The following is a 72,089-nucleotide window of genomic DNA, read 5'->3' as shown; positions in this document are numbered from 1 at the left end:
AGGAAGTTATGATTTTTCGAAGTTTCAACTTAGCAGTAGACAGCTAAAAACTAGAATTTTAGACCGAGCAATATTTTACCGATACATCCTAAACGAGAATCGAAGGTCTCGTCATATGTAGTGCAACGGTAAAAAGTCTGACGAAAACGGATGTCGGATGAATTCAATAAATAGGAACAATTGTATGTTATGTGTTATATGTGCTATGTGCTTTTCAGTATTATCATTTTGAGTTATTTTCTCGTGTTATTCGCTATGTTAATAACAATTGTAATACATTTGACCATGTGATCAGTGAAAGGACTTAGATTCACATTGGTACTGGTACGTAGCCTCTGGCCATGTAGAGCATGTCTCCGTAAGAGAATGACTTCTATTCTATGGCATTGGCAAATGGTTAGATAGGATTATAAGCCTGAAATCTAACAAGATGTTAATCAGAAATTGCATATCTTCTATGCCAATTGGGCCAAAGCTTTATTGATGTATATCAAGAATTGAAAAGAATATCTTTGAATAATGTCTTTGATTGATATGAACGCTTGTCACATGATCTCACATACTTCTTGTTGTTCCTTTTTTCCTTGCCACATTGAATTTTACATATATATATATATATATATATATATATATATATATATATATATATATATATATATATGGCATAACATTATATTGTATCTATTTTTGAACTCACTAAGCATCACCGCTTACCCTATCAATGTTTAACAATTGCAGGTGATAAATAAATAGTATGTTTACATACTATTGAAAGATGTAGAATAGTTTGTAATAGTACTTTTGTACTACTTTTTATGTTTGTATAAATTACAATATCCTGGGTAGTTATGTAATATATATATAACACTTTGTAATAGAAGGTTTGTATCCAATAGTTTGTAAATCCTTTATATCAATGTAAAATATTGTTTTTATGAATATGCCAATAGCATGATTTGGAGTAATGATAGTATGAAATATGAAAGTTTGGGTCTTTCAAAAATATGAATGTTGGGGTCTTTCACATGTTGTGTTTGATGCTCTACAAGACTCTTGGAAGCATTTCTACTTAATGGCTTGGTCTATGGAAGAGTTTAGGGCATAATATAACTCCTTTTAGGAGTTTACGGACCTGGGACATATCCCTTGGAGATTACAGCCGTAATCTTCCTTGGGAGGATGTTTATGGTGTTTTCAAGTCTCATACACATGTAGGATATGTTCTAGACTTTTACCTAAAGCAAATGAAGGCCTTAGGCACACTTTGGTGCCCTAGTTTGATGTTCACGGCCCAAGCACAATATTAGGGCCGTAAACTCTCAAAAGAGTGGTTTTTGGATGTGTTAAAGTCCCTAATTTATGTAGGATTAAACCTAGGTAATTGTCCAAAGCTTTAGGAGTGTTAAAAACACTCTTTGGTCTATGTTTTTGGAGTTCACGGTCCAAGAACTTCTTGGGCCGTGAACACCCTAATCTTGGTGTTCTTGTTTGTTTTCTAGTCTTAAACACACTTATATACAAGCCTAAGTTCGTTAGCTAACATGGGGAAAAGACTAGGTAGCATTTAAGCCACATATAGGAGTTTACTCTCCAAGAACGTTCTTGGGTGGTAAACTCCCGAATCTCACAGATTTGCTATGTAATATAAGTTATTAAGCACATTATAAGCATTATAAGACAACTAGAGAAGTGTACTCACGATTTGGGATAAAAACCCGAAGATCCGTGAGAGAGAAAATGGCTTTTCTCTAGTTGGAAATGTAACTAATGACATAATTTGGTTAAGAATTCTATTTATAGTCTTGGGATTTTTGGCCGAAAATATTATTATTCCGGAAATGAACTCTAATATTATGAAGTTTTGAAATACTCGAGTTTCGCAAACCCATGTGCATCCACTCTCCTGATATCTCCTTAAATGTAAAACCCTGAAATACTCAAACTTATTCGGAAAAGTCTGAAATTCACTGTAACTGGTCTAGCTTCTATTGACTTGATAATGTTCGTACAAAATGGAAATTTCGGGTTGTCACATGAATACACCTGGGAACGCAAGGATCAGATGAAACAAAAGTACCCGCATCTTTTTCCTAACCTGTAAACTCTATCTTAGATTAAATTTCGGGACGAAATTCCCATAACAGGGGGGATGATGTGACAACCCTATATTTTTCCAAAAAGCAATGTAACGCTCAAAAGTCAAATACAATGAAAACTATTTGGAAATCAACGAAATTAACCTCAAAAATAAAGTGTTCAAATATCTAAATTGGGATGCATCAAATGTTAGATATCGTGCCAAGGTTTCCAAAGACATAAGGAACATTCGAAACCGGGTTATATTGAAGAAACTATAACCATTCAAATATTTACGACACACCCGGTAAAACATTATTTAACGTAAAAAGCGAAATTACAATAAAATGCATTTTAGCCTTAAGCATCTAAACAAAAGTTGTAAAGTTCGTTAAACTGTAAACGTACATAAAAAGATCGCCCAAATTGGACCTCGAAGTTACGAATTTTCTAAGTTTCGTAACAGTAGTAGAGGGCTAAAAAAAACTCGAATTGAAGATCGAGCGTTATTTAGCTAACACAACCTAAACAAAAGTTGAAGGTCTCCACAATAGTAATAAAATGATAAAAAGACAAACGAAAACCGACGTCGAATAAAGAAACTATGAATTTTTAACGGACTTTAGCTGTCCCGACCTATTAAAATCATATCATTAAAAATAAAGTCAAAACTAGCCGACGGAGTCTAAATGAAAGTTGTAGAGCATAATCTCACCTACGCGTGGATATAAAGAACGCGAAAAATGGAGCCCATACGCGAAAGTTATGGAATTTAGAAGACGAAAGCCAGGATTACGCCCAACGTAATGTAGGAGTACGCCCAGCGTACTCAGGTGCAGGATCGAGTCCCATCGGCTGCAGCTCTACGCCTAGCTAGACTCGAGTCGTAAGCCATGACGCAAAGTTACGCCTAGCGTAAAGGAAGTACGCACAGCATACTCTGGTGGTACGTCCAACGTACTCGCCCTTCCAGCCCTACAAATAGAAGGCATAAGCTCCGGATTTTAGCACACCTCTCACTAAATCTCACTTACTCCCACACACTTTTAAGAACCAGAGGACGTCCCGACACCCTCTATTTCCGCACCCGAGCCCCGACGAAGGTTCTACGCTACCGAGATCCCCGAGGAGCTCGAAGACGCAACTTTCTGCGGTTGAAGTTCTGCTCGACTCTAGCCCCACTCTCTTCAAACCAAACAAGTGAGTTCATACCCCTACTTTTCAAGTCTTCTCATGTTTTAGGGGGGAAATACAAATACAATACAAGTAAACGTACCGTTTTATAAACATAAATGCAACATCTATCTTATTAATTATCGATACCAACATCTTACTTTACGTATAAGGTTTAGTATATCATCAAGTTATTTTCACTAAATGGAACATACTTTCTGAAAAACTATAATGGGTATAGTTAGCAAGTTATTCATACATTCTTATGGATCCATCTTGAAAAACGAAATACTTTCAACAAAAAATGAAGTAAAGTCTTTCTTATCGTAAATCTATTTATACTAAGTGATGTGAGATATTCAAACTTCAACGTACTCTTATGTATGCATTTCAAGTCTTGTATTATATACCATAATCTCTTGGAGGGAGAGCGTGATACTTGTGTATAGATCTATACCAGATTGACAACCCCGCACCTAAACTGTTAGCTACAGTTAGACCAGCAGGTCTGGGATGACAAATGTCATAACACTACAACACCTGAAGAATGTTCTTACAGGCAGTCTGTGTCAATACTATGGTTATAAGACTCACATGAAAGTATAAAAACAAGTTTGATCTAAGAGATTCATATATGCATTCATTATTTACGTTATTTTGAGCACAAAGTTTATCTTTATCATTCAAGTACGAAAAATACTAACACATTCCAACTTTGGGAACTTTTCAAACTATATATAGAAAATATTGGATTTTCTGAAAACCACGTTCATCGATTTTCTACCAAAAAGACATACTTTTCAATACAAAACACTTATGAACTCACCAACTTTATTGTTGACACTTTTTAGAAACCACTTGTATTTCTCAGGGAATCAGTAATACATGTAACTACTAGCTTTTGAAGAAGGAACGCTAAGGACGTTTATTGTTATTAAACATTTTACATCATCATATTGTAATATTCTTTTGGAAATATGTATAACGTAACAATATACGTTTTTATTATATATATGATGGTTGTGTTACTTTCTTTACAATATTCAATTGTTATGGTACTACGTGAAGTCATCCACCCCCGAATGTTTCCGCCATTCTGGTTTGGGGGTGTGACAACCGGTTACTTCAACGGTTGTCACAACTGTGCCAATTACAAGACCAAATTTAAAAGGTATTGTGATTGGTAAATCTGCTGATATTGGTAGTGGAAGTGGTTCAAAATCAAAAGATGTGATGAAAGATTCTGCTTTAAAGGATAAAGGAAAAACCATTCTTATTGAGAAGTCAAAGGAAGAAAAGAAGGCCGAGGCTGAGGTAGAACTGGAGAGAATGAGATTGATTCAAAGCATAATGACACAAAGAGCAAGTAATCCTCCAGGCATGAACAAAGGTGATCCATCAAAACACTATAACTACGAAACAATCAAAGCCAAGGTTGCATTCAATCACATGTATTCGTTCGAAAAGAAGCCAAAACATAGTTATATTGTAACGAATACAAATGCAAGCCAATTGGATTTTCCTATCAATGAGATGATGTTCATCATGCCCCAGTTTAATGCCGAAGGCAAATTCAAGAAGAAAGATGAAGGTACACACATGAAAATTCATTTTCATGCTGTGTTGGCAAAGCCTGTCGAAGAAGTGTGGTCACTGATCAAGATAAAGAAGGTGATCAGTATAAAGAAAGATGTGGTCTTTGAAAACACAGTCCAAAACATTAAGTATGTGGTGGCCAGAGCAAATGGAAAAGTTTGTGATTTTACCATTGCAGACTTCCCATTAATGAACTTGTATGATCTTATACAAGTTGCATTGTTGTTGAAAGAAACATCTTTTTCCTATCTCCAGAATACAGAACCTGATGAATTCAAGATTGGAGTTACTCATATCATGATCTTCATCGAAAATTACTATGAGTGCTTAGCCATGACAGATGTTGAGTTGGCTACAACAAAAGGATTGGAAATAACTGCTCCCGTGACACCTTCGAAGACACAAGCAGAACTGAAGAAGTATGCCGATGGTGAAATTTGCTTGAAGCCATTCGGTTTAGTCTTCGCAGGGAAGGACAAGGCCATAAAATCTAAATGCTTCTTATTACAGGTTGGTGAGGTGGAAAGGTATTCAACTTCCTAATATACGAACTTAATTGTTCGTATGAATCTATGTAAGAAGAATAACGAATGGGATAAGAAAGAACTTAAGAAGGTCATTTCCTGGTATACAGAGGTTCGAAGAGTTATGTTGTACTCCATCCAACTTCTTACTAACTGAAGACTTCGACTATGATTACAAAGGGGGAGATTGTAAGAGTTATTTTGTTGTAATTAGTCGAAGTATCTTATGTGCTCTTCGAATGTATTTGTAATCTATTTTACTAAGATACTTTTATACGAAGCTTAGAGTTTATGCCTTAGTATATTTTTTGTACGCTTTCTGTTTCCTATAAATAGGGAAGTTTACTAGAGGTTAGATAAGAGTTTTACAGACTTGTCTTTTATTCTCTGTAAACCAAAAGCGTAATAAAGCTGAAACGATATCATATTTACATCTAGTGTTCAATCTCGTACACTTAGTTGAAATTCATACTCTGATTTATTTCATTCTCAATTCATAGTTTCATCATAGATCCTTAGGTTGCATCAACACATATGATGTTGATATGTTTTCACTGCCATGATCAATGTGTTTTGTTGCATAGAAACCTTAACAATAGTTGTTCCGCCCCTTTTGCCTTTAGCACAAAGCTGGTCCGACCTTTTTGGCCTTCAATATAAAATTCGTCTGTCCTGGCCTTCAACATATAGTTGGTTTGCCCCAAGTATCTTGTCCTACAATAAATAGTTGGACCGCCCTCAACTCAACACATAATATGTCGACATACATATCAAACATGTACACTAGCAATCCAACACCATAAGCATTTAACTAACTGGTCTACCTGCCTAACAATATGCTAAACATAAACACATCCTATCCTACAAATGATACATACTGTAATATAGAGTATAGTAAGGAATCTCACACAATCTAAACGGCAGAAGCTTAACAGTAATCTCAGCAACCGAACAACTAACACAAGCTATCTAATGTCAAACTGAGATCAGTCCTTAACCAAACACTCAATTCTACCAAGTTTGACCAAAAGTCAAATTGGTCAAAGAAAATATCTAAACTTTAATACCCAAAAATGATTTTTTTTTTAACCGACAATCTAATCTACTCCTAAACTAACAACATTTATTACCGGCTAAAAGCCCTTTGGTACCCAAAAATGACTTAGATGACCATATAACTTGCATGAGTTAATGGACAAGCACAATATGTCAACATTCAAGTCCAAAAGGTCCAAGAGCATTCATAAGTGTTCAAGAAATATTTGAGTCATCTCAACTTCCGTCACTTCACACAAGCCAAAAACCTCGTTTTGCTAAATATTAGATGGGAAAATGTTGTTCCCTCATATTATATTTCCATTTTATACCATACTTATTAAATTTAATAACTCAAGTTATTATGCTTACATAATAAAATATAAAATAATTACACCATCGTAATGCTAATTATTAGATGGGAAAATGTTGTTCCCTCATATTATATTTCCATTTTATACCATACTTACTAAATTTAATAACTCAAATTATTATGTTTACATAATAAAATATAAAATAATTACACCATTGTAATAATCTCGATGATAGTAAATATGCCTGATTAAAAAATTGTAAACTTTATATATAGTTTTATGAAAAAAAATGATATCGAATATATATAAGAAGTCTTGTTTTTTTTTTATTATGTTTGATATAAACCTTATATGTTAAATATGTATGTGAGCCTTTTTCTTGTGAGATTCATCTTCAAAAGAGACCAAGAAAGAAGGATGGATACAAGGGGAAAATGAGCCTTTTTCTTGTGAGATCCATACATAAATTTACAAACACCTTTAGCATCAAAATACCCATCAACTAACACACACACACACACAATACAACAATTTCAAGATGAATCCACAGCCATTTCATTGTCACCTTTTTCCAATTCCATTCCCATAACACCATCCTTCTCATTCTTCTCCACTTTCTCAATCTTTAGTCTCTGCCAGTTCATTCAATATTAGTGTTTGACTTTGACTTTGACTTTGACTTTGACTGATGTCAATGGAAAAAAGAAGAAAATCAAAACCTTGGTTTGTATAGAACAATCGTTAGCCATTCGAGCAAACATATTTGTATAAAGTTTAGCATCTCTTTTGTTACTCTCAGCTTGAAGTTGCTTTAAAGTCTTGTGAATAGACTTTACCTCCCTACAAAATAACAAAAAACCAAAATGAAACTACAAAGGTTTAAAATGACCAAACTGACCTCCAAATTTGATAGTTTTACCTGTTTTGTGGATCGGCTTCCAATGCCTTCTTGATGTCTAATTCAGCCAATTCATAATCATAAGTTTCCATGTAAGCTTGTGCCCTTCTGTATAAAGCTTTCACATTGTACAACTCAACATCCAGCACCTGTTGGAAACAACCTTGTATAATAATAATAACAATAATAATAATAATCAAAACTTGGAATTGTTTTTTAAAAGGATGAAAAGAAAAAAAAAAAGTATGATGGTTTTATGATCGATTACCTTTGAACATAAGATGATTGCATTTTTGTGATCATTTAGTTTGAGGCTACAAGCTGCAGCATTCGACCAGCATGAAACTCTTAATGATTTCACAACCTTTTCATCATAATCCCCAAACTGCCCTTCTTCACTAACATAATCCACTGCCTAAAAACACCACATGTATATCATATCAATGATTTATATTTATTTAAAAAAAAAAAAAAAAAATTAACGATAGTTTTACCTTGTCGTATTTTTTAGCTGCTCTTTGATATTTACCACTTTTATAAAGAATATTTCCTTCTTCTTTCTTCCTCCCAGCTGCTTCGATTCTTTCATGAACATCCATTTCCCATGGACCCTTTTCCTGCCAAATGACCATTTTACCCTTGTTATACATATATGGACTCAACCTTATGGTAAACTATGAATGATAAGTTACCTTTTCAAACTCGATCATTTCGACTTCATAAACTAAATTTGAAAAGGGAGGAATTACAGCCAAATCAGAGTTTACTTCTTGGCTTCCATATCCATATTCATGATTGATGCTTAATATTGCTTGCTCCCCCTTCTTCATTGTTGCCACACCTCTGTCTAATCCTCCAATCACTTGTTCTGCAATGACAATGTGGAGGGTATTTTCGTCTTTTCCACAAATGAAAAAAATTGTCATGTAACATTGTAACTAACCTTCATCTGTAATGAAGTTTAATGGAGTGTCTCCATCAAAACCCTTTTTCTCAAACACAGTTCCATCTTCTAGCTTAGCTGTATACCTAACTACAAAAAACGAAGAAAATACAATGTCTAAAATAAATATAATATTATAAAAAGTATCAAGAAAATCAATATATGCAAAATGATTATATACTTACTAAGAACAGAAGCACCTTCATTTGGAGTGAGAGCACCTTCACCCTCTTTCACTATCTTCTTAATCACCTTTGAATCATTTGTTATATCAACTACAGATTTAAAAGATACCAATTCCAATGCAACATGAAGCATAGAATTTGGTGGAATTGGAGAGAAACCATTGGGTAGTGATGTAATTGTAACCCCTTCTTCACCAAAAGCATCTGTGGTTCATAAAAAGTTACATTATTTATCAATTTTTCATTTATAATTATATTATATTTATAGAACCTTACACTGTGGTTGAACAATTAAATCGGCTTTCTCTTCTCTTGTCATGGTCTTAATTGCTTTTGGAAGTGCCGAACATAAATGACCTAGTAAGACAGACAGTATAATATTATTTTAAAGAAATTTGGTTACATGAAAATAAACCAATTACATAATTATTTATTTAATTACCATCTTTCAAGTAAAACTCAACACCCTCTTTTGGTGATTCAGAAACTATAACACCATCAGGCAGCTTCACTACATACTTCACTGCATTAACCAACATCAGTGACACATCACTTGTTGTTAGTTAACAAATTCTTCTTAATATAAAATGGAAAAGAAGAAGTGCAAAAGACTACCTTTAACCTCATCCAAATCGCCAGGTTGTCCTGTTTCTTCCCCCTTCTTCACTACTCTCTTAAGAATGCCACCATCTTTACAGACATCTAATACTGTGATCCATGAGAGAAGCTCTACCTCAAACTGAATGATGGAATTGGGAGGAACACCATTTGTGCCTGAAACTCCAAATCCCAATTGGGGAGGCAATGTAAACAATGCTATTTCCCCTTTCTTCATTGTAAGTACTGCTTCATCAAAACCAGAACATATCTGACCTGATTGGTAATGTCAAACCGAAGAGACAACAGATGAAAGAATAAAGATCACATCACATTGTTGCAGAAAAGGGGAAAAAACAATGGTGAACAACAACTAACCTTGGCCAATTTTGAAGGAGAAGGGTTCCCCTTTTTCTCTAGTGGAGATAAATGTTGTCCCATCAACCAAACTCCCCACGTAATGAACTGAATCCATTCAAACGATATTCAATTGGGAGACTTATAGTCAATTTAGTAGCAATACTATTATGTGTTGCAAAAAGCTTCTTGGTTTCTACGAGAAATTATAAATGACAAATGCACCACCTGCTTTGGCATTTCAAATCCAAATGTGGCGCTAGTGATGGGAGGGAGGTGGTAGTAGAATAATTTTGTTCTCGATTATGAATAAAGACATGAAAGTAAGTTTACCGGTGGGTTCGTCGCCGAATTCAGGGGTTTGGAAACCAGCACCACGGCGGAGGAGCTTCTTTTTTAGGCCAGTGGAGTTGAAAACACGCTCTTGACCGACTCTGAGAGGCGGAGCCGATTCAATCACCTCTCCTGGTTCTTCATCACTGTCGATGTCTTCGGGTTCCGCCATGCTTGATATTTTTAGTCTTTTCGTATCTTCCGCCATTACAGAATATAGACTCCTGATGATATGTGTTTCTTCAACTCTCAGATATTTATTTTGGCTGTTAGTTTTTTAAGAGAGGTAAATGTACTCTTTTTACGCATTACAAAAACCAAACCAAGTTTATTTTATTTTATTTATTTATTTTTTTTATTCCGGTCGTTTGTAAAGGATACAATTTTATATATAAATATCATATATATTTTTTAATATTATATATATATATATATATATATATATATATATATATATATATATATATATATATATATATATATATATATATATATAGTAGCCGTAGACCCGCGCAAAGCGGCGGCGAAAAATAGTTTCTCATTCGACAATAAGTTGTATACGGAAACATGTTAGATTTCAAGTAACACAAAACATATGCATATTGTTATCGATCGGTTTTACGGCAACAAATAAATATAACTCTCGCAATACAAAAGAAAATAAATATTTTGGTGTGTAGTGTACGTTTATAGTCCTTCATTTTAGAAATCAAGACACATCCATACGAAGTGACTTGCTTATACCTTTATTGGTATTGATAAAGTTAATAAAAGGAGAATCAAAGTTAATCTTAACAACCCGGTTTGCTTGATACAGATAAGACTAAACGGATACCTCTTATTATTCACTTTACTATCTAAAGTTTTAAACCGAAAAATAATAAAATTAATACAAATAAAAGGGCATATATAATGGATTATTTGTTTATTTTAATTGGATAAGAGATTTGGTCAAATTTTTGGAAGAGATAAGATTTCAAAGGTAATTAGATTAAAAATTAATATTATTTTATTCATGATTAGTTGTACTTTACGCTTTTAGAGAGTTGAACGTCTTAAATAATAATATTATTTTATTGGATCTATTTATAGAAATGGTAGGATTTCTTTTATAAGTTAGTAAATATATATATATATATATATATATATATATATATATATATATATATATATATATAATTTAAGACGAGATTTTGTCAAAACTTTATGACAAATATAAGTTATCGAGTCGGGGCATCAGACAGAATCATAACAAGCTTTTTAAAACATTTACAAAAATAGAGGATCAGAACATTATATATATATATATATATATATATATATATATATATATATATATATATATATATATATATATATATATATATATATATATATAGGGAAAGGATCAAATGAGAACACCTAAAATGTTGAGAACGCGATAACAAATATATTCATTTGTGATTCCATGTATTCATTTGTGGTGAAAATTTTTATGCACAATCAATATGAATATACTTTTTCTTTTCAATTGAAGTTAAAACCGTAAAAATCTATCATTCCTCTACAAATGAATACATGGAATTACAAAAGAATATACTTTGTTCTCGCGTTCTAAACCTTTTTGGTGTTCTCATTTGATCCTACTCCTATATATATATATATATATATATATATATATATATATATATATATATATATATATATATATATATTGTTTTTTTTTTTAATCCGTAGTTTTTTAGTAGATTTTTGGCAATTTTTTTTACAGAATATATGCTTGGAAACAATATAAGGAAATCTCCAATAAAGTCCTAAAATTTTAGCCCGGTTTATGTTTTAGTCCTAAACTAATTTTTGTTTACGAAATAGTCCCAAAAACCAGCAAAAGTTTGCATTTTGACCCTTTTTGACTGGTTGGAACCGGTAACAAATTAATTTAGGACTATTTCATAAATAGACCCAAAATATTGGGACTTTTCTGCAAAAACAAAAAATATTAGGGTTTTTCTGCAAACAAAAATCTTATTATTATTATATTAAAAATATAAATAAGTATACTATTTTTAAATTTGTTATTATTAATATTATTAATAATACATATAAATACATTTAAATTAAAAAAATATTAAAGACATTTTATAAAAGTGAAGATTGAGCGGATGATAATGCTTTAAGCTTTGAAATCATGAATGTATGTTTGTATATTCTAACTTTGTATATGGTTATTTCACATTTGTTATTATTGTTTTTAATTCAGAATATTAACATTTAACAATTTAAAAGAAGCTACTGGTTTTTCAAATTGTTTACAAATTTGATTTGAAAAGAAATCATTCTATCTTAAGAAATTTTATATACAAAGTGAGAAGTCCTTTTATCTTAAACTATTTATACATAATTTTATAAATAGATTTTTGCCATTGGACTTCCCAATCAAATTCGTCGTAACACTCATAATGATCAACTTTACGAAGATCCCATTGTATTCCGGAAGCTCGTAGCATGGGTCCCGACAAACCCCAATTTATTGCTTCCTCTCCACCAATAATGCCTACTCCTTCAACTCCTCCGGAATCCAATGAACAACAACGATTACTTAGGATCAGCTTGCGAATTTGTGGCACCGTAGTAGAATCATTACCAATGGCACGCAGTGCGCCTAAATTGTTAAGTGTTAATATTTTGAATTGAAAACAATAATAAGAAATGTGAAATGATCATATACAAAGTAAGAACATACAAACAGTGATTTCAATGCTTAAAGCATTACCATCACCACCACCTTCACCTTTAAATAATTTCTTTAATATATTTTTATTTAAGTGTATTTATATGTATTATTAAAAATATTAATAATAATGAATTTAAAAATTAGTATACTTGTTTATAATAATAATAATAATAATAATAATAATAATAATAATAATAATAATAAAGTTTTTGTTTGCAGAAAAGTCATAATATTTTTTTTTTGCAAAAAAAATCCTAATATTTTAGATCATTTTGTGAAATAGTCTCAATATTTTAGGTTAGTTTATGAAATAGTTCCAAATTAATTTGTTGCCGGTTCCAACCAGTCAAAAGGGGTCAAAATGCATACTTTTGCCGGTTTTTAGGACTTTTTCGTAAACAAAAATTAGTTTAGGACTAAAACGTAAACCGAACCAAAATTTTATATATATATATATATATATATATATATATATATATTGTGTATTTTTAATCCGTAGTTTTTTAGTTGATTTTTGGCAATTTTTTTACAGAATATATGCTTGGAAACAATATATGCTTGGAAACAAGTCTAACAACTCTTACATTTAAGAAATTATAGTCATAAACAACTTCAATGAATTTAGGAATAAAATTACATGTTAAAGAAGACTATCATTGATAGAATCAAGTAACGATGGACCGATGACATATAAATATTTAATCGGAAAAGAGATTGATTATGTATAGAAGATTTCAACTTTTCAAAATTTTTGTATTTAGTTGGATTCAACATTTCAAAATAATGTTTTAACCAATAACTTTAAGAGATTTATATATAAACTCAAAATGTTATAGTTTATTCCAGCAAATTATGGTTTCTACTATCAAACATAACCATAAAACCCAATGAATGTTTTAATAAAATGTAGGCCTAGAATTTTAAAAATATGTTAAAGCCTTTTTCTCTTAGCAAAAATAGATAATAAATTAAAAAATATATATAAAATAAAATAAAATAATAGAAAAAAAAAACCCTTAAATCGGTTCCAAAGTACAACAGTTGCAGCGGCGATGATAGCAAGAGAGCCAAAGTGGCAATAGGCGGTGATGCTAGGCGGTTGTCTAGCCGTTGTTTACAAAGACAAACGAGCATTGATTCTCTCTTTTAATTGATTTAGATTTTTTTAAGAGTTTGATGTTACTATTGTTGGTTATAAAGCAGGTAATACCTTGATGCCTAAGGGGGAAAAACTAGCAGCAAGAAAAACTATTGAATAACAGTAAAGAAAAACTTTAATATTACTTGCTAACGAAAGCTTTTATTGCTTGATACCAAAGACTTTTCTTATTTAATCAAAACAAGTTTTGCATCCATATAAAGATGCAACGAAAACCTAAATTTATACTAGACACATAATGAGTTTGACTCTAATACAAAAACTAGGAATAAACTTAAACAAAATGAAACTTTCATATTTTACCCCTAGAACTAAAAATTGTCGATTGGTGATAAACCGATTAACCCAACAATCACCCCTTAATCGGTTTGGTCAACCGCCCATTCACAACAACCTTTAATAACCTTCTTTTCGAACCATCTTGCGTCCCGAACTTTCCCAGGCACCCCACCTTCACTCAGTCACGTCAAAAGTTTTTTCTCAATCTCTTTGATTGTTGACAACAAATGCAACATATACCATGACATTCCGTTGGACACGTTCATTACTATCTAGACTTTTCTCGAATTCATGACCTCTCCCCGACCAGATCCAAAGCCACCCGATTTGAACTTCCACTGCCATAATGTTCACACTGTGTTGTTTCTCCAATCTCTTTCTTTGTTTCGATTACCGTTCTTCAAAGAGGTAACTCCACCGACGAAGAAAACAAAGCCACCTGCTTCACCATTTTCTTTCAATCATGCCAAACGAACTGAATCCAAAGCTACCTGCATTGACGGATCCTTCCTGTCCGCTTTTCATGCACCTATGTCGGTATCCCCATATCACAAACAAACCGATCAAGAACTTTATACCTTCTGATTTCAACCGATCAACGTCTTATTCTTTTTTTGTTGACAACCCCGACCTAATCAAACTTGTTCCGAGAGCACTTTTCCACCGAACAACAAGACAAGGTCACGATCACCTTTACCGTCTTCTGTCACTCGCAAAACGAACTAAATCAAAGTCACCCACTTTGACATCTTCCTGTCCGTTTATTCTGCGTCTTCGGTTAGTCTCTCTCTACCTTAGAACAAGCCCAATAAAAAACAATTGGGGCTGCTGTTGAGATGCTTCAACTCGCGTTCAAAAACAATCCACATCCCCTTAAACCGAACCCGGTTCCCGCTGCGTCTACCCCACAACGATAGGCTATAGTTTTCTTGAAACCGATTCTCAAACTGGCACCGTCTTCACCTCGCTCTCATACCAAGTGTTGGTTATAAAGCAGGTAATACCTTGATACCTAAGGGGGAAAAACTAGCAGCAAGAAAAACTATGGAATAATAGTAAAGAAAAACTTTAATATTACTTGCTAACGAAAGCTTTTATTGCTTGATGCCAAAGACTTTTCTAATTTAATCAAAACAAGTTTTGCATCCAAATAAAGATGCAACGAAAACCTATATTTATACTAGACACATAATGAGTTCGACTCTAATATAAAAACTAGGAATAAACTTAAACAAAAGAAAACTTTCATATTTTACCCCTAGAACTAAAAATTGTCGATTGGTGATAAACCGATTAACCCAACAACTATCAATTAAATACTAACAACTATTGTACACTAATCAAAGAAACACATGTTCAACTCTTATCCCCCTATTATAATAAAACAGTACCCAATAGTCATGTGTCTTCTCTTGAAGCCTCTCCCAGCTAATTTTCCCGCCTAAAATGTCTAAGTGGTTTTCCCTAGATGCCTTTCTACTGTATTAGAAATATAATTCACATCTCTAAATTTCGCTTCCTTCCACAAATCTTTGATATTATTAAGAATCCTTTAAATCTTGTCTACCGATCAACCCTATAAATCAGGAACCTATGAGCAATATTATTCTGTTTTTAGCTTAGATAACTGCAAGAAATTAGGAAATCTTATCTAAATTTTAATTGGATCTACAAATGGTTCGTAGTATCTAAACTGAGGCTCATATGTTACGCTTCCATCACTTTCTGTAGTGCAGTTAACAGCTTACCGCTTATGCATGGGATACCCTGTTCTACAACATCCTTCAATAGTGACTCCAATTCATCATGTACTCCTAATGTTCTCTTGGGGTTAAAAAAGCCTTTTAGCTGTGATGTTTTTCTTTGTGGATATACACAATATGACAAATTATGATTGCAACCATGCTTTCCATATGTAGTATATAATTTTCAAGTTCAAAATCCAATCTTTGAGTTTAATGGTTCAAGGGAGGAAGATGATGATCAGGGGCATCTTAGTAATTTCAAGAAGCAACCACATGGTAGTATTGGTAATGAAAAAAGGGTATGACTCAGTTAGACATGGAAAGTTTAGAGCCACAAGTGTTGGAAGAAGATGTTACTCAATGGAATATTAATAGTATGTGATAGGAAACTCAAAATTTAGAGTGCAATTTGTTCCTAATAGCATCGAAAGATATTCTCATTGTTTCATTCCTCCAAGTAAGTCCATCATTGGCTTAAATACTTTGGTTTCTATTTTTGTAAATGAAATTACAAATGGGTTTGGCATAGCAAATTCTCTTGACTGTCTTGGACAATTCTATGTGTGTATTGAAAAAACTTCCATCACCTCTATTGCATATTGATTCACCTATTCCCCTCTATAAGAGGTAGTTAAATATTCATTATAATTGATTTACATCTAATAGGTTGATCCCTTCAAAACATTAAATTTATCTATTTGTAATTACAACTTCATTTATTATTCATAAGAACCTAATAATTATGAGTCTGATTTTTCATAATTAAGTTAATTTTACTTCATCTAAAAATTATTTTAATGTACCCAAAATTAATGCCCAAACAAATATTTGTTTATGTGACCAAGAATACCCTAAACGACGGTTTCTTGAAAGATGCATTTGGGTTTGTTCTAAGCAGAGGTAGAAGTTGTGATGGAAGCTATGGTTTTAAATTATTCTATTTTTTTTTTTTTTCTTTTGTGCATTTTACAAAATTTACCGCAATTCAAAAAACATGTTTCTTTTATTTTTTGTTTGGAAGTTTTTAATGTCATTATTAGATGGTTAGGTGTTTTTTCATCTTTTTGCATACAAAAAATCTAGCACGTAAATATTAATACAACGTTTTTTTTGTTTGAGAAAAAATACTTGTACATCTCTAATTTATTTCATGTGCATTTTAAATAAATGACCAAAAAAGTTGTAAAAAAATATTGTTTTTATTGTGTTTCTATTCAAAATTTAGAAAAACAAATAATACTAATACTAATAATAATAATAATAACTAGATGGAAACTCATGCTCTGCATGATACAGAGGATGTTATTGTTGTATTTAGCCCAAGTATGGGCTAAATGCAGGAAATGGCAAGCTACTTATATATATATATATATATATATATATATATATATATATATATATATATATATATATATATATATATTATTTTTAGGTGTAATATATAGAACAAAACTGTTCGAAACTGAAAAAAAAAATTGCCAGCTGTTCATCATACATTAACAAAGATTTCAGAACAAAAATTCCCATGCTTTCTCTTATGTTAGCCACTATTTCACCAAGACACTCAACAATTAATTCGGTTAAAAAAATCCAAAGGCTTAACTATCATGTTTTGTAATATTAATAGTTTTTAATGAATATAAATCATTCATATATACATACAATTTCATAGATTTGTAACACAAATGGATTTCGATTGAAAACAAACATCTAAAATGACAATAATAATCAAGAAAAAAGAAACCAGTGTATAGGAAAAAAGAAAAGAACCATGATAGGAAATGTTCAGCCTTCTAATGGAGACCAGTTTAAGGACGGGCGTAAATCCTTACAAAATGCATCATAAATCCCCCATTGTCCAGCTGGAGGCATTGGCAACTCAATCTACACACACAATAATTGAAAGTGGTGATTTTAGAACAGATGAAAAGATTGTGATTAGTGATTCATTTATAGCAGGTTAGTCAACTCACCTTCCTCTGGAAAGTAAAAAAAAAAAGCTAATTATGTCTGCTTTATTATGGAAGGAAGATGAAAGTTTCCGGCTGCAATATACACACATGGTATTAGTATTTGATATATGTAAATAATTATACTTATGTTAAGATATAAAAACTTCTAATATATTTTAGTCGAAGATGAATATCCAGAAGGTACTTTTTGATCTGGGAAAAAAGGGTGCCTGAAGTCTAGGTTGATGTTGGGAATTTGACCTAATTATTAGGCCAAAAAATTGTTACAATAGCTATAAATAAAGATCATAAGCTCGTAACGAGTATATATAAATGTTAATAAAGCATTTCAACAAGATATATACCTTTTTTCATTCTTTAAGTCAATTAGGAAACATAGTTCAATAAAACAATGTGCTTCTACCATGGGGCCGGAAACAACTTATCTACAAAGAAAGACATTCGATTAAATAGATGCTTTATTGTGAAGTTCAATGGAAAAATCAGTATATTCTATTTATTCCAGATATGGATTTTTTTGGGTAAAACATTTACCTGAGCATTCCAGCAAACATGTGGTGGGCATAGATAGAAAGATACACATGCACAAAGAAAAATGGTTTTTTCCCGATCCTGTTAATTGCCATCCACATTCGAACACATTTTTCAAAAACCTGGAGAAAAAGAGTAGTGATGAACATCTGTTTAAGAAAGGAGAGATAAAGATACCTTACTTATTATCCGGCAACACCTTCTTCATTAGAGCTGATACCTTCGTCATTAGGCTGACGGTGCTGAGAGTGGTGGTGGCGGTGGAGGTCGATCTAAATCGCATCAGAATCAACAACGGGATGTAGCCGAAAACCTCCAGACACAACCGACGTGGGTTATAAACCCAACACCACATCAATTGTCGAACTGCACCATCAATTTAGAGCAGAAAATCAACATGCATCTAATGTTCCCTGAGATTGGAGCGGGGTAAAATCAAAACTAACCTAACATTAAACAAAAAGAAGAGTATTGATTGATGATAAAAATTTATTTATAATTAATTAAAGGGTGAATATGTACCTAAGTTTTGAAGAACATATATTGTTTGGTTGAAGAAGATGCGATGGTGCCCGCGGTTGGATGTTGCTTCTCATACGCCAGAGTATGTGAGAAACTATAAATCAAGGGTCTGATAAGAAAAGAAAATCCCCAATTTGATCTATCATTCAAAAAAATCGAAAACTTCAAAATCAGAATTGCATCTTCCATAATTGACCAATAGAGCGAGAGTTAGGGCATGAGAAAAACCGGAAAACGCAAGATCAATGAGACGCAGACAATAGAATAGGAATTGCAGTGACAACGGTTGTTGATCTTCTTGCGCGTTGTTGATGGTGATAAAAAACTTATCCAAAATCAAGGCTGCACTCTCCAGTGATTCTTGGATGTCGATGCGTTGAGAGAGACAGTGAGTTTTGCAAAGGCGGTAACAGGATACGATGGGTAACCGAATACACGTCGGCTTTGAGTTGCCCATCCACACGCAACAATCGATAGGGCTTATTGCTCGAGGTATATAACCGATTTGAAACGACTGTGGATTTAAACTCATTTAGTGACTGTGTGTTTGTTCATAAAATCAAAACCGATGACTGGATTGAAGCGAATTAAAAATAGGAAAAGGAGATTGAGGATATTTGGTTGAAAGAATTCGAAGGGAGGAAGTACATGGAAGGAACTGGAAGAAGGAGGATGCGGTGGATGACCGGTGGATGGATTTTAACCCCGGAAGACTAAATGGCGGTGCGTAGTTATATGACACATAGTAAAAAGAAAGCCGGTGGACGCTATCTTATGGCAAACTTAAAAGAAAATAGACAGAATTGTAACATCATCCATAATGAGGGGACCATTTATGTGAAATCCTTAGTAGATTTCCTTTAGCTAAGGATGGAGAATTTTAATATATAACTAGAAATGAAGCCCGTGGGTTGCACGGGTCGAATATTTTTTATTGGTGTTTGGCGGGTCACGAAAGTAGAATGCTATAATGTCATTCAAATACAATACAGCTGGATAGATTGAGTAGCATAATGTCGAAATGTAAGAAATGAAAGTAATCAAATAAATTAGTCGAATCTTTTTTATTGGTGTTTGGCGGATCACGAAAGTAGAATGCTATAATGTCATTCAAATACAATACAACTGGATAGATTGAGTAGCATAATGTCGAAATGTAAGAAATGAAAGTAATCAAATAAATTAGTGTACGTTGCTGTTTTTTGCATTTAACGCTTTTAGCTGTAGTAAAAACATTTCGAGTTGAAATCCCATTCCTCATAACTTGAATAAAGCAACCTGAAGAAAAAAAAGAACATATTTTCTATTATTATCGTATTGACATTTTTGTTGGATGCAATTGTGCATACTAATAAAAAGGTTACAATATGTACCCTTATCCATCAAGAATATGTTATTAAAAAAAAAAAAAACGAAACTTTTGGGACCATTTTGCCCGATTGCCATTTTTTTACGAAAAGAGTGTCGATATTAAATACGACATTATATATAGGAAAAGTTGAAGAATCAATTGAATAACATGAATTAGAGGGTGTTTCGGATTGCTTGTTTAAAATGTTTATTAGCTTATTACGGGATGATACCAGTAATATTTATTTTGGTGTGGTATCAGAATTTTTAACTTATTAGAAAGTCCTTATAAATAGGGAAAGCTAAATTACAATTTTGCCCTTAATTTAAATAACAAAAAAGTCAATAATATGAGAGATATCTAATTTGGTTATTTTAACATCTATAAGCAAAATTGTAAATTGTCAAATACTGAAAAACAGTTTGTCAATTTATTACGTTTTGGAATTGTATAAGTTAATCCGGTAATAATGAAAAACAATTTATCAATTTATTAAGTTTTTGAATAATAATTGAGAAGTAATTGAAAAAAAATGTACTGACTGATATCATACATTCCAGCTTAAATAGCTGCAGCTACATCAGCAACTGCAGGAAGACCAGATGAATAGATGAACAATCCTAATTGGCACAGTTTCTGAAAGAATAGTTGATTAAAATGGGGATGAAACCTGGACAGAATGTGGCAAATTAATTGTTCCTTTTCTCAATAGTTTTAATATATACAAGGAGGAAAACTTACCAGTTCCATGATACAACTAAAAGATCAACACCCATTTCAATGAATAGTAAAACGCTAGTTTCATATTTCAGTAAGCGTTGCTTGATAAACTAAACTGCAAAATCAAATCTTTTATCAGCTTTAATTCAATTCATTTTATTATAAATATTAAAATAGGAATTGAATTCTAACCTTTCCCACATGCCATCACAGTCCGTGCTAGGAAGATTTGTGACATGTTTATGAAGTAGCTAACGGTTCATTGTGGTCCTTCGACCACCAAACTGTCATAATCACCTCGTAATTCGGACTGAATTCATAACCATAAATGGAAACAGATCAGCAGATGAAGTAAACAAACCGACAATGGATTGGATAGAGATCTGAGAAATTAAACAACCACTACATAGTTGTACATAAACTAAGTACCAAAATGGGTGGTCATATTAACAAACAGTGGTATATATAAGAAATAACATCCTTCTGATTAAAATCAGTCTCTTCTTAAGAGCCTGTTATACATTTGATTGCATATGTTGCATGTTGCAGCAACACAGTACAACAAATAGAGAATGGAACAAATGGTACCATAAAATTTAGATACCGATCTCTGTGACAACAAAGAACAGATAACCTAAAAAAACATACCAAATACAAAAATAAAAACATACACAATATGGACGACAGGAAAAAAGAAACTACACACCAAATAACAATATACTGTTAAACCATACCTCACACAAAATAAAGAACAAAAAGTACAATTCATAATTGTGAATGGCCCCAAGGAAGTCATTTTCTAATATTACTAAAGAAAAATATTGTAAAGCATATTGGAAAGAAAAAAATTAATCTTAAAGATGCAAGGTTTTTCTAAAAATAATATTGGTAAGCCGTCGAGAAATGTGCATTAAGAATCTAAAATATGTGATAACGTAATATATATAATACTTTGATTTTTCTGCCAAAATTCCTCTTTGTTTTCTTGTTCCTGTATCTTGAGAATGTTTGCATACGGTCTTCAATGGTTAGTGGTAATTGTCCAAGGGGAGAATGAATCAGGTCTGTCATAAAAGAAAAACACTATCAATAAGAAACGACTCAAGTTGGTCTTTTTGTTGATTTTAGAATACCAGATAAGTTTGTGTTTTGCTTTACTGGACAGTGTTGCCGAGCCTGTAACAGAAGCATTAAAAAAATCAAGAACCCATCATTGTTAGTGGTTTATATATTCTAGTTAAAAAGAAATAAAATTTGAAGTATTTATAAACATAGCAACTAATTACCGTTATGGTTTAATTGTTGAAGGCTTTGCAGCATCTATATGAGATGAAGTAGATCAAACATTACTTCCAAACACCATTCTTGAACCATAAGGGATTTAAAAAGAATATAAACTTATGTGGATGTTACTGTTAATGAATCCAACTAAAAGGAACGAAGCTTTTATACCACATTTGTAGAAGATGAAAATAAATTTTTTTCACGAAATGTACATGGTGGTGATTAAACTGACCGAAATTGACCACAATTACTTCTTTCATATCCAGAATTGTTATTTGATGGAATTCAATAACCTTTAGTTGTATGTATGTGATTCTGCGTAAAAGAAATTATGTTGTTATTCTCAATTCAGATTCATCATGCTGAAATGCAAGTATTCTTCCGTTATTTAATATTCTTATTCATATATTATCTTTAAAAAATTATATGTAACTTTACTTGATAGATGAAATACCTGAAGGTAGTGATGAGGAATTGTATTTGCCTCTCGTATTTTTCTCTTTGAGTTCCCGTTCCATGCAGAGTTTAAAAAACATTTACCAATAGCATGTATTTGCAAAGATTTAAAGTCAGAAAAAAAAAAAAAAAAGAAACAAAAGAGAGTAAGCAATTGACGATACAATGCAATGTAAATGAAGATGATGGCCTTGCCTGAAGGTTTAGAAGATGGAATCTTGATAGCCATTATAGACTCCGAAACCAAACCAGCAAAAATTTGTCATCCTACAATCAAACACAATGAAGTAATTAGTTGCATTTTACAGTTACGTAAATGGTCCATGTGATTGTAAATAGTTACAGCAATGGTCCCTGTCACAGTAAATTGATACAGAATTCGTACCTCTTCCAATTAGTTGTTACACGATTAAGTTGTCCAATATCTTCTGATAAATCATAGTCTTAGCTCTAAAACTTTAAAATTCAAACTATCAGATAAAATTAAACTTGTACAGTTGAAATAGTAATTTTAATTTATATGAAAAAAAAAACTTCTTATGAGAAGCATTAACTAATAAATATGATAAAATCAAAATACTTGTATTTAGTTTATTGTTAAAATGGTTTGTTGCTTTTCCAAGGGTAAAATGGTCATGTGCTTACTGTGTCATTCTGAAGAAACTCATATTTGCACCGCTTCTGTTAACAACCAATGTAAATGGGAATAACTTTATAATCTTTTCCAACCGTTGACTTTAAAAATCAAAAACATTTACACAAATTTGATTTAAACAAATAATAACTTATTCTTCACATTTACTCACTTGGCAGACAGGGCCGGTCCAAACATATATGGGGTCCGGGGCGAAAAGAAAAAAAAGGACCCCTCAAATACAAATATAATAAAGATTCAGAAAAATATCATTATCATTACTCTTCAATATAGACGTTTTCAATTAGAAATAAAATGCAAACTAAATTGTTTATATTTTGAGCTAAATTGAGTTTCAACCAACTTTAGGCTCTAAAAATCATTTAGATAATAATTTATATATATATATATATATATATATATATATATATATATATATATATATATATATATATATAAACTACATAGCCCATAAATTTTGGGCCCCCTGGAGTCGTGGGCCCTGGGCGGTCGCCCAGGTTGCCCACCGTCTGGACCGGCCCTGTTGGCAGATTAGTCAAAGTAGGAGCTCGTTAGGATCATTTTATGAAAAAGTCATCGCCATCCAAGCACATGAGCTGAACAGAATGCCCATTTGTAATTAGCCATGAAAACACTGGTTGCAAGTTCTGTGATGAGAAACAGATAAATCTAAGTGTAATGAGGGGAAAATAAGGCATACCAGATTGTGAAGCAGCTCTGATCGTAGCATGTTGGTTACATTGTTTACTATTGATGCAATAAGGCAACCATACACCATCAGTCCTGATATAAATGGAAAACCTCACACTTGTCGTGAAAAAAAGTTGTTAAGATTAAAAAGTTAAGTGAGCACAAAATTAAGATGACTATGTATAATAGATTTGAATAAAAATCGGAAAATCTGATTCAGGCATTTTAGCGAGTAGTTGGTGTACATTATAAAGGTTACTTTCATATCTCATAATCAATTGGGTAAGTATAACTGAATTGTATTGTTAGGGAACAAAATGTAAACATGAGGAGCGTTTTTGACAAAAAAAAAAAAACTAACATTTCGTTTGAGGTTTGGACCCGTTCGTACCTTTCACCGACAGAGGCAACGCTAGCAGAACGATCTAAATCAATTGAAAATGGAAGAGTTGGAAGGAAAATGGATCGGAAGTTTGGAACCGGAGAAAGGAGATCAAACACCGCCATGGCTGCAACACCCTTTGTGCTGCCCCGCCAAGTTACGGGTTGTATTTCTGTAACATCCCGGAATCGCAAGAGTAGAGTTGAAGGGCTAAAAGTGTAAGTTTTAGAGGATGACTCGGCGAGTCCATGGCTGACTCGGCGAGTCAGGTCGCGGTCATGGTCGCGTGTCAAGTGGCCTACTCGGCGAGTCCCTAGGATGGACTCGGCGAGTAGGTGCTGTATGGAGAAAACCCTAATTTTCGGGGTTGAGCCCTATATAAAGAGCATTATACCCCTCCACAGCCTCCCTTATTCCCCCCTTGAGTTCCAGAAACCCTAAATTCGTGGAGAAATCATTTGTAGAGCAAATTAGAGCCTGGAGAGGTGTTGTTTGAAGAGATCTTGAAGGAGAAGTGGCTTGGATCAAAGGGCTTCGCTTGGATTCGAGTTTGGCTGCTATTGAGGCATCTTTTGGAGGTAATATCTTCATCCTTAGGCTGTGCATTCCTAGTTTCATCATTTTGGGGTTTGTGGGGAGTATGTCTTGGAATGTTTTGGAGTTTGGAGGATAGATCTGAGGTTGCTACCTCAGATCTGGAATATTGAAGGCCTAGAGTGCATTAAAGTTCCTGTGTTTGTGTGCTTAGTGAAGTCACCATGTCCCAAACCTTGGTTTTAAGGTGAATATGGCTTAAATCTCGTTAGATTCACGTAAAGTTTGCCACTTTACATGATGGATGGATTGTAGGAGGTTGGATCTATGTTTTAGATCAATTGCATGGCCTGAGATGCTTCTGTATGGATTCAGACCGGTGGTACTCGACGAGTCACATGGGTGGACTCGACGAGTTGCTTGAAGATGGCCTGGGACTCGACGAGTTGGAAGAACAACTCGGCGAGTAGGTTGAAGATGGCCTTGGACTCGACGAGTCCATTTGGACTCGGCGAGTCTTGTCGAGGAAGTCCCAATATTTCTGGTTGAGTCGATGAATCGGTGAGTCAAGGGATGACTCGGTGAGTTGGGTACGAGTGGACTCAGAGTTGTTGGACTCGACGAGTCTTGGGGTGACTCGGCGAGTTGGGTCGCTGATTGAAGGAAGTTCTGAGCATATGGACTCGGCGAGTCATCGGGTTGACTCGGCGAGTAGGGTCAGTCAGGGGTTGACTTTGACTTGTCCGTGGTCGACCAGTTGTCTTCCAGGGGTATTTTGGTAATTAAGGGTATTTATTGAGTTGTATGTTTGATGTTTAGTGGAGGAGTTCGTGTCAGAGTTCGGAGCAGCGGGATCTTATCTTTTCAGCCGACAGTTTTGAGGTGAGTTATCCTCACTATATCAACAGGGTCTAAGGCACCAAGGTCGGCCCTTTATTGTATTGAGATTCGGTTATGGTTATTATGTTATTGTTTTGATGTGTCTGCATCCTGGTAGCTAGGATGGTACATGCTAGGAGGCCTTGCTAAGGTCAGTTTTTCTCGATATACAGAGTGATGCTATCCTAGTGACCGGTTAGGTCGGTAACCCGGTTAGGGTAATGATATGCTATGTGATCTGCTTGCTCGGTTTGTTGACTATGACTGTTATATGAATGTATGTTTTGTGCACATGGTTGTTTGGACTGGAGATGGGTTGAGGCGGGTCCTGCTTTGTGCTGTAGGCCAAGATACCCAGGGCGGACCGGTTGTTCCGAAGGCCCAGCGAGCGGTCCGGATAGGCTGTAGGCCCCACGAGGGCGGACCAGACGTGCCGAGGCTCGGAGAGTGGACCAAGCCGACTGAAGGCCCGATGCGGGCGGACCAGTTACACTGTAGACTCAGAGAGTGGACCAGGTGGGTTGAAGGCCCGATGCGGGCGGACCAACCCCACTGTAGACTCGAAGGACATGACTAGACCTGGAGGATGGATCCGTTGGACTGAAGGCCCGATACGACGGACCAGTCACACGGTAGACCCGATATGCATGGCTGTTCTATGTTCTGTTATGTTATGTATGTTTTATATGTTTTGGACCGGAAGGTCGCAGCCTGGAAGGGCGTCTGCGTGGTTGGTATAATGGGGGTATCTCACTAAGCTTTCGGGCTTACAGTTGTGGTTTAATGTTTTTTTCAGGTTCTTCAGGAGACTGTGGCAAGGCGAAGGCGCGATCGTACCGCTCTTCATGATTTTGTAGCAATGTGATTCTGGGAATACTCTAATGACTTGTATTGAAAACCTTTTTGTAAACTTTTTAATGAAAATCGGGTTGTTTTGAAAAATTTAAATTGGTTGTATTTTACGGATGTTACAATTTCATCCTTCGCCGGAACCCGATGCTACATATTGAAAACTTCATATTTTTTTGTTTCTCGCTGAATACATGTTCATACATATAGTTCATCATTACTTAGGATTTCTTTATTTAAACTTCTTTGTAAAATCAGATTCATGTATCAATTTTGTTGGTTGTAATAACAAAAAATAAATATCTAGAATGGAGCAATTGTCATTTGTCGATAAGGAGGTTTTTGGCAGAAAATGGCATTTAACAAATGTAAAAAAGTATTACAAATGTTGATAGTTACAATTCCTACTGAAATCAATATGGATTATCATATATGAGATTAGAACAACTTTACATACCTTCTGTCATATATATATATATATATATATATATATATATATATATATATATATATATGTGATCGAAGGTATGATTTAATTTACGAAGATGCAACAGATTGAAAAATACATATAAACAACTATATTAAAATCTCATAGAAAAAAAATACACACTAATTAGAACACATATTAAAATATCTATATTAATAGTATAATTTAGGGTTACTTTTAATTTAGGTAACTAGTGTAACTAGTTTTTGACAAACTATAATTTAATAGTATAATTTAGGGTTACTTTTAATTTCTTAATTGATTTTTTAAGAGAAATCACACAAATAATCCAAACCTATTTTTATAATTAGATATTTGATATACAAAAAAGTTTTTATAAAAAGTTTTTATATAGAAAAATAAGATTTTTATGTGAAAATATGTTTTTTTTTTTTTTTTTGTATAAATATGAGTTTTAAAGAAAAAACATATTAGAAAAAAACTTTTGAGAAAAAAAGTTGTAAAAAAGACTAAAGTTAGGATGAATTCATAATAAAATTCTAAAATTTGGGCAAAAAGTGTAAAATTTGGACAAATTTGTAAAAAAATTTAAAATCTGGGCCAAAAATGTAAAATTTGGACCAAATTTGTAATAAATTTTGAAATCTGGGCCGAAAATGTAATTTTTGAAAGTTGGATGACCTGTTGACCCGGTCAAAGGATTAAATTGAATACGATTACCGGTATTTGGGACTTAATTGAATAAAAAAATATATAAGGGCTAAATCGATTATGAGGTCAATATGTAGAGACTTTATTGTAGTTTTCCCTTCTTTTTATCTCGAGTTTGAAGAAAAAATAAAATAATCACGTGGTCATTACTTTATACACAAATGGAAGAAAAAATGAGGTTTTCGTGTGAAGCACCAATTATCTACATCATGACTACGTTAATTATTGGCTTTATTTATTCCTACCCCTTTATCACTTATCTCTACCCTCTAATCATTTTTTCAATCATTATTGTTAGGTCCGAATCCGGATCTTTCACTAGTAATTAAACAATCACAAGACGAGAATAACAACAAAAAGATGAATGAATTGAGCTTGCACACGATTAAACACTAGAACCGTCAGGTACAACTCAAGGACTAGCCGCAAACCCTCCGAAAGACAACTCCTAGACTATTTATACTTGCCAGGACCGTAAACATAGTTTGCTGCCGTAAACACGTTTACGGCCGTAAACGTGTTTACGGTCGTGAACAATACAAAATACAAACCGACATAAAAGTGCAATTACAGACATAAAACCAAAACAAATCACATGCAAAGCCTAGCCCAAACCATTTACATGACCCTTCAATCTCCCCCTTGGTTTAGAGTAGGCTTGGATTTAGTTTTTGTCAACAACCAGCACATCGGATCTCCCCATAGCTCCATTCCATATTCTCTTGTCGATAATTGTAGCCACCATCCTTGTATATTCCTTTGCAGCAGGCTCAAATAGCTCATCAGCAACAATAATCGGATGACTTGCAAGCTGATGAATGTCCCGCTCACCAAACTGGAGTAGATCCCTTTTGTCATACAAGCGAATGCAATCTTCTTTGAGCTTGATAACAGCAACATCTGATGTTTCATCATACACCCAATAATGCATAGAGTGTAGAGATCCATCAAGACAATTTTGAGGAACACGGATGTGTTTGACTTGAGCAGTAGCAGGCCACATCACTGTCCGAATAGGCTCGCTGGTTTCGGGATCAAAAACATGCTTGTGGACTTCAACAAAAGACTCCGCAGTTTTCATTGATGGAAAACCCTTGGCCACTTGATCTTCCAAGAAAGATTTGAATTGGCTGGCTTTGGGATTTTTTGACGGATTTGAGAAGGGAGATTTGGATAGCTTAATAAGATCAACCTTGGTAAAGGAGTGGAAATCATGAGCATCCTTGTATAATTTTTTATTCCCGCTCTTCCTTCTTACCATAAACATGTCCTGCGTGTCATGAACTCCCCATGATATGATTCCTGACCTATCACCATATACGTCTCTAAAAGTTTGAGTGCTTAGGTCAGTGAAAGTTATACAAGGCCTATCCCAAGGTGATTTATGATCCACACTTCTTTTAAATAACCATTTGTTTTTGTCGATCGATTTATCAGCAGCTTTCTTCCTTTTAGCACCTTTTGCCTTTGCAGCTCTGGAGGCCAGTTCTAGATCCACTTCAAAACGATCTACAACGATTGGGGATCTTATTGGTTGAGAGGAAATGGGAGCATCAACATGGCGAGTATCTAGAACAGGGGGATCGACATGAGGTTCATCAATAGTTGTCCTGAAATCATCACCAAACCTGCCTTCAAGCTTCTTTTGCAACTCTAGGAGATTTGCAGCCAGACGACCATATTGTGTCTGAAGATTTGCAATTTGCTTTGTCTTCAGAGCATTTTCTTCATTAAGTTCGGCCATTTGAATATTGAGCTCGGTATTTTCAGATTGGAGGTCTACGATCTTGATGACTAGCTCAAATTTCTGTGATCAAGTTCTACATTTTTCTGTTTGATGGCGTCGAGCTGGATTTGAAGTCCATGGAGTGATGGGGAGTCATCTCTTGTGTTGTCACCTCCGATGAAGATTCCCTTTCCACGAGGAAGTTGTGTCGAAAATTGATCTTCAGCTAACAGATGAGCTAGCTTGATTGAGGCATCGTCTTTGTTTGGTCTAGGAGATGAGAGATCTGCTTGAAATGAGGAACCACCAGCTTCAAATATAGTACCGGGACCCTGACTGATGGGTTCGGCTGAGACAATAGCTGGCGTGATTGTTGGTGGAGCTGTAGCACTTTGGGTCGTTGTACTCTGAGTTGCTAACCTCAGTACGAGTCTACGACGTTTGTTTGGAGGAGGAGTGACTTGAGTGATGGTGAGATCTTCTTCCATTGGCATGGATGTAGGTAAACTAGTGTCAATGGGAGGAATCCCTGACATTGTCACCATAGGAATTACTATTTCCGCCGTTGGATTGGAAATAGGAGGAGAGACTACGAAAACATCTTCTTCTACCCTTGTCTTAGTGGCCACATGAGCAACTTCATTCACATCGTCAAGCAAGTTGTCGAGGTTCATTTCAGATAGAAAAGTCGTCATTTCCACCAAAGTTCTATGGGATATCATCCCTATCAAATCCTGTTAAGTCAACATCCTCATCTTCTTTGTCATCTTTTCTCGAACCCTCATTGTAGTCACTCTGAACTTGAACGGATTGCAATTCGAGTTCATCATCAATTTGAGTCTTTAGAGCAGGAGTCTCGTCATCTTCATGATCGGAAGCAGTGATGATAAATTCAGAGGACACCTTTTCTGATGAAGTCGGCTCTGATAGAGTCTTCTCAGAAGTTTCATGGGATTCGGAAGACTCATTGATCTCTACAAATTATCCGAACTTCACCAAGGGATGTAGACCTTGAAACACCACTTTGCCCTTTCGATTTTGTTTGATAAGACCAACAGTGTGAGGGCCTAAGGACTTTGTGTCCATCTTTCCACCAGACTTGACCATGTTCGGGAATTGATCATCAATGAAAGCTTGAATGAATCGGGGATACATCAGAAATGCGTATCTGTTTCCCCGAGTCATGGCACCAATGTTCACTAGAAACTCATCAAATACATATTTTGAGAAGTTAAATTTGTTGTCGGCTGCCAAAGACACAATTGCTCCTGTGTTTCTGATTGAGATCTCATCTGCTCCTGATCTCCTTCCTGACACACAGCTAATGAACACGTGAGGCAAGAAGCACCAGTAAGGAGGCAGAAGCTTTTTCACAGTAGGAGGATAAGAACCCTCATATCCCATCCTTTCAAGAATTTTTGGAATTTCTTCAGCATCAGCTTCAGTTGGATAATCAGATTCATCAAGGATCATCAATGTGTCTTTGATATATTGCTCCAAAATTCTGACATTGCAGTTTTGCACTACAACTTCAATAATCATTTCTTTATTCTTCTTGATCACCTTGGCTGTTCTCCAAAATTCTTGAATAAGACTTCCATAGATGACAGGATTCACTGTGATAGCATAGGCCAAGCAGCATTCTCGTAAATGATACATCATGGACATGAAATATTTGTGAGCCTGTAGTGGATCATCCAACACTATTGCAAGGTTGTGCATCTCAACTGTCTTAAGATATGCCATTATCTGCACTAAACAAGCCAAGTAAGAAAACATGGTATCTAAAATTGAAATGCTCAAAGTTTTCTTAATTTTGCCCAAACAACAAGTCAACAAGGGTTTACGGTCAACAGAGGTCAAAATATAGTTTACGGTCAAACTAGGTCAATGGACCGTAAACAGGGTTTACGGCTGTAAGGTCAAACCTAGTTTACGGTCGTAAGATCAAGGGACCGTTTTCGGTCTATGAATTTGCGGTGTATGAGTTTGCGTTCTATGAATATTTTAACACCGTAAACTCCGACAGACTTTGAGCACAAATTACTCCTATGATTCTAAGTCGATCCAAACAACAAATTACAAGTTCATGGTCGGAATTGACGTACCTTTGACGTGGACTAAGAGATTTTGAGAAAGCTAACACTTGATTTTCGAAGGTTAGAGAGAAAAGAGGAGCTGTTTATGGTTTCTGATTGAGGGAGGCAGTAAAAAAGGTTTACCGGAGTAAACTCCCACTTTTATACCACTTTGACTTTTCAAACCGCATACACTGTTAGATTATCAGTCCAATTTCCAAACAAAATTTCAAAAATAAAACTTTTTGAGGATTATTAAAATAAAAGTAAAAAATAAAATAAAAATAACATAAAAAATATCCTAATTTCAAAAATAAAAATAAAAATATAAATAAAAATAACCTCAACTATAAAATAAAAGAAATTTTAACTAAATAATACACGTAAGTAAACTTTTGACTTCATCTTGTGATACTGGGATCAAAGTTGTTAGACAATCTTTATCCACTTGTCGGTACCTTTCATATTCACATCTTTGTCTGGTCGATCGTCGGTATTGTGGTCCACTTAAACACGAAAAATTGTGACAAATTTAGGACATACTATCTGTTACAAGGCAAGGTGAACTTAACTTCCTAAAAATTATATCATATCCTAATTCCTTAGATACTATATCTTAAGGACCATTCATCTGACGACGACCAGGGATATTGTTGTTCACCTAAATATAGCAGCGAGATCTATAGACAATCTTTGAGTGTTCAATTTTAATTGTACCGGAACATGTTTCCCGCTTCTAGATATGCCCCGGTAATCAAAGACTTCCAGAGTACTCCTTACATCGGATGAGCAGACCATCATTAGGGGAGAAGATAGATTCAGAGTATTATCATTTATAGTGCATATGCTGTGTACCAGGTCGGATTGTTAGTCACGCAAAGGAGACAACATATGGCTAACAGATAAGAGGAATTTCATATGTGATATATATATATATATATATATATATATATATATATATATATATGTATATGTATGTATGTATAATATGCAGATAAATAGAGTTGCATATGTTATAGTCCAGGGCAGATCTCTTCCAAGCACACAGAGGAGGTAACATATGACTAACAGACAGACAGAAAGAAAATGATTTTTTACAGACCTAATTTATCGGAATTTACCAGTTTCCCCATCAATACCGGAATTAAGGATAGAATCCGCACATGGAGGAAAAGTTAAACCACGGTTCCAGATACGGGTTCAATTAATGTGACGAGTAGATTCCCATATATATCTCCTTGCTCAACCTATCCGAGTGTCGTATTGTCAGGCTGAACGGATCTAACTAGGTCAAAATTTGTCAAGTCTATAAATTTCCTAAGTTCAACTCTGCCTAGTTAAGTCCATTTAGAATCTTTCGTGCCTAACGACACATCAAACTAGATCATAGACCCTTCAACTTTGGGTACGTTACACAGACTCAGATTTCCTGTTATCACTTGATAATATCATTTCCCATTCCTTCAACAGCAAACAAAACTATTAGCGACAATATATATATATATATATATATATATATATATATATATATATATATATATATATATATATATATATATATATATTAATTTTCTGAATTTTTGATTTTTTTATTTTATTTTATTTTTTTAAATAAAACAGAAACAAAATATTTTTGGCTTTGTAATTTTAATGTTTTCGATTTTTGTTTATTTCTCCCCCTAAATTTGTGCATGACAAAGAATGAAATGACTAAAAATGCGCAAATTTAAACTAAGAAAACCTAATAATTAATCCTCAAAACGAATCATTTTTAAAAATCCAACAAGCACATCGAATCAAGCTTTATTAAAGGGCTTTGTGAACAGGTCTGCCACATTATTGTCACTGTGAACATGTTTTAGCCTGATGAGAGAACGCTCATAATAATCTCGGATAAAATGAATTTTGATGTCAATGTGCTTGGTTTTGGAATGTTGGACTGGATTTTTAGTGATTTGAATAGCAGCCTCATTGTCACAGTGAATTGGGGTTTCTAGAAAGTTCAAACCGTAGTCCAACAGCTGATGTTGCATCCATATGACTTCAGAACAACAGGCAGACGCAACGACATATTCCGCTTCTGCTGTTGAGGTTGAGACCGTATGCTGCTTCTTACACTGCCATGAGACCAGTCTATCTCCAAGAAATTGGCATCCTTCTAACGTCGATTTTCTATCGAGCTCACACGCGCCATAGTTGCTGTCTGCAAAAGCATAAAGATCAAATTCTGGATTTTTCGGATACCAAAGGCCCAGTTTTGGGCAACCTTTGAGATACTGAAAAATCCATTTAACAACAATAAGATAAGAAAGTTTAGGATTGGCCTGGAAGCGTGCGCATTGACAGACTGCAAACATTATGTCTGGACGACTAGCAGTCAGATACATGAGCGAACCGATCATCGATTGATAATACGTCTGATCTACGGATTCGCCTTCAAGATCAGGAGCCAGTAGAGGTGTCTCCGCCATGGGTGTAAGAGCGGTTTTCACATCTCTGAACCCGAACTTCTCCAGTATATCATCCACATACTTTGCTTGATGAATAAGGATTCCAGTAGAAGATTGTTTGACCTGAAGCCCCAGAAACATGGTCGTCTCCCCAAGAGAAATCATCTCAAACCTTTTCTTCATTACGCCTTCAAACTCCTTGCAAAGCTGTGGACAAGTTGACGCGAAGATAATGTCGTCAACATAGATCTGAACAAGTATCTGATCATTACCCACATGCTTGATGAACAAAGTTTGATCAATTATCACACCCCCAAACCAAGGATGGCGGAAACGTCTGGGGGTGGAGGACTTCATGTACAGTATCACAACAACGTGTATAATAGTGCTCAAAGTAAAAACAACCACCATAAATATAATTGCAAAAGTTACACCAAAGTATATGTTTACATGTTTCAAAAGCAATTACATTATGATGACAAAATAATTTGTTGACGGTTTAGCGTCCCATCCTCAAAGCGATGAAGTTTTCCTGTTTCACTGATTTCCTGAGAATACAAGTAGTTTTAAAAGAGTGTCAACACAAAGGTTGGTGAGTTCATAAGAGTTTTGTTTGAAGTAGAAACCGTTTTTCCTTGTAAAATCGATTTAGTTTGATTTCCAGAAAATCCAATATTTTCTTAGTTAAGTATGAATAGAAATAATCCTACATGATGCTGTAATGAACCCTAGAGTAATCCGTAGAGTTCCTCTATAATCGTCCAACATATAAAGTTATATAAGGCTTAACTTAGATAAAACGTTGAATATAGTGGGTCTGCCCTAGGTCCACAACCCAACGAGGAACAGGAGATGAGGTGGGCACCACCAATTCTAGGCCAATCAAGACTAAATTCTTATATGACTCAACATATACGCTCAGCGACTATAGTTGAAGTCTAACAATTTTAGAGGATGTGTAGTTTTAATATCATAATAGCTTTGTATAGAGACCCGGCACTTTGTATTTGTACCCCTTTTTGTATAGAGACCCGGTACTTTGTATTTGTACCCCTTTTTGTATAGAGACCCGGTACTTTGTATTTGTACCCCTTTTTGTATAGAGACCCGGTACTTTGTATTTGTACCCCTTTTTGTATAGAGACCCGGTACTTTGTATTTGTACCCCTTTTTGTATAGAGACCCGGTACTTTGTATTTGTACCCCTTTTTGTATAGAGACCCGGTACTTTGTATTTGTACCCCTTTATGTATAGAGACCCGGTACTTTGTATTTGTACCCCTTTTTGTATAGAGACCCGGTACTTTGTATTTGTACCCCTTTTTGTATAGAGACCCGGTACTTTGTATTTGTACCCCTTTTTGTATAGAGACCCGGTACTTTGTATTTGTACCCCTTTTTGTATAGAGACCCGGTACTTTGTATTTGTACCCCTTTTTGTACGAGTGCGTTGAGTGATGTATCATAAACTATACCTATTATAGTTTATCTAAAATGTATGTAATATGTATGAATTCTTTTATGGAAATGTATTAGTATTGTGAATTTATCAAACTATACATTTTATAGTCTAATAATACGTGTTCCAAAATGAATGAATAATATTTAATATTTAATATGAATGTCTTAATTCCAGTTCATAATGATAAACTAACACGGAAACACATTCAAATATTAGAACTTATGATTATACACTTTGCTCAACATAATACAAAGTGTTACGATATTTACATGCTGTTGGCTAACTTTAGCCATTCTGCCCTGTATTTGGAAAAATCATAGAAAAATCATACGAAGTCGAAAACTAGATCCGTAAATTCTGAGAGTTCACAAAATGTGTCTAGTTTGCTCATAAATTTTATCTCAATTTATAATGACCTCTAACTTGGGTGAAAAAGTCCAAAATCACAGACTGGTCCGGATTGTTGTTTGAAATGATAGGCAGTTTTGTAAAAATCGCCATAAATTGTAGAAAAATCGTATGGAGATGTGCAAGTAGCCATTTTAAAGCTAAAAACTTGAACTATTTGCACCTTGTACAGTTTTGAAAACAAAAATGTGTAAGATGCCCAAAACAGTCCGTGAATGGAGTTGAACTTTTCTGATGAAGGCTGTTAGAAAACTTTTGATAGGTTCTTAGTGTTTTAACTTGTATTCCCCCTGAAAACTTGAGAAATCATGAAAATGTAGGGGTATGAACTCACCTTGAGTGATTTCAGTAGATGATTGTTGAAGAATGGAAGTGTTTAATTCAAGAACACTTGGAGATGCCTTGAAGGTTTTCGAGAATTAAGTGTGGAAGAACACTTGAATCCAGCCTTGGATCTCGAAAATTTGTGTAGAAGAGTTTGAGAGAAAAAGTGATGTTTGTTACTTACTGGAACGAGAGAAATGAGAGAAAATGAGGAGTGTGGTTGATTGTTCCAGCTCAAAAACGTGGGGGTGAGTGAAATTTGAGTGTAAGGGAACATTGAAGTGACATAGGTAAGGTGGGGAGGTATGGCTGGTCATAGAGTGGGTGTGGGGTGGTTGATTGTGACTTTGATTTTTTTATTTTTTTTTATTTTTTTAACTTGCAGGGCACAATGGAATATATTACTCCTATAAAGGAAATTGACTCAATCAAGGACGATTTCACAATTAAAGTTCGGATCATACGTCTTTGGACTCAAAAGTCAAGAACGATGTCTTATAATTGTCTATATCCCATTTTTAGTTTAATTTTCTAAATATATGTGTGGTTGTCTATGTGTGTGTATCTCTTTAAAATTCTGCAATTTCATCATTTTATGACCCCCATTTGCGAAGTTGAGTATTTATTTCCAAAAATGCGAAACTCCAGGGACAATATTTGAAATCTTCTGTTTTCTTCCCCAATTCGCATTCTACTGTGAAATACTTCGCATCTTCATTCTTACACCCTTCGCATCCCTTCGCATTAATCACCTTCGCATTTTCATTCTTACACCCTTCGCATCCTTTCGCATTAATCACCTTCGCATTTTCATTCTTACACCCTTCGCATCCCTTCGCATTAATCACCTTCGCATTTTCATTCTTACACCCTTCGCATCCCTTCGCATTAATCACCTTCGCATTTTCATTCTTACACCCTTCGCATCCCTTCGCATTAATCACCTTCGCATTTTCATTCTTACACCCTTCGCATCCCTTCGCATTTTAACCTAATTAATCAAATGCGATTCACAAAATTTTTCATTCCAGATGCGAACACAGTTTAGTTCTTGAACTCTAACTTGCGAAATCAAAATTTTCATATGTTGAACCCATATGCGAATATTAACCCAATTGACTTCAAATTGATTCATAGATGCGAACACTCGATTGTTTTACTTTCGCAAAATGAGCATCAACAACTCCACAATCGAGTTTTTAAATTCTTGCAACCAACAATTTCATAGTCCTTGACTTCGCGTTTTTCTTCACGAATCATCCCTCAATCATCAATCCAAATGCGAATCAAAAACTCATATGTTCTTGCTTTATCGATTCATCGACTACACTCATACAAATGCGAACATAACACTAACCCTAATACACAAGGTTTAATAGAGTTGACCGGCTTGACTTGATGACTTGACTTGACTCAAGATTGACGATTGTCACAAATTGACCCGAAAATGACGGTTGTCACATCATCCCCCCGTTAAAGGGAATTTCGTCCCGAAATTTGCACTTCGAATGGGGATCCAGGAATTTAGAGGAAAGATGGGGATGACTTTTCGTAGTACCAGAATTTGATTATGGCGAGGAATAACTCGCCCGATGTCACATGATTACTACTATGCATGCTTTAATCGATGCTAGATTTATCATATAAAGAAATTCGGGATTTAAATGTCGATGTTAGAAACACGTACTGATATTTGTGGGCAGTTCCGGAGTGGTTTCTCCCTCGGTGATTGCAAACACCCTCCCGCCACCACCAGCATCTCTTGTTCTTGGGCATTCCCTTTTAAAGTGCCCTGTTTCTCCACACTCGTAACAGGTTGGGCTTACTCTAGAGCCGGGTACCTGGTTGATAGGTCGTGCTGGTGCCTTACAGAAACGAGCAGTGTGCCCCTCTCTGTCGCAGTTTTTGCAATGCATCTTTCGGCAAGCCCCAGTGTGATGGAAGTTACACTTGTTGCATTTTGGAAGTGTTCCAGCGTATGGTTTCATGGGAGTTGGTGTGGTGAGGGTTGTGGCAGCATGAACAGCAAGGATCTGTTGCTTCCTAGCGAGGCCTTGGGTTGATTGGTCCTTCTTGTTGTCCCAAAACTTTCTTTCGTTGTTCCCTCCTCTTGCTTGGGTAAGGGTGGTTGTCATAGTGTCATGGTGGGCATGATGGTCAATGAGTTGTTGTGCTAACTCCTTGGCGCTGTCGAAGGTAGTTGGTCTTGAGGCGAGCACGCTATCTTGAATTTCGGGGGACAATCCCCAGAGGTAACGCTCCAACTTTTTGTCTTCCGGGGTGACCATAGCGGGACAAAGGAGTGCTAGATCACAAAATCGGTTGGTGTAAGTTGTAAGGTCGGAGCCTGCCATTCGGAGATTCCATAGTTCTTGCTCCAGCTTTTGCACTTCACCTCTTGGGCAATATTCCTTCAACATCATCTTCTTTAAGTCCTCCCAACTTAACGAGTTAGCCACTGCAAGCGTAAGCGACTTAACTTTGCCGTTCCACCAAGTGAGAGCTCTTCCGATGAAGGTGAATGTCGCGTACTTGACTTTGCTCGCTTCGGGGCAAGCACAAATCTCAAAGATTGCTTCGGTCCTTTCGAACCATTGAATTAGTGCGAGGACACCCCCTCTTCCATCAAAGGAATCGGGTTTGCCATTTGTGAAGTCCTTGTAAGTGCATTCCCTTGTGCGTCCTGCACTATCCCCATGGTTAGGGTTTGTGGCTCCAGATCCAGCACCACCATTGCTATTTGTGCCAATTTGTGACATTGCAGCTACCACGGCTGCTGTCACTGCAGCTTGGAACATTTCAGGATCAAACTGGGGAGGTGGCGTCGGAGGTGGTGGCGTTGTGCTGCCCGAAGGTCTGGGTCTTTTCCTTGGTGGCATCGTTCTGTCATGAGTTTGCAAAAAGGAAAACTGATCAGATGGTAAGTTCCTACTAGTAAAGACAAGTCAGTTGTTATAGAATTTGATTTTTCCTGCGTTATTCTTCGATTTAAGAATTCCTTATATATAATTCATAAAGGAAGTCCATATTAATGAACTTCACGAGTTAGTGGGTTTTGTGGTCTCTCTTAGATTTTTCGCGAGTGTGCTCAAGGCGATTGGTGCGGATCGTATGTATTCTCGTTATTTGCATCAACCTCTGCGATACTATGGAGAGTTGTTCTACCCTGAATCTCGTTTCGGGCAACTCTATAGACTAGGATTGGAAAAATTTTATCTGCTGAGTTTCCTTCGTTTATGTTGTAGAAGCTTCGTTCTCTATTAAACGACATATGTTGGTCTTGTTCTTTGCTCCAGGTTTCCAAGCACTCTACCCAAGGAGGCATCGGGCCTTGAAAGCCGGTCAAGGGTTGGGATTCGGAACAAGAGTCATCGGGGTTAAGTTCTCCACTTCAGGGTCGGAGTCAGAACCATCAGCATAGCCTTCAGCTTGGTGACCATCTACAGGGGTTGGGTAATCATTCTCTGGCTCCTCTCCGAGCCATTTGGTATTGTAGTGGTTAGGGTAGTACGGGTCGTCGTGTGGGTGGAATCCAGCCATGATATCTTCGCGAGAAATGGGGATATAAGAAATGATTAAGCAAACGTACTAATTTGCTAATTATACGATGATCTTTATCAGGTACTTCAACAAATTGTTTAGTGCATACTAATTATATGTATTCGGGACAGGATAGACCTTCGAATAAGCGACCCTAACTCTAAATCCCCAATCCAACGAGAACAGGAAGTAGATCAAAGATCCACAGATTCTAAGTCTATGACGTCCTGGATACATAAAATTTTAATGTATCCACTAAGCAACTATTGACCTATTGATAAAGATCTACTTAGTTCTTGCAGATGTAATTTTTTTAATAATGCCAAAATACCCCTATGGTATTTCATTGTGGTAGTGTTGGTAAGTTTTTAGACTTGTTGCCACATCACAACCATTCTTGGGCATATGCTAATCACTCCTCGGACCAGCATAGTTGATCAGGCTATGCTATTCCCAAGACTGATCATACATCCCCAGGCTTAACTGTGATATCCAACAATCATTACTTTTGTTTTGTCCTAAAATGATGCTGACCTTAGTATGTATGCGTGCATGTATACTTTTAACAAAAGTTATTTATTCTTAAAGGTATAGTGGTTTTGAAATCTTAAAATCAGAGACCTTAGTCCCAATGCATTTATAGTTTGTATATCTTATGTGGTTCGATATACTTAGTTCACTATAAACAATGCTCTGATACCAATCTGTCACACCCCCAAACCAAGGATGGCGGAAACGTCTGGGGGTGGAGGACTTCATGTACAGTATCACAACAACGTGTATAATAGTGCTCAAAGTAAAAACAACCACCATAAATATAATTGCAAAAGTTACACCAAAGTATATGTTTACATGTTTCAAAAGCAATTACATTATGATGACAAAATAATTTGTTGACGGTTTAGCGTCCCATCCTCAAAGCGATGAAGTTTTCCTGTTTCACTGATTTCCTGAGAATACAAGTAGTTTTAAAAGAGTGTCAACACAAAGGTTGGTGAGTTCATAAGAGTTTTGTTTGAAGTAGAAACCGTTTTTCCTTGTAAAATCGATTTAGTTTGATTTCCAGAAAATCCAATATTTTCTTAGTTAAGTATGAATAGAAATAATCCTACATGATGCTGTAATGAACCCTAGAGTAATCCGTAGAGTTCCTCTATAATCGTCCAACATATAAAGTTATATAAGGCTTAACTTAGATAAAACGTTGAATATAGTGGGTCTGCCCTAGGTCCACAACCCAACGAGGAACAGGAGATGAGGCGGGCACCACCAATTCTAGGCCAATCAAGACTAAATTCTTATATGACTCAACATATACGCTCAGCGACTATAGTTGAAGTCTAACAATTTTAGAGGATGTGTAGTTTTAATATCATAATAGCTTTGTATAGAGACCCGGCACTTTGTATTTGTACCCCTTTTTGTATAGAGACCCGGTACTTTGTATTTGTACCCCTTTTTGTATAGAGACCCGGTACTTTGTATTTGTACCCCTTTTTGTATAGAGACCCGGTACTTTGTATTTGTACCCCTTTTTGTATAGAGACCCGGTACTTTGTATTTGTACCCCTTTTTGTATAGAGACCCGGTACTTTGTATTTGTACCCCTTTTTGTATAGAGACCCGGTACTTTGTATTTGTACCCCTTTTTGTATAGAGACCCGGTACTTTGTATTTGTACCCCTTTATGTATAGAGACCCGGTACTTTGTATTTGTACCCCTTTTTGTATAGAGACCCGGTACTTTGTATTTGTACCCCTTTTTGTATAGAGACCCGGTACTTTGTATTTGTACCCCTTTTTGTATAGAGACCCGGTACTTTGTATTTGTACCCCTTTTTGTACGAGTGCGTTGAGTGATGTATCATAAACTATACCTATTATAGTTTATCTAAAATGTATGTAATATGTATGAATTCTTTTATGGAAATGTATTAGTATTGTGAATTTATCAAACTATACATTTTATAGTCTAATAATACGTGTTCCAAAATGAATGAATAATATTTAATATTTAATATGAATGTCTTAATTCCAGTTCATAATGATAAACTAACACGGAAACACATTCAAATATTAGAACTTATGATTATACACTTTGCTCAACATAATACAAAGTGTTACGATATTTACATGCTGTTGGCTAACTTTAGCCATTCTGCCCTGTATTTGGAAAAATCATAGAAAAATCATACGAAGTCGAAAACTAGATCCGTAAATTCTGAGAGTTCACAAAATGTGTCTAGTTTGCTCATAAATTTTATCTCAATTTATAATGACCTCTAACTTGGGTGAAAAAGTCCAAAATCACAGACTGGTCCGGATTGTTGTTTGAAATGATAGGCAGTTTTGTAAAAATCGCCATAAATTGTAGAAAAATCGTATGGAGATGTGCAAGTAGCCATTTTAAAGCTAAAAACTTGAACTATTTGCACCTTGTACAGTTTTGAAAACAAAAATGTGTAAGATGCCCAAAACAGTCCGTGAATGGAGTTGAACTTTTCTGATGAAGGCTGTTAGAAAACTTTTGATAGGTTCTTAGTGTTTTAACTTGTATTCCCCCTGAAAACTTGAGAAATCATGAAAATGTAGGGGTATGAACTCACCTTGAGTGATTTCAGTAGATGATTGTTGAAGAATGGAAGTGTTTAATTCAAGAACACTTGGAGATGCCTTGAAGGTTTTCGAGAATTAAGTGTGGAAGAACACTTGAATCCAGCCTTGGATCTCGAAAATTTGTGTAGAAGAGTTTGAGAGAAAAAGTGATGTTTGTTACTTAGTGGAACGAGAGAAATGAGAGAAAATGAGGAGTGTGGTTGATTGTTCCAGCTCAAAAACGTGGGGGTGAGTGAAATTTGAGTGTAAGGGAACATTGAAGTGACATAGGTAAGGTGGGGAGGTATGGCTGGTCATAGAGTGGGTGTGGGGTGGTTGATTGTGACTTTGATTTTTTTATTTTTTTTTATTTTTTTAACTTGCAGGGCACAATGGAATATATTACTCCTATAAAGGAAATTGACTCAATCAAGGACGATTTCACAATTAAAGTTCGGATCATACGTCTTTGGACTCAAAAGTCAAGAACGATGTCTTATAATTGTCTATATCCCATTTTTAGTTTAATTTTCTAAATATATGTGTGGTTGTCTATGTGTGTGTATCTCTTTAAAATTCTGCAATTTCATCATTTTATGACCCCCATTTGCGAAGTTGAGTATTTATTTCCAAAAATGCGAAACTCCAGGGACAATATTTGAAATCTTCTGTTTTCTTCCCCAATTCGCATTCTACTGTGAAATACTTCGCATCTTCATTCTTACACCCTTCGCATCCCTTCGCATTAATCACCTTCGCATTTTCATTCTTACACCCTTCGCATCCTTTCGCATTAATCACCTTCGCATTTTCATTCTTACACCCTTCGCATCCCTTCGCATTAATCACCTTCGCATTTTCATTCTTACACCCTTCGCATCCCTTCGCATTAATCACCTTCGCATTTTCATTCTTACACCCTTCGCATCCCTTCGCATTAATCACCTTCGCATTTTCATTCTTACACCCTTCGCATCCCTTCGCATTTTAACCTAATTAATCAAATGCGATTCACAAAATTTTTCATTCCAGATGCGAACACAGTTTAGTTCTTGAACTCTAACTTGCGAAATCAAAATTTTCATATGTTGAACCCATATGCGAATATTAACCCAATTGACTTCAAATTGATTCATAGATGCGAACACTCGATTGTTTTACTTTCGCAAAATGAGCATCAACAACTCCACAATCGAGTTTTTAAATTCTTGCAACCAACAATTTCATAGTCCTTGACTTCGCGTTTTTCTTCACGAATCATCCCTCAATCATCAATCCAAATGCGAATCAAAAACTCATATGTTCTTGCTTTATCGATTCATCGACTACACTCATACAAATGCGAACATAACACTAACCCTAATACACAAGGTTTAATAGAGTTGACCGGCTTGACTTGATGACTTGACTTGACTCAAGATTGACGATTGTCACAAATTGACCCGAAAATGACGGTTGTCACATCAATGGTGCCGCGAGAGTATCCATGCTCGAGCAAATGCTTTGTGAGAGTTCCATACCATGCTCAAAGAGCTTGATGTAACCCATACAGTGCTTTGTCCAACTTGTAGACACGATTAGGGAACTTTGAGTCAACAAACCCAGGGGGTTGATCAACATAAATTTCTGCCTTCACCTTGCCATTCAAGAAGGCAGTCTTGACATCCATTTGGTAAACCGTGAAATTCATGTAAGAAGCATATGCGAGAAAGATGCGAATAGACTCCAACCGAGCCACGGGAGCAAATACTTCAGTATAGTCAAGACCCTCAATCCGTCGAAACCCACGAACCATTAACCTTGCTTTATTTTTGACAATCACTCCCGAATCATCTTGCATATTACGATAGACGCAATGCGTGTTGAGAGCCCTTTTTCCCTTTGGTAAGTCAACCAATTTCCAAACCCCGAGCTTTTCAAACTGATTAAGCTTCTCATGCATCTCATCCACCCAGCTGGGATCATTCAGAGCCATCTCAACGTTCTTAGGCTCTTTTTGAGATATAAAGCAAGAGTCGAGACATGCATTAACATCTCCACTCCGACTTCTGGTTTTAACTGATAGGTTTAATACAAACAATCCTATGTGTGCATGTAACCCTAGTTGGATCTATGTTTTCACTATAAGACATACAACTTTATGAACACAAAATAAACCCTGGCATGCTTCTATAATTTTCGAAAATTACATAGAAGTGTAGTAGACATACCTTTGTTGTTATATAGCAATAACAACTAGTTTCCTTGATCTCTTGAACTCTCTTGAACTCTTGAAAGCAAGCACCACAATTGTAGTGCCTCTAATGGCTCACAAACACCTTGAAGCAAGAAGGCAACTAAGAGAGAGAAGGGAATGATGCTAATTTCGACCCTAGGGTTCCCTTGGAATCAAGTGGCCTCAAATTGAAGCATAGGGCATGTATTTATACTATAGGGTGCTAGGGTTTTAGTCTAAACCCTAATGGACAGCTTAGCCACCAAGCAGCCCAAGAAACCTTATGGAATGAGGCCTTGGACGAAAATATGATGATCCTTCATCATAATTTCGTTCCCCCTTAGTCCATTAGGTTTCCTAGCCCAAAACTCAACTATCACACATTTGACAGTTTATACCCCTTTATTTAATTAATCTCTTTTAGTCACCAAATTAATTCCTAATTAATTTATGACTAATACTAATTAAATAAATATGATTTCTCCTTTAATATATTATTCTTATAATATATTAATAAATCATAATATCTCCTCTCTCATATCAAATTACCTTGTCAAGTTGCTTTGGTGAAGGCAACCCAAAAGGACCATGCACACTCGGGTCAAGTATATACCAAATATGGTTACTGACTTAGACATTAATCCAACAGTCTCCCACTTGGATAAGTCTAGTAACTATATCTCACGTATTACTTCCGTACCCGATAGCAATTGTAGCTTTCAATAGCCGTTGTCAACTCTGACCAATAACCTGTCCTTTAGATAAGGGATCGTATAATCCTCTGTTCTAGATATCATGCTAACAATACTTATCGTATAGCATTTTGTTTCTTGATCTCTGATTCGTTCGACATAGAACTCAGTTGAACACATCAACTTCATCTTGACCGGGCCCGGCACATAAGTCAAAACAAATCATCAAGTGGCCAAGATATCGCTTTTATTCACAGAATAAAAGGAACAGAAAAACGTCGACTAATATGCCTTTATCATTTACTAGTTAAACCATACACAATAATACGTTTTATAACATCAAGTTACTGATGCGTTTTCGCATTATCAATGTATAATCAACTAGCAAACAATAACCATATCTCTAGGTTTAAATATTATATGATATTATCATCTTGCGATCACTTGTGATGACATTCATGAAGTAATACCAGCAAGTGTGGGTCTGTTCCAATGCTCAATACTAATTTCATAAGCACTCATAAACTTTGCAGCAAACCTTTGCTATGTCTAAAACTTTTCAGACAATCTACAAACAAATTTATGACAATCTTTCTTCATATCTACTTCCAACATATGAGCGATTGTGGACTGTTTGAATAATCTCATTATTCAGGAAGTCAAAACATGCAAAAATCGAAAAAATAGATAAATAATCAACACAAGATAGAAACTTTCTTATAAACAACACACTTTTATTTAATCATCAATTGTTGAATATGACATTATCTATTACAAGTTTCCTACCCATCTAATCTAAACTAATATCGTCCTTCAGCCCTACGCTCCTAGCGTGCTGAAAATGCTTGACCCTACTCAGTCCCTTCGTAAGGGGATCTGCTGGGTTGTCTTCTGACGATACCCTCTTCACAACGAGGAGCCCCTCTTCTACCCGATGTCTAATAAAATGGTATTTCCTGTCGATATGTCGAGATCTGCCATGATCCCTTGGTTCCTTGGTTAAGGCAACCGCTCCTTCATTATCACAGAAAATTTCCATGGGCTCCTTTATGGATGGCACAACTCCAAGGTCTCCAATGAAGTTCTTCAACCATATAGCCTCCTTTGACGCTTCGCTCGCCGCAATATACTCTGATTCGCACGTTGAATTAGCTACGGTCTCTTGCTTGGAACTTTTCCAAGTCACTGCTCCTCCATTTAGGGTAAAGACCCAGCCCGACTGCGATCGGAAGTTATCCCGATCCGTCTGAAAACTAGCATCACTGTACCCTCGTACCCTTAAGTCATCACTCCCAACGAGGACTAGAAACCATTCCTTGGTCCTCCGAAGGTACTTAAGAATATTCTTAACTGCAATCCAATGTGCTCTACCAGGATTCCCCTGATATCTGCTGACCATGCTTAAAGCGAAGGCCACATCAGGGCGAGTACAAGTCATAGCGTACATGATAGAGCCTACTGCGGAAGCGTAAGGTACTCGGCTCATATCAGCTATCTCTGTCTCTGTACTCGGGCTCTGAGTCTTACTCAGCTTGGTATTGCTTTGGATTGGCAACTCCTTTTTCTTGGAATTTTCCATACTAAAACGCTTTAGCACCTTTTCCAAGTATGTATCCTGACCGAGTCCTATCAGTCTCTTTTCCCTGTTTCTTACTATTCTTATTCCTAGAATATAAGCAGCTTCTCCGAGGTCCTTCATAGCGAAACATTTCCCAAGCCAGGACTTGACCTCCTGCAAGGTTGGGACATCGTTTCCTATGAGTAATATGTCGTCGACATACAATACGAGGAAGCTTATTATACTCCCACTGGCTTTGACATACACACAAGATTCATCTTCGCTTCGCAGAAAGCCAAACTCTTTAACCTTCTCATCAAAACAAAGATTCCATCTGCGAGATGCTTGTTTCAATCCATAAATAGATTTCTCAAGCTTGCATACTCTATTCGGATGCTTCACATCGACAAAACCCTCTGGCTGATTCATGTAGACATCCTCAGCCAACTTTCCATTAAGGAAAGCGGTCTTCACGTCCATCTACCATATTTCATAATCATGAAACGCAGCTATGGCAAGCATCACCCTAATAGACTTTATCTTCGCAACTGGTGAGAAGGTCTCATCATAGTCAACTCGGGAGTTTGAGTAAAACCCTTCGCAACCAATCGCGCTTTATAAGTATGCACTTTCCCATCCATGTCCGTCTTCTTCTTGAAGATCCACTTGCATCCGACTGTCTTACGACCCAGTACATTATCAACCAAATTCCAAACTTGGTTGTCGTACATGGACTGAATCTCGCTGTCCATAGCCTCTTTCCATTTTGCAGACTCTAGGCCTGCCATGGCTTCCTTATAGCTGCTAGGTTCATCCAAACTTACTAGTGTACTATCACTAATAAATGTATCCCCTTCAATAGTAATATGAAAACCATAAAACTGGGGTGGAACACTAGCCCTAGAGGAACATCGAAGAGGTAAGGACACATCAACAGGTTCAACAGGAGTTTCCTCCTCAAGTTGAGTGCCAGTGTCAGAGGTTCCTTCATCGCTTTGATCTTGAATTTCTTCAAGTTCAATTTGCCTCCCACTGTCTTCTTGGCCTATCAATTCCTTTTCTCGGAAAACTCCTCTTCTAGCAACGAAGACAACATTGTCACTCGGTCTATAGAAAAGGTAGCCAAAAGACTTCTGTGGATAGCCGATGAAATAACACTTCTCGCTACGAGGTTCTAGTTTGTCGTGAGTCTCTCGTCTTACGAAAGCCTCACAACCCCAAACCTTGATATGTGCCAAAGAGGGAGCCTTCCGTGTCCACATCTCGTGAGGAGTCTTGGAAGCCTTCTTAGTGGGAACTAAGTTAAGTATATGGGCGGCAGTCTCTAAGGCATACCCCCAGAAAGCTATTGGTAACGAAGTCGGACTCATCATAGAACGAACCATGTCCAACAAGGTCCGATTACGTCTCTCAGCCACACCATTCAATTGTGGCATCCTCGAAGGCGTCAATTGTGAAACGATTCCACATTCTTTTAGATAGTCGTGAAACTCAAGACTTAGGTACTCTCCTCCTCGGTCTGACCGAAGCATCTTGATTTTCCTGCCCAACTGATTCTCCACTTCACTCTTAAACTCTTTGAACTTTTCAAAGGTTTCCGACTTTTGCTTGATCAAGTAGATATATCCATATCTGCTATAATCATCTGTAAAAGTCATGTAGAAGTGGCAAGCATCCCTTGTGGTGGATCTAAAGGGCCCACACATATCAGTGTGTATGAGATCCAATAAACCCTCACCCCTTTCACAAGTGCCAGTAAAGGGTGACTTGGTCATCTTTCCAAGTAAACAAGATTCACACGTATCATCGTCCCTAAGGTCGAATGACTCCAACACTCCATCCTTTTGGAGTTGGGCTATGCGTTTCTTGTTGACATGGCCAAGGCGACAGTGCCACAAGCATGCTTTGTCTAGACTAGTAGACGAATCAATATTCAAAACATTATTTCCGAAATTATCAACAATCATCACAGATTCATAAATCCCATTACAAGGTAATGCATTGAAATAAAAGACACCATTCAAATAAACATTAATAGAACCGTTACTATTATCAAAAGAATATCTGAAACCTTGTCTAAACAACCCGCAAAAAGAAATAATGTTTCTTGCCATATCTGGCGAATAACATCAATTCTTTAAATCTATTCCTAACCCATTACTCAACACTAAAGAATAAGCACCGACTTTGGTCACAGGCGACGATCTTCTGTTTCCCATAATCAGGTTCATCTTCCCATGCTCCATTTCCCTACTTCTTTTTAGGCCCTGCAAATCAGAACAAATGTGGTAACCACATCCTGTATCAAGAACCCATGAAGTAGCAAATGATGAGTTATTAGATTTAATAGAATACATACCTGCAAATGTGGGATTGATCTTCCCATCTCTTATGTCCTGCAGATATTGTGGGCAGCTTCGCTTCCAGTGGCCCTTTTGGTGGCAATAGAAGCACTCTGCTTCTTTAGGATCGGAAGAGGGTTTAGCGGGGCCTACTTTGGTCCCACTTGAGGACGAACCATCACGGGGTTTCCCCTTATGGTGGCTCTTACATGGAGCCTTCCTCTTTTTACCCTTTCCTTGACCTATCGCCATCACAGAAGCGGCCACAGCAGGGGACGGTGCAACGGATTTGTCTTTGAGGTTGCTCTGAGCAGTCCTCAAGAGTCCTTGGAGCTTGCTCAAGGAGACCTCCTCTTTGTTCATATGGTAGGTCATCCTAAACTGATTGTAGCAGGAGGGCAAGGAGTGGAGGATTATGTCGATAGCCAAATCCTCATCAAACTTAACATTAAGTTTGAGAAGACGATCAACATACCTCTGCATTTTCTGCAAATGAGAGGTTAGGGATTCTCCACTCCCCATCTTAGCGGTGATCATGGTAGTAATGATCTCATAGCGCTCTTGCCTCGCGCTCTGGTGATACCTTTCCAGCAAATCCTGATGCATTTCATATGGATACATGTCCTCATAGGACTTTTGGAGTTCGGGGTTCATGGTGGCCAACATGATGCAGTGAACTTTCATGGCATCACGCTTGTGGGCCTCAAAGGCGGCCAATTCCTCAGGAGTAGCAACATCTGGGATGATCTTCTCAAGCTTTTCATCGAGGACATATTCTTTGTCCTCGTAGCGTGTGATCATGCGGATATACCTCATCCACTCGTTGAAGTTTGAACCATCAAATGTCACTTTCTGACACAAGTTCATCAACGAGAATGACCCAGAAGCGTTGTTGTTGTTGTTGTTTGTAGACATCTAAAAAGGAACAAAGTTTGATTAGAAATGAATCCCTAATTAAACACCCAAATGAGTAATTAGGGCTAGGATCCAACAACATTATTTACAACTTAGAAAGGGATGCCGTACTCTAAAAGTAAATAATTTGAAGGTAAGTGAATGACGATTCACTAATTCTCATCATGAAAAACGAAACGGCAATTTAGGTTTTAAATGTATTGAAAACTCCTAGATCTTTGAGATTCATTGAACTTTTCAATGGCATGTTTAAATCTCGATATGCATTTCAAATTTGCGACTGGGATGCCGAGGATCGCAAACAAATTTGTGAATAACCATGCGAATCAACGCGGTGCACTCAATGTCTTTAGCACCTAATCAATGTGCCGGTGAACCACACACGCTCCATTGATCTATGACAAACATCGAGTCACCCTTCGCTACCAATGTCATCCCCAAATTGATGTGCCGGTTAACCACACGCGCTCCATCAATGTTTGACATGGGTACGAAGTGTAATTCCATGGATTAGCATCATTTTCACATTTTACCCTAAAGTAACTAAGAGTGGGAATTTGTAAAACAATGTAGTTACTTTAATATTTTCATTATACTTTTAATGAGGAATTAAGTGCCCTATCCTATCCGTTCGGCTAACGACCCTCCACCAGTCAAGCAAGCGGTAGATGTGAGTGTACATCCATTAAGCGCCATTTTATAGGCAGCAACCTTATACCCACCTTATAGACCGGCTTCGTGAATGAGGCCTACTAGCGATAAGACTAGCTTATTCTTATACATATATAATAATTAATCTTATAATATCATAATTGTATAAGGGTGTATTTTAAAGCATTTCAAAATACTAGTATCTTAATGTGTATTAAAATTTTCGAAAATTAAGGCTATTTAATTTAAAAATTTTAAACACCAAAAAATACTTTGATTTAATAATTATCAAAATCAAGCAATTAATTTGAACTATTAAATCTTTAAGGTTTATCATAAAATCAAACTATTAATTTATTTAATCCTTTTATCCCCTAGATTTTTAAATATATGGAAAGGATAATACAAAATCTTCAATTATCTAGTTTAAACAATTAAATTGATAATCACAAAGATAGCAATATCCAAATCCCTAAAATCTTGGGATCTTATCTTGGGGCAAGGGATTTTCGAAATCCCTAGGGTTTCTTAACCCTAATTTTGAAATTTGGAGGCTAGGCAAAAAGGTTTTAAGAACCCTATCAAAAAATCGCCAACTAGGGTTTTGCAACCCTAATTTGCGAAAATCACCAAGACATACAACTTTATGAACACAAAATAAACCCTGGCATGCTTCTATAATTTTCGAAAATTACATAGAAGTGTAGTAGACATACATTTGTTGTTATATAGTAATAACAACTCGTTTCCTTGATCTCTTGAACTCTCTTGAACTCTTGAAAGCAAGCACCACAATTGTAGTGCCTCTAATGGCTCACAAACACATTGAAGCAAGAAGGCAACTAAGAGAGAGAAGGGAATGATGCTAATTTCGGCCCTAGGGTTCCCTTGGAATCAAGTGGCCTCAAATTGAAGCATAGGGCATGTATTTATACTATAGGGTGCTAGGGTTTTAGTCTAAACCCTAATGGACAGCTTAGCCACCAAGCAGCCCAAGAAACCTTATGGAATGAGGCCTTGGACGAAAATATGATGATCCTTCATCATAATTTCGTTCCCCCTTAGTCCATTAGGTTTCCTAGCCCAAAACTCAACTATCACACATTTGACAGTTTATACCCCTTTATTTAATTAATCTCTTTTAGTCACCAAATTAATTCCTAATTAATTTATGACTAATACTAATTAAATAAATATGATTTCTCCTTTAATATATTATTCTTATAATATATTAATAAATCATAATATCTCCTCTCTCATATCAAATTACCTTGTCAAGTTGCTTTGGTGAAGGCAACCCAAAAGGACCATGCACACTCGGGTCAAGTATATACCAAATATGGTTACTGACTTAGACATTAATCCAACATTAACTCCATCTCCCAGCTGGCCAATGACATTTTCGATTGGGTGAACGCGTAGGATTCTGGAGGGTATGTCTTGGCTGATATCATTAAGAGAAAGGAAGAGTGTGAATGTTGAAACCTCCATCATCTGCTGATTGAGTCCTATTTGATGACTCTGCAACAAACTCATTTGCAATTTCTTCAGGAAAGAGTAGTTCCATAAAAGTTGAAGTTGCAGTGGAAGTATCTCTAGACATGAACTCTCTTTCAATAGGGGTAAGAGGTGTAGCATCAGCATCAGGAGTTCCATCTTGAACTTTAGACTTTGGACTAGATGGTTGATCTGATGGCTCCCCTTCAGGTGTAGAAGAGGACTCTTCATCACGTGTAATAGAGAACTCCCCCTCAATCAATGGGGGTATGTAGACAACTTCTTCGTCTTCGTACATAATCTTCGAACCAGAGGAGGATCCACTTGAGCTATCTGAAGACACATTAAATGATTTGAAAAGAGATGTGTAATCAAATAACCAGTCGGGACCCACTCGAGCATCTGTTTCATTCTCCTCCAGCCAGCGCACGTCATAGGATTCAACGATCCGCTTCGTCCTCTTGTTGTAAACTCTATACGCGGTGCACGCGTCATACCCCACAAAATAACAGTCATCAGCTTTGGCATTAAATTTAGGGTTGGAATCTAAGTGAAGAAGGGTGCAAGGACAGCCAAATACACGGAAATGGCTGGCAGAAGGCTTGTATCCATAAAGAATTTCATACGGAGTCTTCATATGTGCTTTGTTAATTAGAACATGGTTCTGCACGTAGCAAGTAGTGTTAATCGCCTCGGCCCAAAAGAAAACATGTAGTTTGGAATCACACAGCATCATCCTTGCGGCGTCTTTCAACGTTCTATTTCTCCTTTCAGCAACACCGTTTTGTTGAGGCATGTGAGCAGAGCTATATTGACGCACTATCCCCTTTTATATACAAAAATGGTCAAGAATCGAATTCTTAAATTCAGTTCCATTGTTAGTGCGAAGCGCCTTCACTTGATTGTTGGTCTGCTTCTCAATCATCACCACGAACTTCTTTATTAGATTAGCAACCCTTGCTTTGTTGGATAAGAAGAAGACCCACGTAAATTGAGAGAAATCATCGATCACAACGAGACAGTATGAGCTTCGGTTAATGCTCAGGACGTTTACCGGTCCAAATAAGTCCATGTGTAACAATTGGAGCACTTGACTTATGGAATTGACTTGCTTGGGTAGGTGTGGTTTCCGATGATGTTTGCCTTGAGCATAGGAAACACAATTTTCAAACGTGATAAAGTCTCTGACAGGAAGGCCTCGGACCATCTCATTTTTTGCAAGACGATTCAGGTTTTTCGCGTTAGCATGACCTAGTGTTTGATGCCACAACATTGCATTGTGTTCGGAGACCTTTGAGAAAAGACAAGTGACTGTTCAGGGAAATTTTTGTTCATATCGATGATATAAGCATTCCCATCCCGTTTAGATTTGACTAGAATCCACTCTTCTGGGATGACAATGCCAGGCTTGAGAATCATACACTGTTTATCAGTAAAATGATTTGAGTAGCCTTTGTCACATATCTGAGAAACGCTCAACAAACTATGCTTTAACTCGAGAGCATAGTTGACATTTTCGAAGCTCAGCACTCCATTCGTAACAGTTCCACATTGTGTGATCTTTCCACCATCTCCGCCCGCAAAGGAAACATAACCCCCGTTAAAAGATTAAATTTCGCTAAATTGGGAGATGTCTCCAATCATATGCCGGGAGCAGCCGTTGTCGACGTACCAAGGATGAACGACATTCCTCCGCAACTGTCCCTGCAAAATGAGCGGAATCATTTAGATTTAGGAACCCAGGTCATCACTGTCCTGGGTTTCCTTTTCACCTTTTCTGATTTAGATTTTAAAATTTGCAAATTAGGATCTTCATTCCTAATCACTTCAGAGGGTGGTAACGATGAATTAGAAAGTGATTTGGGCTTCCATTGAAGTTTAGGTTTTACAACAGTCTTTGGTGGTTTTGAAATAGAATTCACAGGAGTTTGCACAAACCTTCTAGATGTTCTACCAAAACTAGTAGAAGATCTAGAATTTCTTTTTGACGAAACCGATCTTGGCGGAGCCTTGTTCGGTTTTGGCAAACTGTTTTGAGTTTTGTCAGTAAAAACCTTTTTATTTTTTTTGAAGACCAGCCCTTTTTTTTTTTATTATATTTCTGATCATTATTTCGAGAACGAGTTCTTGAGGATTTTCTAATTAAAGACCTTCCTCGAGAGTCATTCTCCCCTCTTGGTAACAGATAGTTTACAAAGATCCTATTTTGACAATTCCTAGCTATGTGACCACCAACACCACAATTAAAACAAATATGTTTATTATTTGAACTTGTATTGCATGTTTCAGATTTATTTTCTTTATAGACACTCTTACTCTTCTCAGAAGAATATGCATGAGAATTAGATTGAGAAATAAGTGAGGGTGCCTCATTCGATTTGACTTGTGGAGTTGATGAATCCTCATGAGAATCACAAGCATCAGAATTACCAAACAATTCATCAAACATATCGAAAAAGTTATATTCAACAGTATCAGATGATGAGCCAACACAAGAAACATTTTCAGTCTTAACATCAGAAACACAATCAAAATTATTCATGACAGAAACATCAGGTTTAAAAACAAAATTAGGTTCTACAGCTTAGCGCTTTCCCTGATCTAATGGTTGATCTGCAGAGGAAGTAGAAACATTAGTATTTTCAATGTTAATAAAACCTCTTGAAACAAAACTGGCTGGTTTGCCATATCGAAGATGTCACTCCTTGTCAGTTTCGTCCTGTGTCATAGGGATGGATGTGTAGCTATGATTGAAAGGTGGAGGAACACAATCATACCCTAGACCCTTGTTTTGATTTTTTTTGAATTTTAATTGGGTTTCACACAAGGACTCAACTGTCTTACTTGATGCAGTGTAATTTTTGAAACAAACATCTATTTCATCATTCTTAATTTTCAAAGCATCAAGTTCTTTGGTTACTGCATCAAATTGTCTTTTAACATAATCATACAGTTCACATTTTTCACTGTATTCTGATTGAATTTTTCTAAAATCCTTTATTTTAGCTTCTAGTTGGGCCTTAAGAGATTTTTGTCCTTTCCTAAGTTGATAGCCCTCATACCTAAGGTCCTCTACTTGCCTACGTAAGACTTGTATTTCATCACAAAGAAGTGTAGCATATTCTTTACAAGCAAAAGAACAAGATGGTAGATTTATCTCACTTTTCTTGGGCTCGGAAGAGGTAGATACCATTAGGGCAAGCTGTAATTCCATCATCTCTGCTTTGGAATCTGCATCAGCATTCTTTGAAGAAGTATCACCAATTTGAGCTAGATGAGCATTTTCTGGCCCTGAGATATTCAAGGCTTGAATTTGGTCCTCCCAGTCAAATGATTGTGCAACCATAGCTGTTTCTCCACTAGATGTAGCTCCTGCACGGTTGTTTCCTACTGCAACCATCTGCCTGTTCTTGTTGATTCTGCGATCTGGTTTCGGGAAATCATGAGCAAAATGACCTTACTCGTGGCAGTTGAAACATCTTAGCATTATTTTATTGAATCCCACCTTCTTGTCAACATTCATGGCCCAATTGTTTTTCTCGGTTTTCTTGGCGAATTGTTTGGCTCTGAAAATAGCCATGGCAATTTGCCATGTAATGTCCATTTCCTCTACATCTTCAGGATGTATTTGGTCCAAATCAGCAAATGATAGCTGAGGTGGAAGATCTCCAGCTACAAAGGCATTATAACAGCTGACTAGCCCAACAGCTAGAGCCAGATTTTCATCAGATTCTTTGGAGTTCGAAGTAGAGGCTTTAACTGACACATTGGGAGCAGAAATGGGTTGAGGGATGGTGAATGACACATTTTGAGTTTGATGGTGAGGGATGGATGGTACATAATTGAAAGTTTGAATATGAGGTTGTTGAACTGCAAAAGATTGACCTGAGGGACTCATGTAAGATGATAGAGCATTATTGGATGAAACTCTAAGATTTGCAGTAGAATAATAATTCACATGGTTGATTTCTCTCTGTTTGTCATCAATGTCACATGCCTTGATAACCGCCATGAATTTTGCAAGAGAGAGACGACTCAAATCCTTGGTTTTCTTAATCACAACAACATTCATATCCCATGACCTAGGTAGAGCATTCAGAAGTTTCTTGTTGATTTCTGACTTGGTCAAGAAAATCCCTGAAATATTCATGTCAGTTGTGAGTGCAGTGAATCTTTGCAATTGAGCTTCAAGTGTCTCTCCTGGAATGTAGTTGAACATGTTGAATTTCTGTCTCAGCATGTCCTGCCGACTCTCTTTCATATCTTCATTGCCCTCATAGACCTCAATAAGTGCTTCCCATAAAACCTTGAGCAATATCAGGGGATAATACGTTAAGGTGGCTAAGGCTCTTTCCTGTTCTTCAATGAACTCAAAATCCTCATCAGTATAATTGTCAATAGATTTGTCAACCAATTGACCTCCAATATTCATAGTGATTCTGACAGGATCTCTAAGAATGCTTCTCCAGATCTTGAAATCTTTCATCTTAATGTATTTTTCTATCCTATACTTCCACTCGGGAAAACCTTCAGCAGACATCAACCTTGGAATACGAGTAGTCGTGCCCATAACAGCATCAAGTTCTTGAAATTGAGTTTGACTTTGAGATTCCATTTGAAATTGAAGTGATTTGAAGTTCCAAAAAGGTTTACGGTTAATCTAGAAAAATAAAATGTTTACGGTTGTAAAGAGAGTTTACGATTGATATGATTTCGACCGTAAACTGAATTTACGGTATAAGTTCACGGTTTATGGAGTTTACGATTTATGTGTTTGTTGTTCTTTAATCCTGTTTACGGTGCTTGAATATTAAGAGATTACGGTTTTTGAATATATCCTTTTACGACAGTAAACTGAGTTTATGGTTGGCAGTAAACTCTCAAATAACCTTCAAAACTCGAGTTTTCAGATAAAATCAGTTCCTTCAATGCCTAGAACGTAAAATTTAATGATCAAACAGTGAGAATAACAGCTTGAACACTCAATATCTCGATCGAATGATTTATGATACCAGTTTACGCTATGATACCAATTGTTAGGTCCGAATCCGGATCTTTCACTAGTAATCAAACAATCACAAGACGAGAATAACAACAAAAAGATGAATGAATTGAGCTTGCACACGATTAAACACTAGAACCGTCAGGTACAACTCAATGACTAGCCATAAACTCTATGGCACCGAACCCTCCAAAAGACCAACTCCTAGACTATTTATACTTGCCAGGACTATAAACATAGTTTGCTGCCGTAAACACGTTTATGACCGTAAACGTGTTTACGGTCGTGAACAATACAAAATACAAACCGACATAAAAGTGCAATTAGAGACATATAACCAAAACAAATCACATGCAAAGCCTATCCCAAACCATTTACATGACCCTTTAATTATTTTTACTAATCATTTTACTTTTCTTTACTCATCATTACTAATTAAGTTATGATTACATAATTATTATTAATAGTTTTTTAAGATATTATTTTTATTTCAATTCTAGTACTTTCATTTTTATTAAGCTTACAATATATATATATAATAATAATAATAATAATAATAATAATAATAATAATAATAATATATACAACTCATTTGTATGAGCTTACTATAAAATATATTATCCTAGATGTAATATTATTTTACTAAAATATTATTTATTTCATTTATTAAATATATGATTTATAATACTTTTTTTATAAAATATATGTAAATATTTTTTATTCAATTTTAAAAAAAAAGTTAAAACAAGACACAACAATAATAAAATAATATTTTAACGCAACAAATAATAAAAAAGTTCAAATATAAAATAATATTTGATGCAAAAATTAATAAAAAGGTTCAAATACATTCGCACTTAGTCTTTAATATGTATCCAATGTGTTTCAGAAGTACGAGATCAAAGTTGATTGTATAAATCAAAACGCGGCCAATACATAGTTTGCCATGTAGATGCAGACAAACTTCTATGGGCATTCCAATATGCTGTGGTAGGAGGCATTGGGTAATTTCCTTTCAAAAACACTGACATATAATGAATACTGTTTACAAGTACCAACATAATGGCTCGATGGGGTTGAAACTCTTCGGGACCTCTCGAAAACACCCATAACTGTTATGTAGTTTGCAACCAAAATTTGAGGAGTCTAACATTAAATCAACCAAACTTTGAACCTCTCCTAATATTATGTCTAAAGCTTCGTTTGAAACATGGCCCCGCAACAATTGGAAACATGATAAGTTGTGGTGATTGTAGCGAACAGTCAAGCTATTTTCAAAGCTTTCGTAGATCGACGTAAGTTGTGATTGCACGACTTGATTAATCCGTTGTACGAATTTATCAAGATTAGAGTTTGAAGAGTTTAAAATTTTCTTTAACTTGGAATGTTGACTCTCCGCTCTATTGGTCGTGTTGTTTCCAAAATTGAGATGTTGATCAACCCAAAAGACACAAATATTTCCTTGTACTTGTTTAACCACGTATCATTTATGTATTTCATAACACCTGTGAAGTAAAATAAATAAACAAAATAAGTACATAAACAATAATATGAAGGTTATGATTTAGAAATATAGTTAATAAACAAACTTACGTGGATAATTTATCAACATTGATTGTAGTCGTTTGTAGTTTTCCGTGTATGCCATCAATGTTGGAGACTCAACTAGTAATTTCCATAGTATTCTAAAAGAGTCATGGTCATCATCCAATGTGATAATCTTGCTGGAAATTTTTAAAATGTTTTGCTCAATATGCCATCTACAAAGTAACCGTACCGCATCCGGAAACACTGTTTGACATACATTGATGAGTGCCAACTCTCTGTCTGTGATTATTACACGTGGGTGCATACACTTATTGAGTATTGACTTTGCACAGTTTAACACCCAAGTATAGTTGGCCTCCTTTTCTCTATGTATAAAGGCAAAACCTACAGATAATGTCTTCCGAGTTGAGGTCATACCAACAATTTCTACAAGCGACTTATTATATTTGTTCATTTTGTAAGCGGCATCTATCATCAGCACATGTGGAAATGCACGCCATATCTTCCAAGACGTTGGATGGACGAAAAATAGATTCTCCAACTCATTTGAATCGCCTGTAGTAAGCTCATACAAATAATTATTGGTGTGCAAAATGGACATAAGAACATGCATTGGAGTTTTTCCTACTTGCTCGCGTCTACGAATCTTTTGTTGTGCGTTATATATTGTTTGAACTATCGATACATTATTTTCGTTTTGCGTCTTTAAGGTTGAAAAAATATCACATGGCGCTAAGTTCTTTCTTGTTAGATCTTCCACCAAATGAGTCTCGTCAACAGATAACTGTCTTACATACGGATGACCATCCATATGTTGTGCAGGCGGATGATTATGATCATCACATAGTACCCTTAACATCCATTTATTATGTTCTTTTGAATACTTTCCTTCCAGTTCAAACTTACAATTAGTCTTTCTGGTTCCAGATGCTCTAACCGTGTTAGTAGCTTTATATTCACCCCCACGATCACACATAAATATGACTTTATACACGAAGTCGTTGACATATGCCTTTGATCTTTTGTTGATAATGACATATCCTAGAGAGCGTGCTTTGTTTGGTGTCCACTCAAACAATTCCTCACGAGACTTGAACATCTAGACACTACTAGAAAAAAGGCCTTTTACGACGCTCATTGCGCGTCGTAAAAGGCTCAGACGACGCGCAAATGCGTGTCAAGGAAGGCCATCTCATAAAGATAGACGACGCGCAAATGCGCGTCGTCTATAGACGATGCACATTTACAACACGCGCTTATGATACACAATGCGCGTCAAGGAAGGCCATGTCATAAAGAGAGACGACGCGCGCTTATGATACACAATGCGTGTCAAGGAAGGCCATGTCATAAAGACAACATCATCTAGAGATGAATTTACGTCTCTCGTTTTTACGACGCGCCTTTACGACATGAATTTACGACACACATTTACAATGTGAATACACATAATAAATGACAAATATACCAAAACATTCATTTTCATCTAAACGTCAAACAACTTTACTTATATGTTGAAGTATCTGAGTTGTAACTACATGTCAAGTTACCTTAAGTAACATTACTAAAAGTTAGCAAAAAATTGTACATGTGTCTCAAAAGACTACCTAGCATTACACATGTCAAAAGACCATACCTAGCATTTCACTGTTAACCATAACATTGTTTTGCGGATACATTGTCAAAAGACCATACATATCATCGATAAATGAATCCTGTAACAAACGTTGACCATTCTTCACGTATCTCATCGATATCAGCAGTTGTGTACTCAGCTTTTCCATCCCCGATCTGTGAAAACATTTGCATATTGTTTTTATTAATAAAAAATAGCATATTAACATATTCTGTAACAGTAAGTTGCTATATTTAACAACTAAGCATAAAATGTAAATTGGTCTTTCTTAATAGAGCATTGTACTTTCAAATGAATGAAAGCACATATTCTGTAACAGTAAGGATGCCATAAATTATAGTAATGAAAGTAGAATGCTATATCCTTACATTGTCTTTGACCAACACTTCAATTCCTTCTTCCACTATCTCCTTCATGAACCTTAGCATGTGGTAGCCACATTCGGTAGATCCGGACTGAGTTGGACACTACACAATTACATATAAAATGATCATTTCAATTGATCCAAAAAATAAAGTTAAAACTACAATTTCAATAAGGAATTAAGTGTTGACCATAACATTAACTCAATTTAGTTTAACCCTTGTGTTGGATCCACTTTGTGTAGTGTACAGAACCATTGCCCTATAAAAAAAACATTAACAAATATGTGTTTATTGTACTCACATCAAGTGTTTTGATAATTTATATTACTTACGAATCAACAATTTGCTTCAACTGCATATTGAAATTGCCAGAGCTCAAGGAATCAAGATAATAGCAAGTATTCGATTTCATGTCTAGTACACCTAATACCCAATGTCTTCTACAAAAACCACAAACAAAATAAAATGTCAAATAACATAATTGTAGTCATTTTCAAAATAAAATGTCAAATAACAATACCCGGGATTGTAGGGCATAAAGATGATGTCATTGCCCTTTCTTTTAGACAACCGATCTACTAAACCTCTGCTTGCATCGTCAATATTCTTAGATTTCACTTTACGCGTACTTGGTGAGATTACTGCCGGGTTCATAAAGCAAATTCCATGGTCACTTTCTGGGGAGCCATACTTCAATTTGTTAAACAACACCCTATTATCATACAAACACTAAATTCATTAAACAAATTTTGTTTTAAGACACATTGTTATTTAAATTAAATTTCTTGCACTTACATCATATAAGACACAATAACGGCACCGGTTAGCTCATCCATTGTAAGAACTGCTTCAAAATCATCCCAATTTAAGTACGTGTAACTATTGTACCCAAAAAGATCGTTCTCACTCTGCACTCTTATAGAATCAACCTTTGTAGCTTGTCGATCAGCCATCATTGCAGTCATTTTCAAAATACTACTCTTCTCAATCCTTATCCTTGTCTTCATCTGTGCTCTGGTCCACCTTCTTTGCACGGTCACATTTTGTTTCTCCTTTTTAATCTTCCTTTCTATTCCAATCTCTTCTTCCACATCATTCCCTTCTTCCATATCACATGGTTGTTTTTCTCCATCAACCATTTATCCTGTCCCATTTTCTTTCTTATTACTTCCTATTTCTTCTTTTGGAGGTGTTGCATCTTCCTTCAATGGTGTTACATCTTCATTCACTGGTGTTGCAGCTTTCTTCACTGGTGTTGCATGCTTTTTCACAGATTTCGCCACCACTTTTCCCTACAAATGCAATCAAAAATACAGAATGAAACTGGCATCATTTACTGAATTGAAGCTGAAAAAGAACTCACTGAAATATCAGAAAAATTAAGATAACCAAGGGCAAATATGTTCAAATAGTATTACCAGGTTAGAGCATCGAATAACTAAGTGTCTTGGCCAGCTCAGTATGTATCCCAGTCCATCTTTGACCTTCACAATGAACTCCTCTTCAAGTGGAAAGGGTATTAAAGCTTCTCCTTTCAAAATTGTTTCAATCATAACTTCAATGTTTTCATCTGTTACATAAACATAAAAAATAATTAAGATCCAATCTTCTAAAAAATGAAAATATATAAATAATAATAATGCAAATATATTTCAAAATACCTGATGCACTATACTTCATTATGGTTCCTTTAGCAACTACATTTGCAGCAAATTCAACCGCAAGAAGACATGAATTATCCTGCAAAATATAGTATGTTAGTTTGCAGAAAAAGAAAATTCTTTAAATATATTTTTAATAATTGTCTTCAAGGACTTACAAGTGATTCGTACTGGTTGTTTTTCAAAATCTTCAATGACGCCCCCTATTTGGCAACTTGCAGCTTTAGAAACATTAAGTACAAATCTTTTTAGTTTCTCCAAGTCATCTTCAAGTTTTTTGATTCGTTTATCCACCCTCTCGTTCTCAATCTCCAAGTAATACTTAACATTCTTGGGTAAATAAAAGTATTGTTGTGGCGTTATAAATTTACCCATCCCTCGTACACACCCACGTTGTTCCTGAGTACCCAAGGCCTCTGTAAGCACATCATGTGTTCCACATGTAACCTCTCTAAAGCTTCCCGATTTCTAAAGCTCATCCTGTAAAATAAAATGGGACAAATGTTAGAAAAATAAAATGGGACAAATTTTCTTTTTTTATATATTTGGGAATTAATGAAAGTTACAATTTTATCAACAATCATCTTCACATATGTATCGTATCCTCATGTCTTTAACTCTCTTGCTTTTATCCACAACACTGTCCTATCAATCTCCTCTTCCATCTTGCCGGTTTCTTGCATCTAAATTATCAAGAATAACAAAATCAATTAACATAAATATATACAAATAAAATAATCAATATTCAGTGGGAATCATACAATGTCATTAATGAGTCCAGCATATCCTTTTCTGCTCAAACGATGATTGTATTTATGATGTGCACGGGTATTTTTAGCTTTCATACTTTTCTCCTGCATTAGAAACATTAAAATTGTAACTATAAACATTAAAATTGTAACTACAAATGCATATAAGAAAAGTTTAACAAACCTCCCACTTCTTTGTAACTCTATGGGATACAAAAACTTTCCAATCTTTTTTCTTTATAAAAAGATAATCTTTCGGAGATTTGAATAGATTTGCCTTGGGATCTTTACTTCGGTTCTTAATGAACTTGGCATATAGATAATGTTTGAAGTTTCTCCACTTCTTCCCAATCGATTGGAGAGTTTGCTTTCAGCTCTTTGGGTCAACTACAAACTTTTCCTGAAACATAAAAAAAGGTTGGTTCGAAAACAAATCTGAACAGGGACAAAACAGATCTGAACAAAGGTAATAACAGGAAGAAAATAGAGACTTACCAAAACATATTGCCATAACCCTTCCCTTACTTCCTCACTAACTTCCATCCACGAGTCATAGGTTATGGGAACCATTGTTCTTGCAACCAAACCCTCACAAGTCGACAGTTTTGTGGCTTCCTTTCCAACCGGGACACCTTTTTTATTGCAAGTTATTACAAGCTTCACTTTATTAACTTTTTTCTTTGTTGTCGGACCTCTTTGTTTGGAGTCCTCATCATGATCAGAAGCTGAATCTGATTCCATGTCACAAAAACACAACCTGTTTCAACAAGATTCAAATTAAATTAAGTACGTTGTTATTTGTTGCAGTTGGAAAAAAATTAATCACATTCAAAATCTGAAATAAAAACATACCAAAAACTTTATTATTCTGCAAACAAAATATTTAAACTAATATGCCCTCGCCATCCGGACGCGTACACAAAAAATCATCATCAAGGTCTAATAAAGCGGAGTCTTGTGTTAAATCAAAAGTAACTTCAAATTCCAACATATCATCAGTTTCACCATTTGATCCATACTTGTACATCCTATGAGGTGTGAGTCCAACAACATGCAAATTCTCATCTTGTTGATCTTGAACATAAAAAACCTGTTTGACTTGACTAGCTAATACGAAGGGTTTAGACTTCTGACCAAGCCTATCAAAGTTAACTACCGTGAATCCTAAATCATCCTTTTTTACTCCACAACTATCAACCTAATCACACATGAATACATGAATACTAAACATGCGATAATTAAGATCCCATATCTCCCTTATACGGTCGAAGTAAGTAACAACACCATACATAGGATTGGAGTCTTTTGCACTAGCAATCTGCATAGTATGTGCAACTAAAGATACTCCACTGCATTGAGTTGTTCTAGACTCATCTCGAGATGTTGTATGAAAATGATACTCATTTATGGCAAAACCGCTATATTTAGTAACAACAAAATTAGGCCCTTTGGCCAACCAACGAACATCATCACAAATATCTTCCCCGTTAGCCAAACGTTTTCCAACCTAATAGAAAAATATCTAATTAATGTAATTCAAAAAAATAATTAAAAATATTGTAATTCTAACAATCTTATTTTAAAAACAAACCTCTTTCTTAAACCAACTAATAGATGTCCGACTATGTTGGCTCTGCAACCATGTACTCTTGTGAGCATGACGAGGGTTCATATCCTTCAATTCCAACATATGTTGCCTGAAATGTATTACAAGTTAGAAGAATGTTTTATATGATAGATAATGGTATAAGAGTATACAGTTTCATGTAATTCTTACTCTATATACGGCTCCACGACAGCAGTATTTCGTAATACATAAAGATGAGCTTGATCAAGTAACTGAGCATCTACAACAGCAATTGAAGCCTTTGATAAAGGCTTACCACTGCAGATTCTTTCATCAACACGTTCATGAGGATTGCCAAGTGATTTCTTGTTTTTTAAGTAGTCTGAACAAAATTCTAAGGCCTCCTCTGCCACATAACACTCTGCAATGCAACCCTCGGGTCGATGATGATTTCTTACATACCCTTTAAGTGTTTTCATGTATCTCTCAAATGGATACATCCACCTAAAATGAACCGGGCCACACAACCTCACCTCTCTAACTAAATGCACCATCAAGTGAGTCATGACATCGAAAAATGAAGGAGGAAAGTACTTCTCTAACAAACATAATGTTAATACGATGTCACTTTGCAACTTGCCTAGCTTACTAACATCAACAACTTTAATACACAACTCATTGAAAAAATGACACAGGCTTAGGATTATTCTCCGCACCTTCACATCTAACACCCCTTTGATTGCAAAAGGGAGAAGTTGTTGCATTAGTACATGACAATCATTAGACTTCAAACCATTCATCTTTGAAACATCATCCGACAAGAGATTCTTGAAATTAGAGCAATACCCATAAGGAACTTTTATGTTAGATAGGGTTTCATAAAATAGATGTTTCTCTGCGGAATTCAATGTGTACTTGGCAGGCGGAAGCCAATGTCGATCCCCTTTTGGTTCAGGTCGTAATTCAGTCTTGATGCCCAATGCTTCAAGTCTTGTCGTGCTTTTAATCCATCCTTCGTCTTGTGAGGCAAATTCAACGCTGTCCCATAAACACTCCCGGTCACATTTTTTTCTATGTGCATGAGATCTAACTGATGGCAAACAAGCAACTTCTTCCAATATTCAAGCTAAAAAAAATCGACTTTTTATGCCAAAATTTAGAACTCTCGTCGATACTTTCTTTTTTCTTCTTTGTCTTTTCCTTCTTTGGCGTTTCCTTCTTTGACGCTCCCTTCCTTGACTTTATCTTCTTTAACTTTATCTTCTTTGATCCTACCTTCTTTGGCTTTATCTTCTTACCCCATGTAGTCTCAAATCCCGCCAGATAGTCATAAATATCTTCACCTGATGATGGTTGTGGCATAAAATCGTGCTGATGTTGATTGTTGAAATGTTTTTTTCTTTTGCGAAAAGGATGTTCAAGTGGTAGGAATCTTCTATGCCCAAGGAAGCATACTTTTTTGGACTTTGGCAACCATTGTGAACAAGTATTCTTTGAACATATTGGACAAGCATAATAACCTTTGGTAACACACCCCGAAAGATTACCATATGCGGGAAAATCACTTATAGTCCAAAGTAGTATTGCTCTTAAATTGAAGTATTCTTTCTTATGAGAATCAAAAGTCTCAACACCAGTTTCCCACAAGAGCTTTAGATCTTCTATCAATGGTGCCAAGTAGACATCAATATTGTTACCAGGTTGGTTTGGCCCGGATATCAACAAAGTCAACATCATGATTTTTCTTGACATACAGAAATAAGGGGGTAGATTATATGTTATTAGGATAACTAGCCAACAACTATGCTTGGAACTTAAAGACTTGTGTGGATTGATATCATCAGTAGACAAAGCTAATCTAAGATTTCTTTTTTCTTGTCTGAATTCTTTCCATGTGTTATCAACAAGCTTCCAAGAAGGGATATCGCTAGGATGAGTAAGCTTCCCATTATTGACCTGACCTTGTGCATGCCAAGTTAAGTCATGTGCAATTTCTGGTATTGAAAGCATTCTTCTATATCTAGGGATGATAGGAAAATACCACAAAACTTTTGAAGGAACGTTTTTGGAATTTGTCACACCCCAAAACCAAGAACGGTGAAAACGTTCTGGGGCGGAGGATGTCATGTAAAGTATCACAACACAGTAAATGTAAATAAGCAAACAACATCATCCATTGCATTAAATATATAATTTTAATACAAGCGTGTTCTGTACAGTATAGACACCAAAAAAACGTATATCAAAATAATAAGATGAGTCTTGAATGCGCTCCATCTTCTCAAAATTTGGCCTCGGTACCTGTCTACTGATGACCTGAGAATACAAGTTATTTTGAAAGAGTTTATCAGCATTAAGCTGGTGAGTTCATAAGTATTTTAGTGTCGGTATTTGTCATCCAAAAATGTTTGAACATGTATCAAGTATAAGTTTGTAAAATGTATGTAAAGGTTTGTAATTGTTTGTAAAAGTTTGAATCTCTCAGAAAAACCTATATTTTCTATTAAAGTAGCATTCCACCAAGGCTTAACTGTCTTGTATGCTCGTTTGATGTAAATGTGTGTAATTTCCCAAGTGTAACTATCTTTTAATAAAATATAGTTTGTACATTAACGTTCAACTGAGGTTATCACTAAAATATGTAATGGGTAAATCATTGTAGTACTGTAGTCTTGTATTATAAGAACTACTGTTGTACTAACTACCTTAAACCGGATTTATATTAAGGTACAATGTGATAAATTGCACCATGCTATCGACTGGTAACAACGACATAATGAATGGTCGTAATAACGGAATGACGTTTGGCACCCGCAGACCTGCAGGTCCGGCTATAGCTAGCAGCAAGGTGTAGGATAGTCAATCCAGTATAGATCTATACGCAAACTCACGCTCTCCCTCCAAGAAAATTCTGGCTACAACTCGGGCCATGACATTTAATCATGCTCCGACACAGTGGATCACAATTGTTAACGTGTTCATGTATGTGTAATGTTTCTCGTTCTAGTATAGTTGTATATGTACTGTTTCTAGTATAGTTGTATATGTACTGTTTCTAGTATAGTTGTATATGTACTGTTTCCAGTATAATTGTATATGTATTGTTTCTAGTATAGTTGTATATGTACTGTTTCTAGTATAATTGTATATGTACTATTTCTAGTATAGTTGTAAATGTACTGTTTATAATATAATTGTATATGTACTGTGTTACCCCGATGGTAACTAGCTATTGATGTACTGATAATTATGAATATGGAAGTACTTTTATGTCTATACATGTATATATGATATATAACTAATATTGAAACGACCTTCAGATGGTCACCCGAAATCCCACCAGACCACATCTCAGTGCGCGAAAAGGAAATAGGGCAGATGGCCTTCCTAAGCCCTTTAAACATTACTTATATATCTATACATATATGGGCATGCAATTTATAAGTAGTTAAACGAAGTTTAAATAAAAGCATTTGATAAGTAAAAGAGTTTGTAAAACATTTTGAATTAAAGCAGTTTGATAAACAGTTTGAACAGTGATAAAATCATTGGTTTTCTAGTTATTAATCACATGTGATTAATGTAATCACATGTGATTGATGCAATAACTATAAGTATTTAACTTGTATCCCCCCATAAAGTATTTAAAACATTTAAAAGTATTTCAAAGGTTGATTAAAGGGGTATGAACTCACTTGTGGTGAGTAGATTGGATTGATGTATCGGGTACCGTGCTAGGTGGCAAACGGAGACTTGTTCACACGTTCGAGCCTAGTTATCATATAATGAGCATATATATAACTAATTAGCCAAATAATAACTTAACAAAGTAAGTTGAGACACTTAGGAGCAAGTAAACACTTTATATAAGTGTTATAGGTCCTAATGGTGCATCTAAGTTGATACGGGACAAGGCCAAAGGGGTTTAGTGCACCAATGACCTTGTATATGAATTCACCACCCAACAAACCCTACCCTTTGGAGTTTACGGCCGTGAACCCATGAGTTTACGGTCGTGAACTCTTCACTTGGTGGTTTTCGGTGTTTTGAAGTGCTATCTTGATCCTAGAATAAGCCTAGCCTTGTTGGAATAATCCTTGAAGTAGTTTAAGGCCTTGGAATGCTCCTTTGGGGAGTTTAAGGCCAAAGGACCATATCCCCTAGAGTTTACAGCCGTAAACTCCTATGGGGTGTTGGTTTTAATTCATTTAAGGCCCTTGCACATGTAGGATAACTTCCATGTTTTTGCTTAAGGCTAAAGGGGACATTAGGCACACCTTTGTGCCTTTACTTGGAGTTTATGACCCAAGAGGTGTTCCTTGGCCGTAAACTCCCTTTAAGGGGTGATTTTGATGTCATTTGTTCCCCATTCAAGTCCTAAGTATTTAAGGGTAATTGTCTTGAGGCTTTAAGGGTGTTTAGGGCATCTTTAACCCTTGAAAAAGGGGTTTACGACCCATGATCCTTCCTTGGCCGTAAACTCCTAAAACCCTATGATTTTGAAGTGTTTTGGTGTCCAAATTAACTACAAGCATTAGAGGGTAAAGTCCTTAAGCTTTAGGGGTGATTGGGGCACACTTTGGCCCTTGGAAATGGTGTTTACGGTACAAGAAACTCTTGGGCCGTAAACTCCAAAAGTATTATGATCTTGGATGATTTCTAGCCTTAATAGATCATACAATATGTCCTAAACAAGTTGTGTAACAAGGAATCGGGTCTAGGAAGCCTTTAGGCTTCGTTTTGGAGTTTACACCCAAAGAACGTTCTTGGGCCGTAAGCTCTCGGATGTTGTATTTTAGACATGTAAACAATGTTGTAAAGCATATAATAAGCATTAAAACACATTTAGGAAAGTAGACTCACAATCCGGGATGAAAACCCGAAGATCCGTCAGAGAGAAATGACTTTTCTCTAGTTGGAATTGTGAATAATGAATTAATTAAATTCAGAAATCTATTTATAGTCCTAAAATATTTTGACAGAAAATATTTTTATTCCTGAAGTTGGACTATAACATTATGAAACTTGAAATGTTCAAGTTTCACAAATACAGGAGCATCCACTCTCCTGATACATCCAGAAACGTAAACCCTAATGTACACAAACTTGTTCGTACAAGTCTGAAAATCACTGAAACTGGACTAGCTTCTATTGAATAGATAATGTTTGTACAAGTGGAAATTTTGGGTTGTCACATCATCCCCCCGTTAGAAGGAATTTCGTCCCGCTCTAATTTTAGCAAATAAGAAGTTACAAATAACTAAGCGAAAAGATGAGGGTATTTCAGGTTCATCTGATCCTCGCGTTCCCAAGTGAATTCTGGTCCTCGCTTGGCGTTCCAGCGAACCTTCACGATAGGGATACAACTTTGTTTCATCTGTTTGACCTCACGGTCCATGATCTCTACAGGTTCTTCCACGAAGTTAAGGCTCTCGTTGATCTCGATCTCGTCGAGTGGGATTACGAGAGTCTCGTCGGACAGACACTTTTTCAAGTTAGATACGTGGAATGTAGAATGTACGTTACGAAGTGTGTCGGGTAGATCGAGTTTGTAAGCTATAGGGACGACTCTTGTGAGAACTTCGAAAGGCCCTATGTACCTAGGATTAAGCTTCCCACGCTTACCGAAGCGTATCATGCCCTTCCAGGGTGAGACTTTGAGAAGGACTTGGTCTCCTACCTGAAATTCCAAAGGTTTTCTACGTTTATCAGCGTAGCTCTTTTGTTGGTCTCTAGAGGCCTTCAATCGTTCACGGATCTGAACGATCTTCTCTGTCGTTTCGCGAATGATTTCCGGACCAGTGAGAGTGATGCCAGAAGCTTGCCCCCTAGCTAATTGGGTATCACCCACCTCAGCCTAGCACAGAGGGGATCTGTACTTTCGGCCTTAGAGGGCTTCAAACGGTGCTGCCTTTATGCTCGTGTGATAACTGTTGTTGTTGGAAAATTCAACGAGGGGTAAATGGGTATCCTACGCTTTTCCAAAGTCAATTACACAAGCACGCAACATATCTTCTAAAGTCTGGATCGTCCTCTCACTCTGTCCGTCGGTCTGTGGATGGTAGGCTGTGCTCATGTCCAGCCTTGTTCCTAGGGAATGTTACAGTGATTGCTAGAATCTTGAGGTGAACCTATTATCTCTATCGGAGATAATGGATATAGGCACACCATGTAGCCGTACGATTTCCCTAATGTATGTTCTCGTAAGTTTCTCCATCTTGTCGGTTTCTTTGATAGGCAGGAAGTGTGCAGACTTGGTCAATCTATCAATGATGACCCATATGGTATCAAGTCCACCCGTTGTCTTGGGCAACTTGGTTATGAAATCCATAGTAATCCGCTCCCACTTCCATTCTGGAATCTCTGGTTGCTGCAGTAAACCGGAGGGCTTCTGGTACTCGACCTTAACCTTTGCGCAAGTAAGGCATTTACTTACGAAGGTAGCAATCTCTGCTTTCATATTAGGCCACCAGTATAGCTTTTTAAGATCCAGATACATCTTATCTGAACCTGGGTGGACGGAATACCGAGTGTTGTGTGCCTCGGTCATGACCAAGTCTCGGAAACCACCGTGTTTCGGTGTCCAGATCCGGTCCATGAAATATAAGGCTCCGTCACCCTTGGCTTCTAAATTCTTGTCCATTCCTCTAAGGGATTCACTCGTCACATTTTCAGGTTTCATGGCTTCAAGTTGGGCCGCCTGAATTTGATTAGACAAGTGTGAATGGATGGTTATTGACAATGACTTGACTCTGCGACCAGAATATTCCTTCCGACTTAGGGCGTCTATTAGTACGTTGGCTTTAACCAGATGATAACGAATATCACATTCGTAATCACTGAGTAGCTCGACCCATCTTCGTTGTCTCATGTTGAGCTCCTTCTGATTGAATATGTGTTGTAAACTCTTGTGGTCGGTAAAGATAGTGCTTTTCGTTCCATACAAGTAATGTCTCCAGATCTTTAGAGCAAACACTATTGCTCCTAGTTCAAGATCGTGGGTTGTGTAGTTAACTTCGTGTGTCTTCAACTGTCTGGAGGTGTAGGCAATGACCTTACCTCGCTGCATCAGAACACACCCGAGCCCTTGGTTCGATGCATCGCAATAGACTACGAAGTCTTCTATCCCTTCGGGGAGAGATAGTATTGGCGCGGTGCACAAGGCTCGCTTGAGCGTTTGGAACGATCTCTCTTGT

At 36.1% G+C, this 72,089-nt stretch overlaps 3 protein-coding genes and 2 long non-coding RNA genes across 14 annotated transcripts; all 5 read right to left on the bottom strand.

Moving 5' to 3' along the window:
- Positions 1-7,138: 7,138 nt before the first annotated feature.
- On the bottom strand, positions 7,139-10,278 carry LOC145018770 (peptidyl-prolyl cis-trans isomerase FKBP62-like). 2 transcript variants are annotated; one of them, XM_078976618.1, is made up of 13 exons: positions 10,032-10,275; positions 9,720-9,806; positions 9,360-9,617; positions 9,187-9,267; positions 9,021-9,101; positions 8,745-8,948; positions 8,560-8,649; positions 8,309-8,484; positions 8,111-8,233; positions 7,885-8,031; positions 7,638-7,765; positions 7,438-7,558; positions 7,139-7,350 (listed from the first exon to the last, which is right to left on the bottom strand). In XM_078976618.1, the coding sequence occupies exons 1-13, from the start codon at positions 10,237-10,239 to the stop codon at positions 7,252-7,254; spliced, it is 1,803 nt and encodes a 600-aa protein (XP_078832744.1). In that variant the 5' UTR covers positions 10,240-10,275; the 3' UTR covers positions 7,139-7,251. The 2 variants fall into 2 exon arrangements, 1 of the variants encoding a protein (XP_078832744.1); XR_013667156.1 differs by lacking the exon at positions 7,139-7,350 and having other exon boundaries at positions 7,638-7,779; positions 10,032-10,278.
- A 7,242-nt stretch (positions 10,279-17,520) lies between these two features.
- Positions 17,521-19,745, bottom strand: LOC145018422 (uncharacterized). Of its 9 annotated transcripts, none has more exons than XR_013666996.1 (8): positions 19,182-19,744; positions 18,954-19,092; positions 18,614-18,877; positions 18,435-18,512; positions 18,245-18,325; positions 18,085-18,140; positions 17,901-17,972; positions 17,521-17,811 (listed from the first exon to the last, which is right to left on the bottom strand). It is a non-coding gene; the product is annotated as an uncharacterized LOC145018422 (long non-coding RNA). The 9 variants fall into 9 exon arrangements; XR_013666994.1 differs by having other exon boundaries at positions 18,435-18,553; positions 18,652-18,877; positions 19,182-19,743; XR_013667002.1 differs by having other exon boundaries at positions 18,435-18,553; positions 19,182-19,742.
- A 428-nt stretch (positions 19,746-20,173) lies between these two features.
- LOC145014716 (uncharacterized) lies at positions 20,174-21,141 on the bottom strand. Its single transcript, XR_013665587.1, has 3 exons — positions 21,046-21,141; positions 20,858-20,940; positions 20,174-20,231 (listed from the first exon to the last, which is right to left on the bottom strand). It is a non-coding gene; the product is annotated as an uncharacterized LOC145014716 (long non-coding RNA).
- Positions 21,142-58,741: 37,600 nt separating this feature from the next.
- On the bottom strand, positions 58,742-60,014 carry LOC145016619 (protein FAR-RED ELONGATED HYPOCOTYL 3-like). Its single transcript, XM_078974875.1, has 2 exons — positions 58,961-60,014; positions 58,742-58,872 (listed from the first exon to the last, which is right to left on the bottom strand). The coding sequence occupies exons 1-2, from the start codon at positions 60,012-60,014 to the stop codon at positions 58,742-58,744; spliced, it is 1,185 nt and encodes a 394-aa protein (XP_078831001.1).
- A 599-nt stretch (positions 60,015-60,613) lies between these two features.
- On the bottom strand, positions 60,614-62,055 carry LOC145016617 (uncharacterized). The gene is made up of 6 exons (XM_078974874.1): positions 61,712-62,055; positions 61,437-61,628; positions 61,249-61,356; positions 61,133-61,175; positions 60,920-61,018; positions 60,614-60,706 (listed from the first exon to the last, which is right to left on the bottom strand). Exons 1-6 carry the CDS (start codon positions 62,053-62,055, stop codon positions 60,614-60,616), a joined length of 879 nt encoding a protein of 292 aa, XP_078831000.1.
- Between the last annotated feature and the right edge of the window lie 10,034 nt (positions 62,056-72,089).

The sequence above is a fragment of the Lactuca saligna genome, chromosome 9 (genome assembly GCF_052625555.1).
Source record: "Lactuca saligna cultivar CGN05327 chromosome 9, ASM5262555v1, whole genome shotgun sequence".
NCBI lineage: Eukaryota > Viridiplantae > Streptophyta > Magnoliopsida > Asterales > Asteraceae > Lactuca > Lactuca saligna.
The sequence above is the reverse complement of the archived record's forward strand: the minus strand, read 5'-3'. Positions and strand labels throughout refer to the sequence as shown.

Excerpts from the sequence above, each read along its gene's own strand:
- LOC145018770 (XM_078976618.1), bottom strand. The coding sequence starts at position 10,239 with ATGGCGGAAGATACGAAAAGACTAAAAATATCAAGCATGGCGGAACCC. Across the intron at positions 9,618-9,719 it reads CTCCTTCAAAATTGGCCAAG|GTCAGATATGTTCTGGTTTT; the intron begins GTTAGTTGTTGT and ends ATTACCAATCAG. Across the intron at positions 9,268-9,359 it reads CGATTTGGATGAGGTTAAAG|TGAAGTATGTAGTGAAGCTG; the intron begins GTAGTCTTTTGC and ends TGGTTAATGCAG.
- LOC145016619 (XM_078974875.1), bottom strand. The coding sequence starts at position 60,014 with ATGTTCAAGTCTCGTGAGGAATTGTTTGAGTGGACACCAAACAAAGCA. Across the intron at positions 58,873-58,960 it reads AATGTTGATAAATTATCCAC|GTGTTATGAAATACATAAAT; the intron begins GTAAGTTTGTTT and ends TTTACTTCACAG.
- LOC145016617 (XM_078974874.1), bottom strand. The coding sequence starts at position 62,055 with ATGGTTGATGGAGAAAAACAACCATGTGATATGGAAGAAGGGAATGAT. Across the intron at positions 61,019-61,132 it reads AAAGTGGATCCAACACAAGG|TGTCCAACTCAGTCCGGATC; the intron begins GTTAAACTAAAT and ends GTAATTGTGTAG. Across the intron at positions 60,707-60,919 it reads AAGTGTTGGTCAAAGACAAT|ATCGGGGATGGAAAAGCTGA; the intron begins GTAAGGATATAG and ends ATGTTTTCACAG.